We start from the raw sequence: 65,425 nt of genomic DNA, 5'->3' as shown, positions 1-65,425 counted from the left end.
AAGTTCACACCACACTGATTCTCTAGCTGATTGATGCTCTGCAGATAACTTAACTTGCTGGGCCCCATAAGAGGTTCTAACCCACAGAGCTACACCTCTACTGCACTGCTCTTCATTTAAGTTATGAAAACAATCAAAACCTGGCAGCTGAAATTCAACAGGTACAATTTTCCCCCCGTGATTTTTAGGAAGTGTTTCTGTAATACAAATAATGTCTATACTCTCGTTTGCGATCACAGTTAACAGTTCAATTTTTTTGTTCAAAACGGAATCCGAATTCGTGTAAAAACATTTTAAAACTTTTTGTGCACTTTCACTTTGATGTATGCGGTTACTCCCTACATTATTTACAGGCCTTAATCTACGGACATCATTCCTACTAATTACTTGTCCTCCTTCCTCCTCTGACTGTCCTTGAGCAGCCGGTGTTGTCTTGGCAGCTTGGAAGTGATTGACCTGATTTTCCTTGCCTTTCCGCCTGATTCTCTCCTGCCACTTCTTGCGAAAAGCCGCCCTCTCTAATTAAGGGGGTGGAATCTTTCTTTACAAAAACTGACTTGTAATCAGCGGATTCACCAAGCTTTCTCGCTGTTTTCAGCACGCTCCAGACCTGAGCAGAATCCTTTACAGTCACCAGCAGAGGTCTGAAGATGTTGCCATTAGTATCCTTCGAGCGTAGCCTCTTGCAAGATATAACATCAATCGATGTGTTGAGTACCTTGCTGCAACAGTCTAAGTTGAGTACCTTGCAACAGTCTAAATACTAAGTTTCGTTCAAATCTGTTCAGTAGTTTAGAAAAAGTTTCGTGATTACTGCGAATTTAAAGACGAATTGCTGTTTAAATCACGAATGAAGGTGAATTGAAAAAAAAAACTCGCGAACGAAGGCGCAATCGAAAAAATTTTCACGAGCTAAGCATTACCGTTCGGTAGTTAGGACTTTGAATTCAAAATTTCGTTCGAATCTGTTCAGTAGTTTGGAATAAATTCTTGATCACTGAATTTCGGCCCGTATTGCCATATAACTATGGCAAAAATAAACGATGGCAAAATTCAAACAATTTTCACGAGCAAAACATTATCGTTAGATCCGAACGAATACGTGTACCAAGTTTCATCGAGTTAAGTTCATTAGTTTGAGAGATATTCCTTGATCATTGAATTTGGAAATTGGCCGCGAGTCCGGCCGGTAATTCGTCCGAGACGTAAACCAGGAGAGGTTAAAAAAATATAACTTAGTACTCACTGCGATGAGTGACAGAGATGCGCATTTTCTCGTCGACGAAAACTTGAGGTCACGGACAGACTGACGGCCAGACAGACAGACGGACATGGCGAGCACAATAGTGCATTTTTTCCATGTATGAGAAAATGCGCTAAAAACAGATCTGGGCGAATAAAACCATCGCTTGGAGCCATGTGCTGCACGTGTAGTGAACAAATCGTCAAACAAACGTTGGAACTTTTGACATTGACTTCAGACTACCGCCCCCTTATCGCCCCCTACCGCCCCTCCAAACGCCCTCTTCTTCCTCCCCCAAAATCTTTCCACCGCCCCTAGGGGGCGATATCGCCCACTTTGGGAACCACTGTTCTAGATCTTATTTACTTCGCCGATATCTAGCTTGACGATAATTAGCCAAATTGAACACTTATATTTTTTCCCTCTGTTTGGAAAATTTTGACTATTTTATTTTCCTGTGTTTGATTACATTGTCACTTTTTCCTTTTTTTATCACAGTGTCGCATTTCTCCCCCTTCGCTCAACATAAGCAAGCCAAGGAACCTCTGGTCATCTTACTTTTGCTTATTTACGTACATGCTTGCATATTGCATTTATCTAACATTTCGGGGTTGATCACTTGTTGCGGCTAAGCAGATAGCTTTTGGTCCGAATAACGGACTCCAGTACCTTAGTTGAAATTTTATTTCGTTGCTTGTTTTTCCCTTTTTCACATAGGTGACTTGTGAAAACATTCGCTCCACGAATGCATTGGAGACTGGTAGAAGTAGGCAAACGATGCAGCAGGCAGCCAGTTCTATGAATGGAAGATAATTTTCAAGATCAGTGAAATAGGGTCGCCTGCCGAAGACCACCATTGCCCTGGATGTAATGGACCGTCATGATTCCTGCCTTCCGGAACGTAGCCTTCAACACTTCAAGCCGTCCGTATCTAGGCCGTGGGTCGAACCTGCCCTCGGTCGAACGGCCACTTGTCGAAGGACGATAAATTTTGGAACAGAACTATGCTATCTGAAACCCAACCTCAGATGCGGTGAACGTAATATTACGTAATTTAACGATGCCCGGAAGTCATATTCGATCTGCGGCCTGGTGGTGCATGGCAGGTTCTTTGCGAGGCCGGAGGAAGATAAAGCCTAGTGGTTCACGGCTGAGTGGTGGATGTCCGGAGATATCCAAGGAGTTCGATTCAGGGCTTATTGGTGCACAAAATGGGTGGTGCACGGCTGCACTCCCGTGAAATATTGAATGGCACCCCAGAATTCAAGTGTCACTCCAATATGTTATAAGCGGCACACTAGAATTCAAAACCACCAAACAAAAATGGTGGAGCTTGCGTCGCAGAGATCGGTTGGACAACCACACACGTCCTAGGCCATATCATCACTGATCAGTAATCAATCAAGGATCATCACTCTCGTGCTTATATTTCACTAATCACTTTTGTCGAATGGTAACAATTAGATTGGGGTTATTTCATCAAGCGGTAAACTTGCGGGTGCAAAAATGGCGGGAAACCTCTAGTCGCGCCGCTCCGAAGGGGGAGCGCAGCCGTGCACAACAAATTTTGTGCGCCAATAAGCCCTGAATCGAACGCCTTGGATTTCTCTGGACATCCACCAATCAGCCGTGAACCACTCGGCTTTGTCCTCCGCCGGCCTTGCATAGAACCTGCCGTGCACCACCAGGCCGCGGATCGAATATGACTTCCGGGCATCGTTAAATTACGTAATTTTACGTTCACCGCCTCTGAGGTTAGGTTTCAGATAGCATAGATCTGTTCCAAAATTGATCGTCCTTCGACGAGTGGCCGTTCGAACGAGGGCTGGTTCGACGCTCGGCCTAGATATGATTGTCCAGAAGTGTTGAAGGCTACATTCCGGAAGGCAGGAATCATGATGGTCGATTACATCCAGGGCAGTGGTGGTCTTCGGCAGGCAACCCCTCTGAAGGTAATGAGTGGTAATCTATACAATCCACGCCTACGCTGGAGGAAGTTCAAACTTCTGAGGTGGAACTTAATGCAGTAAATTTGCAATAAGCCAGAAAAATACCAGATTTAGGCAAATATGCCGAAATACCAGATCTAAAATTTTCATACCAGATACCTTCTGAAAAGACCAGATTTGCGAAATTTGGTATAGAAATATACCATCTGGCAACGCTGACTGGCACCAGTTCTCGTCTTAAAAATTCTGTAAAATAATCTAAATTATCGATTTCATCTGATAGAACAGCGTAATTCCACAACACATCTAATTACAAATATCAAGCAGAATCTGGGGTTAGGTGTCACATCGTAAATATAGGTTCCAAGATTCATCGTCATTTTTGATGAGGGATATTTCGATCGGGGCTGATTAGATGCAGATGATATTTTTAATAACTGTTTTAGCGTTTATTAGGACGTAGGCCTGTCGCCGATTCTTAACATCGCAGAACGTTCACAGCTTGATTTGGTCTCGAACACACAACTCACTGCGGGCTGCGCCCATTCTGCTGTGCTAAACTGCCCGGCCTACTCGCCAATTCTGAACAGAAACAGGTGCACAGAGCTGGGATCGAACTCGCACCTCTCTGCTACAACCTTGGTTCTCATAAACTTAAAACCACTTGGCCACCCTGATGAGTTCTGTTGGTGTGGAGAATGCCTGCCAGTAATTTCTTGCGGCCCACTAGGGAACCACTGTACTGTAATTCTTAGAAACTATTCTTTCCTAAATGGCTTGGGCCTGCTAAACTGATCTAACAGAATTACTGGAGAAAGCTATGTTATTGGAGAAAATGATTATGCTAGTCCGGGCGATGTTTTGTCTTAGATAGGCAAACTTATAATTTATGTTCTCTGACCATCATCTAAAAAGAAAGTGGAAAGGGAACCATATTGGAGAATGGAACCTCCCGAACCCAACCCCAAAAACGCACTGTTTGCTGAAACTAGTAATGGGATCAATCGAAATCACTATTTTTCATTTGAATATCTATAAAATAAATTTTTTTGCAGTTTTTTGGGGCGAGCACGTAGGACCTCTTGGACACTTTTACGGCCGGTCTCCAAGTTTCAGTGAGCCTAAAATATCTTCCTAACTAGTGAACGTAAAGCGGTAAGTTGTTTCAGCACCGCTATAAGATAAGATAAACGCGAAGAGGGATTTAGACCAGAATTAAGCGAGAGATACGAGTGTTAGGAAAGTGTATTCAATTGTAGGTATCAGTAGGTTGCATCTGTTGAATGAATGAAATACAATACAAATTAGGATGAAGTCGATATTAGGTGCAATTAATAAACAAGGAAATATTGCAAGTTTGAGGAACAAATTAGCAGCTATTTAAGGACATACCCCAAACGTTGGAGGACAAGGCTGCAGTGAGGTTACAATTAACTCGACTAACTAACCTAATTAATTTTAATTTTAACCAGGTTTTAACCAGGTTTAACATTGGAGGCCTCTACAGACGTATCTGAATGAAACTTGACAGACGTGTTGGTGATGTTTGAGTGGTGAATTTTTTAGCGAATTTTCTCATTTATTGAAAAAAATGCCCTATTGTGCTCGTTTGTCCGTCTGTCTGACCGTCCGTCTGTCCGTGACTTCACGTTTCCGTCGACGAGAAAATGCGCTCTCTGTCACGCACTGCAGTGAGTGCTGAGTTATATTTTTTCGATTTTGCCTTCGTTTACGAGTTATGCGGCCATACGGTTCAAAATTCGCAGTGAGCCCAATATACCTTATATTCTACTGTTCAAATCTGGACGAAACTTTTAATATACTACCCTAACGACCTAAAATGATGTGCAGGCCTATTGAAATATAAAACGGAAAAATATTGAAAAAAATATATTGAAAATATAAAACGGAAAAACAAGGTATCCGACTGCTGCTTGTGCTCTGCCACAAAGCAAACAGTTATAATTTAATTCCAGAACAGGAAGAGCAATTCATGGTTGAAGTAATTGATGTCCCAGCTGGCGAGTTGCGTTCTGGTTCGCCTTTATAGAAGCTGAATTTGGCGTCTCTCAACACCGCTGCTTGCAGTTGCAGACTTGCAGCGGCTGCGTCAGTCATTGCTGGGCTGTTGTGGTTGTAGGTTGCGTGCCTGGATAATCTCCTTGTGCTACTCCTGCAGGATGTGAGTACAGTTTCTACATTCGATATTGATGGCTTACTTTGGACTCTTCACATATCATAAGAATTCAAACCATCTGCGCACTGCCATGTGCAGTGCCTGTTCCATTTCCAGGTGTCCTTTTTTGTTTTATTTTCATTGTGTATATTACATCTTGAAGGCTGCAACAGCAATGAATATGATTAAGCAAATATTTTGGGTCATAATTGACAATAGTTTCCATTTGAAAAGTTCACTGTAGGGCATTTTTTCGCCAGCTTGCTTGTTAACGCAAACACATGAATAATATTAGTATTATTATTATTCTGCGAAGCATTTATCGTTTCGACTTTCGTCTGGTTCAAACGAACTTCGAGGGCACGTCACACATAAGATTAATAGCAAACGAAGATAAATAGACTCAAGAAAGGATGGGAACGGTAAAATAACTAAGCGCTAGATTCATAGGATCTACGAAATAGTTTCATCTTTAGGCGTGAAATTTCAAGAACAGGAGCAATTGAATGTGAACAAACTGCAATATTGCGCCCTTACCGTTTGTGCTTTCGAGCCTCCTGCGGGAAAATGAACTGGGATAAGGTTTATGGGATTAGTTAACTTATGAATCGCCTTCATGAATAGGGACAATATTTTAACAAAATTAACAAATAAAAATATCTAGCATTAAAACTCTGCAACAGCTGTTGGGTCGTATACCGTGTTGACATCTTAAGGTGCAATCCAAGTGTGAGTGACCGCAAGAGCTTTCCTTGGCGAAGAGAAAATGACGCGGAACGAATTTTGTCTATTGGTCAATTTGTACTTATATTATTTTCAGATAAGTTTTCATAGGGAAAACACAGATTTTTGTCTAGTCCTTAATATACCAAGAGGTTCCTGCCTAGACCCCAGAGTGTCGTTTTTGGCGATCCTGTCAAAACGGTTTGAACTAATTGTTTCTTGGAATCAATCTTGTTATGAAAGGATGCAGTCGTATTTGTTTGAATGATTTTGTCTAAAAATGCCACTTTCCTATTTAACTATAAATGAAATGTATGAGGGTAGAAAATTGCTTGCTTATCACTAAAATTTTATTTCATGAGCCCTGAAGCCCATATGACTAATCTGACTTAAATTCCTCCAAATAAATTGGCAAAAATAATGGGGTCCCTACAGGACCCCCTTGCTAAGCTACGTTGTGAAATAACCTTGGTAGGTTAAGGGCTAGCAAGTGTTTCTTATGCTACATAATGAAAAAATTTTTTAAGCACGAATTTTTAGGCTACAAAATAGAGGATCTTAAGCAAATTAAAGTCAGATACAATTTAATATGAATATTTTACGGGAAAGAGAATAGTCGGAATCCCATTTGCTATTAAAGTAAACTATCTTGCAAGCTTCTCAAGATTCTTATAGAGATGCTGAAGCAAACTTGTGCTTCCAAGACCTAGTCCATTTCTTCGCATTGATCCCACAGTAATTTGTACTGTGTTTTTCCTGAATGTTTTGTGTTGGTCTTAAATCTGAATCAAAGTGCTTGTAAACCTACAACGAAAGGAACAGTTGACAGTTGACCTTTTTTTGTGAGAAATGACTCTTGCGCAACAGCAGAGAGTGAGTGCGATACGAACATTTTTTCGCCGGTTTTCTATTCATGAAAAGTTTAAATTCTATAGATGTTCCACCAATATATGATAATATCTGCATTTATTGTAGTGTTTTACTTTTGTATAAATGCATGAAATATTGGATTACACGCTAGAAAACTAAGCCAAATTCTAGCTTATTTCACTCGTCCTAGGTTTTGAAAACGATGTTAAATCCCTGAAAGACTAACTGTAGCGACAGACTGCATGATTTTAAGGTTGGTTCTAGGCAAAATAGTAGGATTGAAATTATTTTTATTAGGCTTTGTGGCTTAGGCACGAGTTTAATGATCTGTATGTGTTAAACAGGAGCTACTGCATTTTCAAAATATCAATGCATTGCACACAAGTTGCTCGTGTCGAATGCTAAAATGTTCAAAGCAAAAAAGGAAACTATATTTTGTGTATAAATTGGAAACGTTTACAATTCCTCGCTACATTTCTGCATAAATGAAATAAAGACTGAATGATTTTCATTCCAAAATATAATAATCAGTAAAGAGAGGTATGAACGGTATTATCGCGATAAAAAAATTCATGTTGTAATACTGCCATGTTAAGCAATACGAAGCATTAGTGGAAAACAACTTGCTATATGTACACGGCGTCCTGCTAATGTATTGGACGTCAGACTCTTCAAACCTTAAACTGGCTATTTATTACAAATCTCATATTAAACGCCGTCCACATGTTTCTGAACTCTTAAAATTCTCCAATAACTTCCATAATTTGCTATTGAAATTACTATTTACCGGCCAAATTACAATCTCTTCGTTCGTTTTCGTGCAAGAGAAATTTACGTGCAGCCTTTCTGTTCCTCTTTATCGAAGGCAAGCAAGTTTTTGCTGCAGTCAACTCATTTTACGCAACGTCGATATTTTCCACGTTCCTTGCAGAAAGTCCCGTTTTATAGTAAACTCGTTACTTTTTCCCAAAAATAGCATTTATCTTTGTACGTGCCTAGAACTCTCGGGATCAAGAATGCCTTTTAATTTTATGCGACACCGTAAACCGTGGCATAAACATTACACGTCTCTCGGGGGACATACGTCGCGGTCTTTTTTATGTCACGACTTATGTTCGTGTCGGCATTAACGCTGAAAGTGAAAGACCGCAATAAAGGCTGCGTTCACACCACAGCAACTACAGCTAATGAACTTACAAACAAATTCTTTCAATTTAGCCGAAAAACAAAATAATTGCCCTGTTGTTAATATCACGACTCGATTATTCACGTGTTGAACGGACATCTCATCAATTCATTTATTAAGAGAATATTTTACGCATCAGCCCTATTAGGTCATTCGCGAAAAGGGTTTTGAAGATGAATTCGTGATCATCATTTGTATCATGCCAAGTATTGCAGCGTTTTCCTGCAATGCATAGCTTTGTACATAATTATTTGTTAGCCGAAACATCGCAAATAACTTGCTTAGCAATGTAATATAAGCTGTCGATTTCTTCTGACGTTTTTATGGTGACAGAAATTTTAGATGCATTAATTAGATGTGCTTAAGTTTGCATCAAGCATCCCTTAACTCATACTTTGAGCACAATTAGAATATTCAATGGCCGACTCGTAACACTGACTTGAGGCCATAGTTTCTGTAAGCTGTTTCTCAGTTTTTGGATGTAATATAAAGAGAAACCTGAACGTAACGTTGTAGTGTTGAAAAACAGTTAAGGAAATAATTATTTTGGAATCAAATAGTGGGAATTTTTTTTAGAAATTTCCAACATGTGGCCCGTAATGAGTGTTCGTGCTCTGTCATACGCCGGACGAGGCGAAGCGTGAAGGAGCGAGGCTTGCATTGCAGCGTCTCGCGTTCGCTACTAGCGTGTCCTGAGCGCGGCGTCTTTGTGTCGCAACAGAGAGGAGTTCTTCCTTTTCTTCCTAACCGAGGGTCTCTTGTTATTGCTGGAGTCTTGCACATGGCACAGGCTTGAGAAATATCTGCTCCAGTGAGGCAGAAGACTACAAGAACTCAGCATCCCTACGCTGCAGCAGCTCCCTCGTCTTGTGCAACGCGAAGCCTGTGTTCCGTGGTTGTGAAACTTGTCGTCAGCGCATCGTCAGTTAGATCACTTGGTCGTTTCCTGCCATGAATTTGGGACGCTATAAGTGAGAACTGTAACTAAGAGGTTCATTATACAGAATTATTTTCTCGCTTGTCGTCCCGGTTGATGTATTTGGAAATTAAGTGCTGAGACGGTCATGAGTCGCCGTGGTTGGTGAAATTACTAAGCAAGAGGTTCCCCAAAACGAATTCTTACCTTTTAACACGATCGATATATATTGAAAGTAATGATACGTTTGTGTAAAAATGCTCAAATATTTCTTCTTAATTTCTTCGAAACATTAGATTATTTATGACAGATGAAATAAAGAATCACTTATCATGACTGCTTTATATGAATGATGGTCCTGGGCATGAGTGCCTGAAATTAAAAAATTTGTAGCAATGGTGGTTCGTTTTTCTACTGTGATACAAGTGTGATATACCTGCAAGAAGTCTCCGAACAAATATTCGAAAAAATCACAAAAATTCGATAGACGAACGAATTATAATGAAAAACTTCACATATATTCAATATACGAACGAACAGATGTGGCTTTAAGTACTTGATTGGCATGCTCAGCTGGGGGTGTTACGAATGCTTTCTCTAGACAAATAAATATCAATATGTAGAACCTCTTATGCAGATATAATTGAATTTTCGAGTTAATGACACTTTCGATGAAAAATAATGACAAATAAAAATAATGTAGCTTATTCAACAGTTAAAAATTTGATTTTCACGCATAATCACTCGATATTGTGTTCAATTTTTTTTGTCCGTCATGTAACGATTCAAATTTGGTGAATTATATTTTCCATGCGACGAAAACTTCATGCTTAACTTAGACTTAGAGCATAAAGCATCCATACTCTAAACTTGAAAAAAAATTATGCACGTCCTTACAAAATAGTATGTTGATGCTGTAACAGATAACATAATTTTAAAAACCATCCAAATAATGTAATTCGCTCCTAAACGTATAACCAAATGATTTCAGGCCGTATTCAAGATATATAGACATATTCGAAATTAGTAGCTCAGCCTACTTTCGGTGAAAACTGGATTGTCGACTGGTACTGATGTAGCCCATATTTTCGAAAAAATTGTGAAATAAAATGTCGAAAAAAATTATTGTTATACTTTTGATGAAGCAAAATTCGGAGATAGAAGATCTAGTCGTCCTGTTGTAAAATGAACATTCGGAGCATAGTTAATCGCGCGTAAATGGACCTAGGAATCAGAGTCCAAGCGCTAATAAAATGCTTGCAGAAAAAAAATCTTACTGACCCACGAGTGCAACTTCATGTAGTCGCGGTATGTGTTCTCGGCTGCAGCTCTACGAAGGCCACGGCAATACCTAAGAAAGGATCTGACTCATCCAGCTTTCGGTCAACGTGCCATGTGTGCCGTATATTTTCAATCTCCATATTGATTATTGTCTGCTTATACAAATTGTTGCTCGATTAGTCTTTAACAGTAGTACCGATAAAATAATACATGCACTTATTTTAGTAATAATCTGAAGAATGAATATTTAGTAACCAACGCAGCTGCAGGTTGAGTGAGGGTTGTATAAAATCGAAATTGTCAGCAGCTATCAATCCTTTAGCAAAAACTATTTCTTAAGCTACAAATAACTTCGTGATTTAGGAGTATGATGACAATGTTTAACAATGGGAGATTAATTTATCTCTTGACTGTGTGTTATTTAGTTGTCGGAAAATTTGTTTGCTGCAACTGCAAAGTAAGATATCGGGCTAAATAGGGAAGCCAGCTGAATTTGTTCCTTCACTTAAATAGTGTGCGTTTGATGCCGTTAGGCTCAAGACATTTTATTCTAGATAATAGACTCGACATTGTCAGGGTAAGCTTGAAATTATCTTTAAAATGTGGAGGTTGTTACACTAGATCATGCCTCCCATGTTTATAGCACATATGATTTCTATGTTCATTGTACATTTACTTTATGTTTTTATATTTCTATTCTTTTTTTTTTGCACGTACAGTATGTTCTTGTACATGCTAGTGAAATCGCGTGCCCATTTAAATTGGTTTATTATACGCTTGCCCGAGATCTCTCATTCCCCTCATTCTAACCCGCTTGCATCATGCAGTTTATTAATGGATCGCGATGGCCTCGATGATATTGAAACTTTAATGGCACAAGGAATTAACCAGGTTTCATGTGAAAGTATTCACTCAAATGGGATTTCATGAAGTGATAGAACTGGGATTTTTTGTCTGGAGCTCGGTTATCTTAATTTAGTTGTAATTGTTTGTCATTATTGATACAGCCAGAAAATATTTAAGCTTGTTTTAAATTGCATATTACAAATTTATCGATACATAAGATTTAGTGGAATAATTTAAAAAGTTGATAGTTGCTTAGAGAGATTTACAATTTGTTTTTGATTTGTTGAATATCGCAGAGTTTGAAAATTGAAGCATTTTCAAGAACGAAATCTGTCCGGGCAGAAGGATTTTTTTTACTTTATTTGAGTGTCCTTGACAGCCTGCAGACTGAGACAGGTTATGTGAGGACAACCGGCTGCTGCTGCTGCTTCTGAGAACAATCATTGTCATCTCTAGTTTTTACTTTACTAAAAAGTTGTTCATTCTAAGCCACGCCTTTGCCCAATCTATGTACCAAATTCCACATCTGTATTGAACAGATAAGTGAGATTCTCAAGATTCTCACTTCTTCTTGCAACTTCTTAGAATACTTTGGAGGATGGCCTCATTTTATTATTCCACGATATATTAACAATCAATTTTGATGACCTATTTTGCGCCTGTCATTGGAACTTCCTTCCATCGGATTTTTGTTTCTCAATTCCGCCTGACTCTCGTACACATGCGCACGACAATATCTGCACGTATTTTGCATGAATATTCGATGAACAAGAAGAAGGGGCAAAGGTACTCCAGGAATTCATCACGATGCTCCGGCGACACAACTGCGGACAACGAACACATTGGGGCGCCGGTACTGCCGGCAGGTCTTGCCGTGGTCAGCGCGGTCGTTTCCGCCAAGCAATAGCCGCGAAATATACTGCGATATAAACTGCTGCATGCGTTTCATAGGCCTCCGTTGCAATAATCTGTGGAAATTGTTACGTTCATTTAAATATTTTTTAGGGTATCGCGATCTGTGGCTGTCTCTGATTGTCAGATTCAGCTTCTAACCTGAGTTGGGATTAACAAACATAATTTATCTTAAGATCTGTCACTGAATTATCGCCTCAAGCCTGAAAATTCTGACGCAGTGCCGCTGATCTCAGCTCAGTGTTGATCGTTCAGTCAAACGAGTTGGTCAGTCAGCGGAGAACGGGTAATGATAGAACCTTAAGTAACGTACTCAGGTACTATAAAAATACGAAAGATTTCCGTCAGCCGATCACTGACGGCTTGTCATTCTAAATCTACACCTATCACAGACGAAAAATCAACCGCTATGCGTACCTGGGCTACCACGTCTGCTAAGGCGAGTTTTGATAGGACGGCCCATGGTGTAGAGCGTTAACAGCTCCTGTGATTCATGCCAGGAGAATGGGGTTGAGTTCACCATCAGACCTGTGAAGTTATGTAACTATTCTATTACCCAGGCAAAAAAGATCCTTCAGGACACCAAAATTCCTGGACGCACACGTCCTCTACGAATCACAGTTTGACGATGATGCCTATAGACGAGTGTCGAGATAAGCTTTTGAAACGTTTTGCATGTTTCGGAAATTGTTCAGACTAATAGCAACTCAAATAGAAATACTTGGGAGATAATTTTTGTGAAGAAATGTTGCAAGATGGTTCTGTATTATCATTTAATTTTAGCCATGTTTATCGTACTAACGTTAGTTGAATTTATAATGGACACGAATACCTCAGTTTCCTCGTAACAACTTTAATTAAAGTTGTTTATCTAGAGAAGTGGACAAACCTTATTGTCAGATAACTTGCTGAGCTTGAAGTTAAACTTGATCATCTATTGATATTATAAATTTCGGTATTTTTTAAAATTGAAAGTGCTTGCTCTATTTCTAAGTACACTAATCGCAAAGAAATTTTGCTAAATGAATATATGCTTCAGTATGTTTCGCTATCCAAGCTTAGAAACGACTTGTTTATTTTTTCGCTGCGAAACATATATGCACGATTGCTGGCATTTCTCACTTGAGACCTATAGTTGTGCAAACTCGTAAACTTTTGCTGATACTGTCAGTATGGAGTGATTTACATAAACGGCCACGCACGTACGGTATCTGCTGGCGACGTTATCTAATCACAATAAAAGTTATGACACTTCCTGAACAGGTGTACATCACTTCCCGGTGCACTTCACTGCCACACCCTCTCATTACGCATGCAATTGTCGTGCTTGCTGCATATAGCGTTAAAGCTTACAGACAATGTTTTCATGTCTGGATGTTGTTTGCAGATCATGTATTGCTTTATTTTAGACCTCTTCCTGGAAAGTGATGGGCAGCACATATATTATTAATGCACATCATTAATGCCCACATAAAAAATTTTTCCTTGAGATGTTTTTTTTTATTATTTTAGTCAGCAAGCGTTACATTTTGGTATATTTTCTAAACACTAATGTGTTGTGACTGAAAAAATTCCGTTGTGTCTGACAAAATTGTCATCTTATTGTAAATCTTGTTTCACCATCATCTGAGGAATGTAGAATGAAGTTATTGTGTTGAATTTACAAATTATTTGACTCATCAGAAAAACATCAACCTAATTCATTTCCGTGAAACATACGGAAGTCGTCTCCTTAAAAGGTGTCTAAAATACGCGTCCTAATAGTAGCATGTGAGTTACGTACAGAAGCACGCTCAACGAATGAATTAATTACAGTATTGCCTTTGTATTTGACTCTCACGCGCGCGTGTTTTTTGAGTGCATGCAGACATGCGCCCTATATTTTACGCATGGTCTCCATTTACTAGTCAGTGGCTGACCTTGTCTAGCACGGTGCACCTGATACATATATTTCTTCGAATTAAGTTTAGAATCAGCCGTTAGAATTTGCCGAAGATACTTGCATGGCGCAGTCCAATTCCGCAGTTTTTATATAGTCTTCGTTCAAAATTTAAGCATTAATATTTTACCCGAACTAAGATCAAGTGAATCAGTCGTAGTTTTTCGTTTCGATATTGTTATCCAGCAACAAACACTAAATAAATCAATCAAATATTGCTATAATATTTGAAGCCTCTTCAATAAGTGCCCACGAAAGGAGCCACACGTTAGCTCACGAAATTAATTGATTATCGTGAATTTTATTCCACCGAAACAATTAATTCCTTCACATATAAGCAGCTTGGAGAATTTTTTGGTGGTTTTGACATTTAGGTTTCCTTTCGCGTGAGCTTCTTGCTTGCGTTCACTTCACCGGAAACTGTCTCAGGGCCGCTTCAGAACTGCAGCTCTCTCCTTATTTCGGTCGCACTCGCTGGCCCACGCACACGAGTCAGGCCCTCGTCGCCCCCAGCAACCTTGCGCTACTTTGACCGGATCAGCCGTACTGGGCGCTTTTGTATGATATGTTTCCGGGGAACTAGTGTACAGTAATATAGAACCCACGTGTGGAAAGTTTATGTTATGGTCCTTAACTTTAACTTGAACAACGGGTTCTGATGAAATCGCTCAAAAATACAGGCTGCAAAGTTTAGAAATTGGGTGGCCCAAAAGTTTAAGAAGAAGTCAAGGAATTTTGTTTGAGAGACGAAAGAGATAGATATTACAAGCTATCGTAAAGCTTTTCAATGTTTTGAAAATACCTTGACGATTTTTCTTATAAGTTGCGAACATTAATATTAAATCAACTGGATTTTATTTTTCGGCTTTTAGGCCATCCTTTTTATAAATATGAAAAAAAATAACTCGTACCTAAATGGGGAAAAAAGACCATCCTCTTCCGCGCCGACTTATGTTTGCACCAAACACTTGTACAGATCTTATGCAGCGGCAGCGGTGCAGGCGCATAACGCGTGGCGCCAAACAAGATTGACGATTTTTTTGACGCTTCAACGTGGCAGACGCGTGATCTTTGGTATTAGGAACCTCGACGTGGGCTTTGCTGGGCGTCGGCTCATTACGTGCCTCCACGAGCACTCGTTTGCCAAGCCCCTGGTTGGGACGACGGTCATCCTAGTGAGTTTTATTATTTATTATTCATTTTCAAATCTACGAGATTTTGATGCACATTTCACAGTTTAACTGGAAACACATGGTATAAAATGTGTTACAATATTTTTCAAATTTTAGCTCTTCTTATCATTTCTCATGTGTAACCCTCCTCTTTGAAACAATAATGTCGCAACTATCTCCCCGAAAGCTTCTATTTTCACCCTGACTGTTGAGGTAGGTAATAGTAAAAAATAAAACAAAAACTTTTGAATGAGATTGGCAAGTTTACTGCTTATATAAATCGATCGATTTCGAATCGCTTCCTATGAAATTTATCTCGCATCATTGCTCCTAAACGTCAACCTTGGCCTTTTCAAAATATAAAAAAATTTGTTTAGTCGAGAATCGTTTTTCCGCTTATTGCGCCCGCGCTGCCATCGTTGGGAGAAAGAAAGATCAGTTCGAGCAAAAACCTGGTCCCCTTTAAAACTCCGCGATGTAACCTTCCTTGTCATGCACGTTCACGGGAAAAACGTGAAATTTAATTTTTGTTTAGTTTTATGTTTGTTCTTGTCGACTTATTTCGGCAACTTGTAGACTTGGATAATTTTTATGTGCAAAAATATACCCTGGTAAGCTATTTCCTTATTTTTTTCGGCAAAAATGTTGCAAAAGCCCTGTTAAGCTGGTTTCATCTATTGATAATTTGACCATAAAATTTGCTTTGCAATAAAATGATAAAATACCACCTCCTCTTGACTCAAATCGTGACACCCCGTGAATCATGACACTTGGAAGACATTTTGAATTGGCGCATTTCTCCTCATGTCCTTGAAAAGTTTCGGTTCTCTCCGATTTAAAGTTATTGCACCCATACCAGTGAGCGATGTCCTTCGCATTAACGTCATTGCAAGGATTTTGCGAGTTGACGCTTCGGTGAAGTGAAATCTCGGGTGCGCTTAGCCTTCACGGCTCCATTATACGTCAGAAATTATCGCCAATCCAGAACTCGCTGCTCGCGCTCCAGGAGCGCTAGAATCTACTAATGAGGCGCACAGCAGTCGAAACGTTCTCCTGCCATGCGAAATTTATCACATGGAACAGATTATTATTATGGTTCATTGATTAATCGTTCCAACAACTGAAAAAATATAACTCAGTACTCACTGCAGTGAGTGACAGAGAGCGCATTTTCTCGTCGACGAAAACTTGAGGTCACGGACAGACGGACGGACAGACAGAGACGGACGGACGGACATGGCGAGCACAATAGTGCATTTTTTTCATAAATGAGAAAATGCGCTAAAAAGGTATCGAATGAAGCGCTCTCTCTCTTAATCTGAACGAAGTTGAAAGGTTCGTAAAAATTTGACCTGAAAATTAATAAATCATACGTAAAGTCCTTATCAAAAATATAATATAACTAGAAATTAGAGATATATTCTATATTCTATGACTAGAAAACTTATTAACATAAATTATAATTAAAATTCAACGAAACACAAAGTACCATTATCCATGTTTCTCATAATTTTTTTCTCCACTCATAACTACTAGCGACTATGAACATAACAAAATCATCAAAACTGCTTCCAACGGGAAATGTTTATTAATATCTCAAACAACAAACAAAATTACACCTAGAAACTAAATCAAATTTATGGGCCGAAGTGATCTTGGAATCTTAGAGTTCAATGTCTAGGACTCGCTCTGTTGATTCGAGAGCGCCGAGTCAAGTCGGGAAACTTGACATAGATTTTCACGCTTGGTTGGTCCTGCCGATCAAATTCTTTGTTGTTATTTTGGTCGTTGTTATGGGGCGCTGCTGAGCCCTCGACCTTCTGCCAACTAGACCGGACCCCTTCCCTCCCCTTTTATATGAACAAATACAATATATTTAACAAGGAAATCCAGTCATAATATCATGATATCTCTGTTGCCATTGTTGTCGGTCAAGTTCCTGTTAAACACATAAAATGAATAATGAGTGAGCACTGCACACACTAATTGCTTATTTAACCATTGTATGTTTGCAATATCCTATTATTAAGAACAATAACTTCAGCACGAATCGCATCAGTAACAAAATAAACAAAATAATATTTTCATTACTGAACCAATTCATGTTTGAAATATATTCGTTTTTGCAATATTATTCCATACTATTACATTTTACATATATTGACATACATATATCAGTATAAATCTTACTTGAGAGTAGCATTCTTCGCTACAAAATTCACAACATTTGCTCTACTCTATAGTTGACGTTACATAAATAAAAAAGGCATGAACAAATGTTAAAGATTGCGTTCCTGAAGCCTCACTAATGGCTCGGTATGATATCAAGGGCAGGGTTCTGGCCTTTAACCTCCCCACATTCCTGGGGCAAGAATGTGGACACAGGACAACATTCCCGCAGATATCATCAAATACATTTATGTTATCTTCTAGACTTCTAAACACAGGAAAATATTAAATTATTGTATTGATGTATTTATATGATTCTATTCTATGGAATAAAATTGGGATTATGGGATAGAAATCTTTCTTTAATATTCATAGCCAATTCATCCCTAAATTTTCAGTTATACACCCAACGTTTACAACTTTTAAATTAAATGGTGAATGTATTTCAAATAATTCGGCAGTTTTTTGATAATCGTCACGTTTTTGATGTTGCTTGGATTTGCTAGTCGTCATGGTTTGATGCCTACGGATGGATTGTGAAGCTGAATTAGATGCCAAATTATGGATAAGAATTTTATATAAGAATTTAAAAGCAAAGAAAAGTCCACAAAAATTCATATCTTTATAGAAAACGTTTCGGAGACCAGCTCCATCGTCAGTTCGTATAATCTAGAATCACAAATTGTGATTCTAGATTATACGAACTGACGATGGAGCTGGTCTCCGAAACGTTTTCTATAAAGATATGAATTTTTGTGGACTTTTCTTTGCTTTTAAATTCTTAGTTAATTTGCGATTTAAGCAAACAAGTGATATATATTCATTAATACGAGCAGAATTTTATATATGACATATTTAACACGGTTCTATAATGAAATTTTCGTGATGGTATTCAATAATTCATTCATTCCACAGCACAGTACAGCAGAACAATAGGAAAGACAAGTAAATTCCACGTAAATTATTTTCTGTTACGCGGCAAGTGAGCGGATTTTATTCTCCTGTGATCATAACATAACATAACATAACATAATGATGTCGGCGCTGAAATGTAGGCCTGATGTGGCCTGTCGCCGATTCTTTTCCTTTTCGTGCCTTGTTCATATACATATCTAAACTCGTATCATTTGATCGGATCTTTTCATGACTGGCGATAGTTTGAAGTAGCTACTAGACTTCCACCGGGTTCGATAAGGAGCTAGGCATTTCAAATCTGAACATATATTTTTCCATAGCTTTATCCATATCCATAGCTTTATCCATAAGCTTTATCCATACATAATGGATACATAATCCATACATTATCCATACATTATCCATAATAGACTTTATCCATACATATCCATACATATCTTTAGACATAAGCTTTATCCATAGCTTTATATAGCTTATGTCATAAAAATCACAGGAATCGGCAACAGGCCAAACTAGGCCTATATTTCAGTGCTGCCACTGTACATCTTGTATTTCTTAACAATGATTTTAATATACATTACTTATACTTTTTCTTGATAGCTAGTAATGTGTATTCAAAACTTCGTAAAATTATAATGAAATATCCCTTGTAAACTTAATATTCGAGCTTCCAAATCTAAAGTGTACTGCGCCGAATGGAGAGAAACAATAGGACTATTGTTAATAAAACATGTTTTCTGGTCTTCAATAAAATGTGCATTAAAGAATAACTTCAGTGCACAAATATACCGATAATATACTAATGAACGCCTGCAAACGTCGATATGACGTCACTCGCTTGCATCACGATGGAGTTTCGCTTGAACGAGCATCCATCCATCAGCCTCTACACCGGAGAACAACAGAGTAAGACGACCCCCTGGGAACCACAAATGCAGTTTCCATCATTTCCCAACGCTTGACGCAACACGAGCGAGGAACTGTTCGTGAATGGGCATAGCCTTCGCAGTCACGGCTTGGGCGAGTCGGCAACAGGCATTTGTTCGCTCTCGTTTCGTGCGTGCATCGTGGGAGGCAAGAAAGATTGAATCGATTGAATTGCCATTCCTAAGTTCAATGAGCAAAGGCCATCCGCTTTCTCCTTATATTTTATTACTCTTATTGTTGTGAAACCAATGATCATAGATGGTTTTTATTGCGGATTGATTGGTTCAAACCTTAAATTGACGTGTTGTTTCCATCTATCTTATAAAGGAATGAGCATAAATCATGAACCAAGTTTGTCGTCACAAAAAAACTGTCAAAAAAGACACGACTAGGTGCCACAATCAATAATATCATAATAAAGCATAATTATGTATTCTTTCAGTTTTTAGGCTTCGGAACATGTATCAATTGAAATAAATTTCAATAATAGTGTGTTAGCTCGAACATGAGTGTGCATGTTTTTACTTTAGCTCAAATGATTTTAGCTTCATCAAGTGATCATATGAGAAATCTTTTCAGTCTTATTCGGTCAAAGTTAAAAAATGGTTCTCAAATTAATCGGAAACAACCTGATCAAAGGCAAAAGGTCGTACTATAGGCAGACTGCAAGTGCATGATTGGATCACTTATTTTGGTGGCGGCGCCGCCGTTTGACGTCGTTGAATCCGGAACGAATTCCACCCTGTAATGGATGACTTGTGTGACCTCCACGTTAATTGTTTGGTGCTCAAAAGCCATCAGGTCAACAATTAATATTATTGAACGATGACGAAGCCGCTTTCAGTCTTAAATGCGAGCTTCATGCATAGAGATGTTTTTATCGCCTTAATATGAATGAGTCACTGCAACCTTCTCTAATTTATAGCCGCATTGAAGAATCATCTCATGGATTATAGGGGAAGACAATTTAAGAGCTATTATGAAAAATCATTTTGACATCTTGCAATTTTTAAACTGATAAATATTCGAAATCAGTATTATAGAATTGAGGATCCTTCGATGAAAGGCCTCTAATTCCGATGCACGCACCTAGAAATCCAAGATGCCTGCATGAAGTGTCGTTTGCATGTATTTATGGTCAAAACGATGTGGGTATCTATTTTAATCCAGTTAAATGCGGCTTCAAAATAAGCTATATGTAGGTCAGGATAGAGGAAAACCCTACATAGTGGCACTTCTAAAGAAGCTGCGGACCACTCAACGGACAGCAGACAAATGCCAGGGTCATGTAGACATCCATGGCTCCGCCACTGCAGCGGTCCAACGTCTGGGGAATTGAGGGTTCAGCACTACACGGAAGACCTTTTATCAGATTACTGTATTTACATTAGGCAAGTCTTCATTTGTGTCTTCGGTTGCTAACTCAAAATTTTGACAGAAGCTATACATAAAATGCAGCGGACGTAAAATCAATCAAAGATTCTATATCGAACAAAGTTGCAATTTTAATGCATTAATTGCCTCATTTATTTTACGAAAATTAGTTGATATATCACGGTGTCGTATTTTTAATGGACATATCTTATAAAATACCTACGTTCTGTATTTTTTTTTCGCTTGAAACTGATTAGTGGAATTTAGTAGTTTTCAAAATTTTCCAGCAATCATTTTTTAACCGACGATGAAGATTGTGAATCATTGTCTGTCAGAAGCTTGGTGGAGATCCCATAACTGTTATTATCTACATACACATAAACTCAACAGTACATTTTTGCGCCAACCTCTCACATCTTCACCGTAAAAATGTCACGTTTGTCCATGTCGTAAAAGGACATCACATTGTGCAAGAGTCGCTTATTTGGTGGCGTTGCTGCTGAAAACTTATCCTAAAAATATCTGTTGTGCCATGAAGCCAAATAAGTGCTGACTTAAATGTCACTCACCGTAGCCAGCATGATTGCTTGGCATTTTTAGCGTCATTGTTTAAGCTTCAGAATTTTTTTTGTTTGTAGCCTTCTTTTTGAATATTGTCGTTAGAAAAATAATAGCCGGAAAATTTATTAGGTATATTTTTACACACAAGTGCAGATTCGGTAAAATAGTCTAATTTTAATATAGTCGTATATATAGTATATTAGATTATATACCGATTAAATAGTCTGATAAGTTAAATTGTGATAATTTTAAAATCTAGATGGTTGAAAAATGCTTATTAATACTGCAGTCAAATTGAGTTCAGAATTGTCAGCTTATTCTTTGAGTTTGTACGTAACTCTTTGAAATTTAAAATTTGTCTCGCACGTTGCAAATGAATAAAGCGCACGGCCCAATGCCAGACAACATACGCTTGGGACATAACGTTTAAAAAAAATTAATGATTGGTTGCCCAAGGTTTGCATGCTGGAAAAGTTTAAATCTTAAGATTTTTAAAGTACCGCTTAAATTTCTAGAATTTTAGTTCCAATTTCATTATTTGTGAAGCGGACTGTTATTGGACTAAGCGCAGCAGACTCTAAGCTGAGCATGCCACTTTTCAGACGCATTGAGTTCCGTTAGAGACCTTCAACTCTGCAACAACTTCCTCGCAAACTGCATCTTATTTGAATGATATCTCTTCTTAGTGAGCGTAAAGCAACATGATGCATGCAATTTTTAGCTCAAGTTAACCAATGACACAAAAAGTGACAAATGACATATTGGTCTCCTATTAAAAGCGAAAGTCATATTAGCAAACAGGAAATTATAAACATTAATTATATGCCTCTTCTAAAGAGATATCGGATATAATTGGAATAGACAGTTTGCATGATTGAAAGATTCCGCGTGTTTCTTTTAAATGACCAGATTTTAAAATTTCATTTGCACCCTTAGACTAAATTAATATTCTAATCACATAACAAAATTTCCAGCAGGATAACCTGGTGTTTGTGATTATATAAACTTATTTTTTATTCTGCAGCAGATCTCCTTATGTTGCTTTGGTCAAGCCATTTTCCTAACTAAGCAAGAGAACACTTGACCCTTGCCTGTCTGTTGTCAATCTTATTGTTGCTTATTGTAAGAATTAAGCATTTTTGTATTTTATTATTTTAGGGTTTCCAATTATCGGACTCGAGCTATGCGTTTTTCTGTTTCTTTTGTGTTGCCAAGCGCAGAACCCTGAAGGGCTAAACAGAATTCTGAAATTTAAATTATTCGAACGAAATTAGCAGTTTATTAGAATGTCCTGGTATATTTTGTCGTTGATTGAATAATTGAGAGAAAATTAATCCATGGCACGGTGTCCTTCGGCCGCAAAATTGCGCTGTTGCCGTGGTTGGATTAAATGTATAGTAAAATTATAAAAGGTATTAATTCAAGTTATTCAACTTAGAATAAGAATTTTAAATTGGTACGTGCGGCTGCTGACATTTAGGGCGCTCGAATTGCCGATCAACGAACTTTCGGTCAAAAATTCTACCACCGTCAGCCAAATAAATGTTAATTGCTCACATTATTTTATTCTTTTGTAATCAAAGTTTTAACATTTATGACTAATATGTCCGGCGCGGTTTTATCGGATATTTACGAATCAGTATTAAAGTTGTTTTTCAAGCTGCTTGAATTTCATTTTATTAATGAGTTTTGTTACTTCAAATTTGCTATGTAGATTGATTAGAAGTGTAGTGCCTTAAACGAATATCATTAAAGCTACTCGGTTGATTTGGCCTGGCGATATTCAATTAATCTTGAATTATAATTAAGCCAGACGAATAACTGGACGCGCATCATACCCAATACTTTTTGCACTCTGTAACTAGAAAAATTCCAGAAGGTCGAAATTATAAAACGATAAACTGCAGTTTTTTCATCACACCTGAATTGCAGTGCGACACGATCATATGCTGTGATTGGCGGTTAAATTGTAGCTTGCCCCATTTTAAAGACGCGGTCGAAAAGTTCAATTGTAATTGTTCACTCTTATTCAAGCATTTTTAATCAAGGCGAAGAAGGTCATCCTCTTGGCTATTGCTTTGCAAATGATACGAGAAAAACGTTTTTACGACATTCTACGGGCATTTCAGAGGGAATGTTCATCGGAGCTTAAGCTCCCATCGAAGAGATGAAAAGTTCTATCTTGCGTTCAATTTTTTTTTTGCTGGAATAGATGCTTGCAATAACGGATATCGTCACTTGGCAACGACTAGAAAGGGAACTCGATGACAACGCAGAGATATAAATAATTTCCAATTGCATTACCGGTGCGTATTTTCTTCGCGCGGACGGACTTAGAAAATGTAACTTCTTATGCAACTGTAAAATTTGGTAGATTAGTAAATTATTCTCGAGTAATAGAAGAAATATCTTGGAGAGAGTTTCGAATTCTAAGAAAAGAAATTCTGTTTGTCTATCTACACATATTTCACGACGCTGGTACTGTTAATTATTATTACTTATTAGTTCATTACGATGCAGTTGAAAGTGTTGCTGCCGAACGGCCACTACGAGAGGGCGGAAGTAGCCCGGCGTTCGGCGACCGGGGCATAGGCAGTGAAAGTGAATGTCTTTGTAGACGGCGTGCAGACAGGTGGTGTGAGACGGCCAGCGTGGTGAAAAGGGGTAGATAGATGGTGCACTGGAGCTGTGTGCTATAAATGTGTTTGAGCGGTGGTGTGATGACGGGCAGCGTGGTGAAAAGGGGTAGATAGATGATGCACTGGTGCTGTGTGCTGAAAATGTGTTTGAAAGGTGGTGTGAGGACGGGCAGCGTGGTGAAAAGGGGTAGATATAGATGATGCACTGATGCTGTGTGCTGAAAATGTGTTTGAAAGGTGGTGTGAGGACGGGCAGCGTGGTGAAAAGGGGTAGATAGATGGTGCACTGGTGGTGTGTGTTGAAAATGTGTTTGAGTGGTGGTGTGAGGACGGACAGCGTGGTGAAAAGGGGTAGATAGATGGTGCACTGGTGCTGCATGTTAAAAATGTGTTTGAGAGGTGGTGTGATGACGGGCAGAGTGTTGAAAAGGGTAGATGATAGATAGTCGGTGCAAAGGGGGTGTGCGTTGAAAATGCATTAGAGGGATGGTGTCAGTGTGTTGGCGGCCGAGCAGCGTAGATGAGAGTGCAGATATTTGATCCACTATCGGTGTGAGTTTAAAATGCAGAAGAAAGGTGGTATATAGGCAGAAAATATGACGAAAAAAACTTATCTTTCTCAAAGATGGAATGTGTTATAAAAAGAAAACACATTCCACCGTTTTTTGATGGCAAGTGTTGTGTTACCATTTCAGATGATGTTTATGAGCAAGATGTGTCGCTCACTTTGGACTTGTGCAACGATAAGCTTAAAAAACGTACTGGAGTGGTGTGGAAGCTTAGGACCATGGCAGTATAATTTCAGAATAGTAGTCAACTATTTGGAACAATCAATTTTGAGGTAGTTTATGTTATCAAATTTGTCGATGCCTCAGTAAATTTCTATGCTGCATTTTGACAATATTCTCCCTATCTCATGTTCCGAATTGAGCGACTCCTTTAAACGAGTTTTGGGACAAGAAAAAAAACTGTTGTTTCAGACTGGAAAGTCTAAAAATTAATAAATTCGAATATTTTGCGTGTTGGCTTTGATTTTGTTATGTTGTGCCATGCCTGCTGAAATAATATAATCATTGTTTATAAAATTATTTTCAATTTTAATTATCTTGCCTTCTCAAAGCTAAACAATCCATGGGAGGAAACATATTCATGACATTTATTCGTTTATTTTCAAAAAAAGAACGCACTTTGCAGATGCTTCCGCATATTTATGCCATTCAATGAAAAATGCTTTGCATGATAAAATTTTCCAGCTCCATTCGGGCTTCTCATTTGGTCGGTCATTAGAGAATAGCAACTCATTACACGCTTTCGCTCGTCATTAACTCTAATTCATAACCTCTTCCACGTGTAAAAGTGTTTTTGTTATCATTCTTTTAGGTAATTAAGGATTTCTCCTTAGTTAATTCAGTAAAAAGTGGTCAAGAACATTAATGGAAGTTTAATTTTGTGGGAATAGCCTTGTTTTTCGACAAAGGGTCTACCTGAATCTATCATTCGAAGTGATGCATGGCTGAAAGCATTGGTAAGTTGTGAATAAATTTTATCATTTAAAGGAGACTGAATGTTTTTTAAAGTTTGCGTAAGAATCCGCATGAGTATCCTTAAGTTCCATCTAACGCTCCTCACATATTTTAGCTTAAATGTAACTTTTATCGCACGGCTTAATTATTTATTCGCATATAACCATTTCTTGGAAGTGATACAGGTGGCTATGACAGCAATAGCTTTGCACTTCTGTTATAGAATTTAGGAATTTACGGACCATTAAGCGCCTACTATAGAAATCTGTACGAGCTGTCCTTGAACGCACCAACTTGAGTATAAGTTTTTGGTTGAGGTTACTAAATCTTAGAAAGATTGGGTAAGCATCGGAAATTTAGCAGGATGAAGCAAAATACGTTAAAAAATAAATAATAATCATGAATTTATTAATGTCGCAATTATTGCCTCCGATGATGTTTCTTCTGAGCAAACAACGACCTAAGAGTTCATGGTCAAAAATTTTTTATTAAACCTGTATGTATTTTAACGTGCTTCTGAATGCATAATTGGAAATATCTTGAATGTTGAATTAATATTCTAGCTTGTAAATTCCAAAACAGCTTGAGAAACATGGCGCAAACAGTAAACTTTTTTAGAATGGCAAACTTTTTTTTTTTTTTCGTTACCAAAAATTATTTCTCTTCGAATGATTTCCACTCACTAAAATTAGTCTTAGCCATCATAATTTGAATCTTTGGCATTCCTGCGGAATATTTACTTACCAATTCCCTGGTGAAAAATGGAATAGGTCCGGTCTCGATTTTTTAAAAATTAATTTGGCTTTAAGTTACAAAGATGCAATATCCCTACATTTTCATTTTTTCCGCGATTTGTGTCATGGTCACGGACTTTTTCGCGATAAAAAATGACTCATAAACGGATACAGATGAAGCCCTCAACCCGACCAGGTCGCTAGTTTAAGGGTAGGAAACACTTGTAAGGCTACAATTTCTATCGTATTTTTTGGTCCATCTAAAACAAACAAGTTGTTTCGTGGCACGCAACGCACAAATAAGGCATCTGCACTTTCCCAAGAAACAAGCGAAGAGTTAGAGCTGCTAATTGCATAGCATCGAAAACATGTGGCTATCTCAGCAATCGTGACCATTTGGACATCCATGGAAAATTGTAATCCTCAAGATCGTGCTTGTTCACACTAAAAATTCAATAAAATATAAGAAATTCATTGTAGTTTTACCCGCTGTTCAGCATGCATTAAATTCCACAAGCAACATTTCTCGGAGTTAATGCTTCTGAAATTCATAATTTTTATCCTTAAGGAATTGCTGACTTCCATAACCAGATGGTATACATAGTATATCGATTCTTAATCCATGACTTTTGTATATCAAATTCAATTTTGCAAATAGTAGATGGAATCGTGGAACTATTATTGACATTTTTTATTAGTGATGACCCACTAATTTTTTTGCCCTGCCGAGTTATTCATTTCATGAGGTCGGTTCAGATACAGCTTCATGTAAGTTAAGTTATAACTTTCTGGATTGATGAGAGTGCGGTGCTCGCGTGAACATGAGTAGTGTAGGTAAAAGATGAGACGTGTCATAATCATGTCAGTTGTCATAATGATACGTATCTTTTAGAGTTCGCACTACAATTTTTTCTTTGATTATGGAGAATATTGCTATCGCTTTCATACAGTTATTATGTCAGTTCAGAAATAAACGTACGTCTTCAATCGATTAATACAATTTTTTATTCGATGTGTTACATGATGCAGAAAACAACAGGAATAAGATATTGTACGCATTAGTGCTGTTCGGAATACGCACTAGTTAAGTGGGAATCCGTGTTAATGTCTCACGCTTGTCTGATTTAGGAGAGAGAATTTGGGGGTTATCTTAAGGGTCCTTTTAAATGGAGTATTCATTACTCGACCTCTCGTCATCGGCCTTATGGAACTATCGTCGCAGGCGCCACGTCTTTCCTATAAGGTGCCGTTAAACTGCAGAACCGTAAACGGAACATGAAAGTGTTAGGCAATAAATGGCTTCAGAGGTCCTGGGAAATCCAGGAAACACGTTAATAGTGCTTGATTAGAGACAATTCACATTTATGTAATGGATAGCCGTACCTCGTAGTAGTCGGTACAGTTGCACTCATATGTTCGTATCATTCGTATGAGTGGTGGTGGTTGAGTGGCATTGCCATATTCCCAAGAGCAAACGCCAAGACTCTCGAAATTCTATAAGCTTACGAATAATTTATTCTAAAAAAACTGCCGTCGAATTTGCAGCAGTCATCATTGTAGTTCGCCAGCAGCAGCACTCACTGCTGTAGCATTAAAGAGACTAGCAACATGAGCTGATAGCAGCAGCAATAACTGCATGAGCCATACTACAGCTGCAGCGTCAAGCAAAACGAGCTGCAGCCATCAACCAGCTGTAACAACCGAAGCAGTCTTATGGCTACTACATCATCAAGCAGCACGAGCAGTAAGCAGCTGCAATAACTACAGTAGCCTACTTTTCCTGCATCAAGCAGCATGAGCTGCAGCCATCAAGCAGCTGCAATAACTGCAGTACTAAAGCAGCAGCAGCTGCGGTCAAGGTCACAAGGAGGGCTGCCTGTAAATACATTTAATTCTCTCCTCTTTGCTATGATGAGCGGGTTTCAGTTGACTTTATATGAATTTGTGGTGTGGTTTTTGCTCGTACGTTCCCAATGCTAATGATGCCGAAAACATCCGAACTTTCTAGTAACGGCAAGAATGGAATCATTTAGAGTGTCTAAAGACCGATACAAGTGCGCTCGACGGGTTCACAACATAAAAATATAATCGTAAAAACAATTTTATGGTTAAATTATTACAGCATAATTTATTACAATGTGGCATTCATTTTTGGAACGTTTTAACGCTTTTTGTGGACACTTTTAGCAAATTTTGTTTCAGTAGATTCGCATGCTGCTAATATATTAATAAATTTTTGGAATATAATTTCTTACTAATGTGGCTTTCACTTGTAGATCATTCTAAATTATTTTAACTATTTTTGGAAATTTTCATTATTCTAGATTCCCGTGCTGTTATTCTGTATGAAAATGAATCTTATTAGGTGGTTCTTAAAATAATTAATGTTTTTTTTCATATCTCAATTTATGATGCTTCTTCACTTTTTGTTCAGATCTGACAGCGCTCCTGTAGAGGATCCACCATGCTACTCGTCACTTTAGTCTCGCTCTTTTCGATGACGTCCGCGCAAACCTTCTCCCTTGGCATTGGTTTGGGAGCTAGTGACGTCATTCCCGCTTTTGACTCTCAACGTTCCGCATCGGCATCCACTTCTTCGCAAAATCCCAACCCATTTACAGCAACCTTCAGCAACCAACCATCGACTCGAATTCGAGGATCTTCGCCTGCCAATTTCGAAGACTTTTTTTCGTCGTCGCGGGTTGCCACTCCTCAGTCGTCGTCTGCTAGGAGTCGATCTTCCACATCAGCATCGCCATCTGGCAGCGTTTCCGCGCGGCCTGCACCTTTACGTGAAGCACCAGCTCCCAACCCGATAATCACATCTCGAGGGGCTCCTATTGCACCATCTGTGACTCCCGCTAGAACAGTTCCTGCAAGAGAGCCAGGGAGACCTCAAGCTTCTCAAATAGAAATCCCTAGCGACGCTAGAGAAACCAGTAGAGCAGCGACTCCCAGGCCGCAGGCCACGGTACCAATCCGTAACAGAGGAAGTCCGCCCCAGGGAGACGAGACTGTCAAGGCAAGCTTCGACGTGAGCTCCAGGGGGCGTGAACAGGACTTGGTTCCACGGGACCCTATCACCAGGCCTCCCTCCACCACCACTGAGACCAACGAAGTATTTGATGTGGTTAGTCTACAATTTAGCTGAATATTTGATTAGTTATGGCAGGCAAATATTTATCTCCTCGTGGTCGAGTAGCACAGAAATGAAGAAGAATTATGCCAAATAAATAGTCGCAATCTTAGCTTGAGAATCTCAATAGTTCTAAATGTCTGCAGACGGAAAGAAAAAATATTTGCTACTAATTGTCTAGAAATTTTAGTCTAATAAACTAAGTTGAAATTCGAGGTCAAATTTCATCATACAAACACTTCTTCATATCTGCAGCTCCTTGCAAACCTACATCCAACAAAATGTTTTTATGGCAAATAATGGCGAAAATTTTCTTGACTACCATTTCAAGCAAAAATTAGTAACTAATTTTTTCCTTACTTTTTTTAAATTTCTATATCATTATGCCAATCCCGGATTGGAATGAAACCATTGTTACATGAAAATTCAGCCGAGTCCTTTACCGATGTCCGTATGGCTGGGCCTTTTCTGCATAGGAGGTAACGAAAGTTTGCAGATACTTTTTTTTGTTGACCAGCGGTTAACAGAAGTTGCTGACACTGTTTCGGTGTTGCCCAGCCGCCAGCCGGTAACGGAAGTTCGCTGATATTGTTAGGCGTTGCCCAGCCGGTAACGGAAGTTTGCTGATACTATTTCGTGTTCCAGAGAGACAACTTGGTCGGCCAGAGCATCTGCGCTCGCGGCGTCAACGGCGACGCCTGTCGTAAGCATCTCGCCACCACCGCTATGTCCTGCACTTCAGGTTAGTCCTGAGATTGTGGATCAGAAATAGTCATGACCGTTAATAAAAACGTTATAGACTGGAGAAAAATAAGCAAAAATGAGAATTCTAAAGAAATTGAAAATGTTGAAAATTTTCCATAGGAATGTCTGCCGATCACTCGGAAGAATTTATGATAGGCCATTCGAACGATGACCCAGAACCCAAATGTGTGATCATCACAATTGAATTTGGGTTTTAGATTTATTCTATTGAAAAAATTACTTTGAGTATAATAATTTTGCGGATGATCTCAGAAAATGCTGTTTGTATGGGTCGATTCGATTTCTGATCCAGAGTTTAATAAATATAAGGCAGCGAATGACGACGATATTAATAATATTTCTTCTTCAAGTTGATCATTAAATTCCTATATTTTAGCATCGTTTCAATGGATTGTATCTAAATTATTTCTAAAAAATCTTGCCCGCATATGATTTGTTCAACGAAGGGAACCACAAACCCAAACTTAACCACAAGCTAAAAGGAATCAATCTTAGAGTTTCATAAACACAAGCACACAGACTCATAACATGTTAAAGAAAAACAAGAGTATTCCATTAATTGTCACGTGAATTTCAAACTGTGCCACAGACGACAAATATAACGAATGCTACCTGTATGATCTTAGCGCTTGAACAGGTAACAAGAGAAAAACGCTCGACCAAGTGTCATTTTAGTATGAAAAATGGATTCATTTGAAAATAGACTCATGATTAATTGCGTGGTGGTTGAATGCACTCGTATGCCTTTTAGAGGATTTAATTATGAGTTTGTCCATGATTTTTCTCCCTACTCTTCTTGCATTTATCAAAGGTATTTATGCAAAATTAAGCTGTACTTTTATCAGGATCATTTTTTCAACCAAAATGAACTTGAAACTTTTCATTATTCAAGAATTCTGGTGCTTAAGATCAATTTAAAAAAATTATACCACGGCATACACAGCTGTTACTTGCGATCATTTTATTTTCTTTGTTGAAGCATAGCTTGATGACATCCTAGACTTCATCATTTAACGCGTGCAGGTTTCTGCCACGAGTGTCAGCAGTGCGGTAACATGTCGCCGGACCTGTGGCCCAAGTGTTGTCGGGAACATTACTTGTGCTGTCGACCTCTAGCCCGAGCATGCCAGGCTTGTGACCAGCCTGCACTCCAGCCCTTCTGCGGCGCCGCTTTCGGCAGGTGCAACTGAGATCTACGTTATTTAAACATTTTTTGTCCTGCAAGAGAAAATGAGATGTACGTCTGCTCAACGTTTTTGGCCAGAAAATGCAACTGAAATCAGAGTTTGAAAACGTTTTTGATCGGCAAATGTTACTAAGATCTACGTCTGCTTGACGTTTTTGGCCGGCAATTGCTATTGAGATCTACTTCTGCTAAATTTTTTATGTCTGGTTGTACTGAAACTTTTTTACAAATATTAGATAAATGCTACAATCACCTTGGCAAATACAGTCACCTTGATATTCTAGATGTACCCTAAAAAACCAAGCCTTTGATGTGCGAGCTGCACACAACCAAGCCTTTGATGTGCAAGCTGTGCATGACCAAGCCTTTGATGTGCAAGCTGCACACAACCAAGCCTTTGATGTGCAAGCTGCACACAACCAAGTCTTTGATGTGCAAGCTGTGCATGACCGAGCCTTTGATGTGCGAGCTGTACATGACCAAGTCTTTGATGTTATTTGGGTTTTTCGTTGTAAAGACGACATGTTTTATGCTTCATTGTTAACAATCTTTGAGCTTTATTACATCAAAGTAGCTTGAATTAGAGAGAAGTAATCTCATGACTTGGTTTATGTTTTGGATCTTGGAGTAGTTGTTTGAATTTAAATCTTTTGTATTCTGAGAGTATGAGTGTGATTATAAAAATTTTTGACCAAGTATTACAAAAGAAAATGCTAAGTATATGTAGCATAATTCACTGAAAACATTCAAGTATACATACATGTATACTCGATCAAAATTCATACGGCGAAGATTAAAACCTAAATAACAAATAGGTTAGCAAAGTAACATTGTGGTTAAATCAATTATCTATTAACAATTTAAGCGGATATAAACTGTATGCGATGCTAGGATGACTTCCTGGAATTTATTTGCAATCAAAATATTTTTAATATGCGATTTAGGAAAATAATGATATAATTAATTGTTTTAATTTTTTGAACAATAAAGTCATGACGGTAGAGTATGAACATACGGCGCAAGCGCACGACGATGTTATTTAACCCTAAAGCGTATAGCTGTACGTACTTTCTATGTCGCCTCTCAAAATGCCGTTTTTTGGTTATCAACGAAGCTTATTCGTGCAATTGGACAAATATGTCACATTTAATTTCTGCCTGCGCTATGACCAGGTGGACATATATGTCACCTGTCAAATTTGTTCAAATAATAAATTTTATCAATAATGTATGGATGCAAAGTGGTGTTATGATCTCGCACGAAAATTGGCCGCTAAAGGGTTAAATTTGTGTAATAATTAAAACCCAGTTATCTTTTGGTCAGAAAACAGCTTAATACGTTTGTCATGTTGGAGTGCAATGCACTTGACATTTAACATGTTTGCAGTTGAAAACAAATCAGCGACCAATAACTAAAACTAAAATAAATAACTAAAATAACTTGGTTCGGCTTCTTATATATGCTATTCTCGGGCTGCTACTAATAATTGTCTGATTCGGCGAAATATTTTGAGTATACGTTTCAATATCGCCTTAGATTTATATGGAGATTTAATTGACAATTAATTAAAATGTTTACTCGCTGAAGGGTAATAATTATGGTTTATTCGTGTATTATCCATCGAGATCCTATAATGTCACTCTAATCATGTATTCTATTCGACTGAAAGCAGCGATCATTTAATCGTCGCTTGGCATGTCAAGCCTTGTGGACGCTTGATCGTGATTCGCGATGGTTCTTTAGTGATAAGATATCAGGAGCATGTCAGAGCATCTTGTGATACGTAGGTGATAAGCTACATACTTCTGACAAGCACACAGAAAATTCAGAAGGGTTGATGTTATTTAATAACTTGAGTTTAGAGGTGCTATTGTGAATAAATTGTTGTATATCCAATCGAATGTATGGCGACTCCTCGAGATCATAATAAGTAAATATTAAAACGAACATCATTGGCGCTTGTCTGATTGAGGTTATTTGCTAGACATAAACAATAACCTGAACATCATTCACGTCTCTCTAATTAAGATTATTCGTTAAATATAAGCAACCATCAACATCTCTGTCGCAGGTCTCATTATTGTTATTTGCGTTGTCTGTGCTGTCGGCACAAGTCCGTAAAATACTATAACCATTGCTAAATAGCAAGCTTCGCTGTAGTCCGTGACTATTCACCAGCTTAAACTTTTTCTTAGCACGGCCACGGAAAATTCTAATTGCAGTAGTTCAATCAAGTAAAATGGACCTCTACTTATGAGCGAAATTGAAGATGCGACACTACTATTATTCATATGAAAGAAAAGGACAATAATTTAGTGTTTGTCGCCCAACAAACTGTATATTATAACATACATTTCACAGTGATTTTAATCTTAAATTAAATTTTAATGGCTGATTAGGGTTTCTCAATGTTATGTCACCAATAAGAATGATACATATATATGTATATAATTTTTTAATTCAGGTAGTCTTTGATAAAACACAGGTAGCATTAATACTAGTGAATATCGGTTTTCATATCTGGGATCAGCGTTAAATATAAAAATAATGTATTGCTCTATTTTTTTAAAGTATAGTTGATGATCTCATAAGGTCCAAACACATGTACCATAAAGACAATGAAAGAAAGTGGGGTCAAGTTAGATATAATTGCGAAAAATGTATTGAAAAAATTCTCTTCCACAGTTTGCCGCAGAATATTTTTATCATAGACTATTTGATAGATGCAAATATTTTTTATTAACAGTGCTCAGCCGTCTCTCTCAGTATGTATATATAATTAGAGAATTCGTTTTTTAATCGAGTTAGAGATTGTAATTGATCTTAGTAACATGCATTGTAAAAAATTGATCAGTTATCAATGTCTGTAGAATAAATATTATTATATAAATGAAAATGCCTTCTTGTCCTATCATTATCATTCCTAAAGAGCTGCGGCCGCCATTTCTGATCAATGCAGCAACCACAGAGGCCGTATCATTAGCATTTACATGATCAGGGGGATAAATTTATCATAAGGAGTACTTGGGACTGGCCTAAAATGTGAGATATCATCGATTTCATTGAGGATTGTTCGGGCTGATTTTAACAGAATATTAGTAGAATCCTAATTGTACGGAGATACATCAGGGCGAATTATCAGAACAAATTGTCATTAGTTCGGTAATCGCACCTATGTCTCACGACTTTCTTCTAATCGGAATACAAGTTTAAATAATTTCATTATTTCATTTAAATTTGAAATTTAATCTGTAATCCTGAAACCGGAATAAATAATCTGTTTTCAACTTTTTTCCATTATTTGATTCGAATAAATCCCTGTGATTAGGTCGGAACCGCTTACGTAAGTTTATTATGTCATCGTGATAACAAATTTATGTAGAGCGGTTCGGGTTCCAATCAATAATATATCTCAGATAATTGGTGGTGATACGGAATATAGTAGTCCCGATTTAAAATTGTTGTGGGGATAAAAAAATTACGCTGCCGATATTTGATCTTAGTTTGCGATTGGTAGTCCTGAATTCTGTCACGTGACCTTGTCCTAACATCACACTCATTTCTAGACTGACAGTGCCAGGGTTGGCTGCGCGGCGCTCCAGTAAAATTATTTATTTTTTTACTATTTTCAGCAGGCATGTCTCTTTTTCGGAATGTTGTGTCGAAGGCCTTGAGCTCCCCTCAGGTACGTTGCTATTTTTATTGATTATTTTATACTTGAAAAAATAATGGGTGAAAGCAGCCGGCGAAGGTGCTCAGTTGGTCCTAACTAGGCTACGATTGTTTTGATTTGATCTCATGACTGGGATCGTTGTCAGCTGAGCTCTGTGTAGGCATAATGTGGCAAGATTGATGGCATCGAAGTTTCATTTCGTGAAGTAGGACTGTAGGACTAGCAGCATTTCCTGTTGTTGGAATGCTTTTTCTATGACTGTTATCAGCAACATGCAGTCAAAAATTAATTGTTAAAAATTTTTAATTTGAATTTTCTTCTCATAAATTACAATATATTTACCTACCTAGTAACTTATGGCTTGCACTTATAGCTACTAGTTATAGTTATGCAACTTGGACAATAGCCAATAAGTAGGCTAGTACCTGTTGAGTATTGGGTAATGGAATTTAAGACAAAATTTGCATTTGAAGGCCTCAATTTAAATATTAACTCAATTAAGCTGAAATAAAAAATTATGTTAATATCAATGATCAATCTAGGCCTACCACTATCTTAGCTACCTAATTAACATTCAATGCATACTGCATAGTGAGTAGTGACAAACCAGAGATTTTTTAGAATCAGTTCATTTTTCATTTCTTTGTTGACTCAATATTTAAACCAAATTCTTATGTATGATAATGCTGTATTGCTGGTATCCATGATACTTTGCTGGACTACTTATAGGACTCAAAAATGAACTTGAGGGAGAGTCTAAAAAACTCTTTGCTTTGGCAGCTTTGCCACAATGATTCATTAATTTGAAAATAATTAACAATCTCTGACAGAATTTGTTCTCAGTTATATATACTTGCTATTTAGTTATGAAATTTGATCACTTTAGGAAAAAATGAAATTAAATTTTTTTCATTAAAGTTTGCATGAAAATAAATGTCAATGAATAGTATGTATTTGAATTTTAGTACCGTATTGACTACTGAGAAATCAGTAGGTAGTGGGACTGGGATAGACACCATCTTTAAACCATGAATTTGAAGATAATTTAACAAAATTTGTAAATTTGGGATCCAGTTACCTTTGCAACAGCTTTTTGACAGAAACAGATAGTACTGACTCACTCTTGACTCGAAATAAAATTAATATTTTCTCAGTGGCATTATGAATGCTAAAATCGGTATGTTAAAAAATTTATGAGAAAGAAATTGTTATATTTGTATAGGTACAAATTCATGTTTGATTTTTTCTAATCAATATATAATACAATTGGTTTACTTCATTTGAAAATTTGCAACTAGAAAATGACAATTAAATTTATCATAGTTTTATTGACAAAAATTTAGAGGAATAACACCTTTTTTCATCACTTCAAGCATGTAAAATATATAAAAATTTAATTAATAGAATGATCAAATTGATACAAAAGAAATTGAACTCTTAAGTAGCAAAAAGTGGGCAAAGGATTATAAAAATCTTTTCATACACAATATCATGTTATAAAACCTGAAGATATGACAAAGAAAAGTGCTGCAATTCCAAGACCCTGAATTATGAGCCTTCTAATTCCAAAGGTGGAGCTCAAAATTTTGAAATTATTTGTAGATATGGATGAATACACAGTTCACCAGAATTTTGTAAATTCATCAGAAGTAAGATTCATACACATTATTTATGTCATTGGTGTAGTTTGGCAGAAGATTTTCTTTAATGCAGGTTTCATTGAAGACCAGAGAGTATTTCTTATTGACAATTTTCTTATTGTTTTTCTCTATTCGGCAAATTAGGCTCTTGATAGGAACTGAAAAGTCAAATATCAGGTTTCCAAGGGACATTTTATTATAATTTCAATTTTACGACGTTTCGAATGTAACTTCATTCATTATCAAGTACAGAGGACGAGTTTTGCAACAAGTGAATTTGAAATTTTGAAATGACATTAGTACAAACATAGAGTATTATGGATACAGATTGGAATCAAAGCTTGAATTACGAGAACAATTTTAACGTCCTGACAAATCTATGTTTGTACTAATGTCATTTCAAAATTTCAAATTCACTTGTTGCAAAACTCGTCCTCTGTACTTGATAATGAATGAAGTTACATTCGAAACGTCGTATAATTAAAATTATAATAAAATGTCCCTTGGAAACCTGATATTTGACTTTTCAGTTCCTATCAAGAGCCTAATTCGCCGAATAGAGAAAAACAATAAGAAAATTGTCAATAAGAAATACTCTCTGGTCTTCAATGAAACCTGCATTATTTATGTCATGCACAACACAACAGTCATCAAGGTGATCATGTGTCAGTGTAGGAAAGACTGTGTGAACCACCACATTCTTTATTGCTAACTTGCTATGTTGTTTGCTCTTCATTCAATATTATTACCATCACTCTCAATCAACAGATGCAAACAACCTGGAAGTGATTGTAACCTAATTTGTGGAAATTTCAAGGGAATGCAGAAGTGCATGGTTTTTCATTGAAATTAATTCTATCTATATTTTTTATTCAAGCATTTTTATAAATAAATGGTGATTTGTTTACTAGTCATCAATGACCATGAACAACTGAAAATTAACTTACTCTATTCCTCATGCCTGTAATGATTGATTTAAAAAGGTCAATACTAGTATTTGAGTTTGAACACAAGTTGAAGTGAACATCATGTGGTATGAATCTATTGCCAGTATAAATGGGAGCACATGGCCCTTTTCATCCATTATGGCCTGCAAAAGTTGATGACATAATAAATTTTTTCTAAGAACCTAGATATATTAGAAATTTATATCCATTAAAAAGAAACTCCATAATCCCTAAAATCATAACTAATCATATTGCAGGCTGTGTGTCCCTTGTCATGCAGCACCCGAGCTCAACCCTACTCAACTGAAAGCTCCAGCCTTAAAGATGTCATGATGGAAAAAGTTCCTGCAATGCAGGCTGAAGTTAAAGAATTTAGAAAGCAGCATGGCAAGACTCCTGTTGGTCAGGTCACTGTAGACATGGTGAGTCTGTATTCATTTTGTCACAGTGGCATCTTGCTAAAGATTGTGTCTTGGAATTCTGTAAAATTAAGCACCAATATAAGATTGTCTCAAAAGTTTGCACATTTAAGGCTGGCTGGGAATTAGGGCACTTGTATTAAAATATTGTGACCTTCATTTGACTCATGAAAATTAATTGGATGCCTCCAAGCTGCTCATTTTAAAGTGAAACTCGAGCATGTAGAACTATGTCTCATTGTAGGTATCAAGTTACTCATTTGATTTTTTACCTGCCACCCATGCATAGATCAGACACACTTTATGCTTTTAATGGAATTCTTACCTGTTATATTATCAATATTTTGAGTACAAAAGTTAAGGCATTTAATTAATATGATTGTGTAGATGTACGGTGGCATGCGAGGCATCAAGGGCCTTGTAACGGAGACATCTGTGCTGGACCCGGAAGAGGGCATCAGGTTCCGTGGCTACAGTCTTCCTGAGTGCCAGAAACTTCTTCCTAAAGCTGCTGGTGGAGAAGAGCCTCTCCCTGAAGGAACGTTTTGGCTTCTGCTCACTGGTGATATCCCCACTCAGAAGCAGGCTGATAGTCTCAGTGAGGAGTGGGCTAACCGTGCAGACCTTCCCCCCTATGTGCTGAATATGCTCAACAACTTCCCCTCAGCACTGCATCCTATGGCTCAGTTCTCTGCTGCGATCACGGCCCTGAACTCCGAGAGCAAATTTGCTAAGGCATATGCTCAGGGTGTGGCTAAATCCAAGTACTGGGAGGTGGGTTCTTCATAATTGATGACACTTTTCCAAAATCTCAGCTCTACATTTACTGGGAGTCAAATTGCTGTTTAATCGTATGTTTGTCACGTTGAACTCGTATATGTTGTGTTAGTGAACTAGACGAGATTGTATTTTTTTGGGGGCATCGCATCGCTCCCTACACAATATGATGACATAGGCTGCTGTGGAATGCTCTTGAACAGAAGGTGAATTTAATGTGAACTCCCTTTTTAGCGCATTTTCTCTTTATAGAAAAAATGCACTATTGTGCTCGCCATGTCCGTCAGTCTGTCCGTCCGTCCGTGACTTCACGTTTTCGTCTATTTTAAGAAGCGGGCATGCCCGTATCAAAGATACATCTCTAGCTCTAATGCACTGTACTAATCGCAATGAAAACTGATTTTTGCACGAGAAAATGCGCTCTGTCACTCACTGCCGTGAGTACTGAGTTATATTTTTTTGATCATTTCATTTAATCTGACTCGATGGAATCTGTGCAGCTGTGCTACGAGGACTCCATGAATCTGATAGCAAAGCTACCCACCGTCGCCGCTGTAATTTACCGCAACCTTTATCGCGATGGATCTTCTGTGAGCACCATCGATCCCAAGCTTGACTGGAGTGCTAACTTCACCAACATGCTGGGCTATGAAGACCCAAAGTTCACTGAGCTCATGAGACTCTATCTCACCATCCACAGGTAAAGACTGGAAATTGACTGTAGTGGAATATCTCGTTAAAACCGCCTTTCAGCGGTGAAATCAATCTTGCTAAGATTTAATCTAGATTATATGATCAAAGCACGGCACACTAACTAGACACTTGATATTCGTGCAGAACATGTTTTTTTTGCTAGATAATCAGCTCGTATTATCATGATATTTGTAAATTACCTTTTAAAGCAACGATGTTCTGGCTTCCGATTCAAATAATAAATAATTATAGTTTTTGTTGGAACTATTCTAAAGATTCGTTCGTTTGCAGTGATCATGAGGGTGGCAATGTGTCGGCTCATACGTGCCACTTGGTGGGGTCAGCTCTCTCCGACCCGTACCTCTCATTTGCTGCCGGCATGAACGGTCTTGCTGGACCTCTGCACGGCCTTGCAAACCAAGAGGTGCGCGTCTAGCTATTATTTTCAAATCTTTCAATGGATATTTTACTTCGAAATTATTACGAGTTAAAGTTCCTGTCTAATTGTACATACTAACTCGTAACATTTTAGAATTGCTTCATGGTGTTGACTTATCGTATGATTGTTTTGAGAAGTTTTTTTGGTCCGCATTCTCAATTGACGCCAACCTGAGCAGTCACAGCAGCAATGCAACGTATATCGCCAAGGTTACTACCTGCACTGGCTTAGCTACCTCCTTCTCAGTTTGAAGGACGGATGGATGTTGTGTAATGCCATTGTTGTTGCAGGTTCTGGTTTGGCTCACTAAGCTGCGCAAGGAAGTCGGTGATGATGCAACTGAAGAGCAGCTAAAGGAGTTCATTTGGGGCACACTCAAAGCTGGCCAGGTAACTCTTGTGCTTGAAATTGATTCCACGCGATTTAAGAATATTTTTGGCCCGTTCATTTTGGGATTTATATTCTCGTGTGCAAGACTTGTGTGAAAGCACTCAAATTATCTTCAATCTGGTTAATTCATATTATTCATCATATTAGATTTTTGAACCTCACACGCATTTCCTTAATTTTCTCTACCACATCGGCCGGCAAATCTTGCATTGCGCAGAGACATTAATTGATATATCCAAAATAATTACTCTCATAGTAAGCTGGAAAGTCGACTGCTAAGTCAGTTTTTCTATTGCGGCTTTGGTTCACAGGTTGTGCCTGGCTATGGCCACGCTGTGCTGCGAAAAACTGACCCTCGCTACACCTGCCAGAGAGAGTTTGCGCTCAAGCATCTTCCAGATGACAAGCTCTTCAAGGTAAGTAATAAATAAGTGCGATCTCTGTGTAACTCAGACCGTTAGCAATATTCGAGGTAATTAATGCAAATCTACTTCTTCATTAAAGATTTAGTGTACATCTATTTGTTGAGAACTACTAGCACATTTCTTTATTTTAATTATTGAACTACTAGCGTATTATCTGGATTAACCCTGATCTGGGCCTAAGTGAAAAGTGGCAAAAAAAAAAAAATGCACGAGGCCTCCGCTAAAATTACCACTCTTAACTGTTGCGTTGTTCGTACAGCTTGTGTCTAAGGTGTACACGGTGGTGCCTGGCATCCTTACGGAACTAGGAAAAGTAGCCAACCCCTGGCCAAACGTAGACGCCCACTCAGGCGTGCTGCTCCAGTACTATGGCATGACGGAGATGTCCTACTACACAGTCCTCTTCGGCGTGTCTCGTGCGCTGGGCTGCTTGTCATCTCTCATCTGGGACCGCGCTCTTGGTTTGCCCATTGAAAGACCCAAATCTCTCAGCACCCAAGCCCTCATGAAGATGGTTAAGGCCAATGCTGGGGCGTAGAATTGTTTTATTAAGATGAATATGCAAGTTACTCGTAGCGATGTGTTGTTGGGGGGAGTGTCACGTAAGGAATTGTGTTACGGGGATTGAAGTTGTAAACAGCGATGCACGTTTGTGGAACGGTAGTGCTATATAAACGGCAGCTGAGTTCACCGAAATTAGTCACGCTGAATGCTACCTATCCCTTGGGTATGGTTTGGATTTAGCTATTTGCGGTTGTCCTGTCAATGATTGTGCTCTTAAACTGATCTTCCAAGTTACAGCTCATTCTAACTTCCGATGTTCTAAATGTGCGATATTTTCACGGCAGATAATAATGCATTTCCCACAAATATTCTTTACCAACGTTGACCTGCTATCCAAATCTTTCACTTTTGAACTTTCACTCCCTCGGTTGTCATCAAGCTAAAGTTTCTTTCAGCGAATTCAGTATTATACGCTTTTTCAGTTATTTATTCTGCTTCTTCTCTCAGCTTCGCCTGCTGCTATTTAATTTTTCTGATTCAATGCAATTAAGATTCTAAATATTTAATAAGAAATATGCGTGTCAAATGAGTTTTCATAGCTTAAGTTGAATTTATCAGTCATGCGGCTTTTAAGTTGAAACAATTTTGATGTGTAAATAATGTACTATAGCTCAGAACTCTATTGTTTGGCCCGCTGTAAAATGATCGGACGAGTTGGAAGTACAATGATCACTTGGAAATTAGTTTGACTTTCCTTGATATTCACCCCAATTTATTAAAAGCAATAATAACCACCGAAATTAAAATGATTGAACTTCAATAAAATGTACGACAGGCCACTGGAATGAAGAACTAAAGTGTTTTCATTTCTCAACGGTAAAATTTTTGAAAATTTTTCATAGACAGGCTTTAGTTCGTGCCTCCCAACGAGTGGTCCCTTCCCAACTTATTAAAACGACTGACGTAGATGTGATACATATTGGCAAGACCAATTTACTAGGGGAACATATTTCAGAGAATGAAACTAGGCACGCGAGTTCAAAGAAATTATTATAGTGAAAATGAGACTACTAGGTAGGTTGCAATCAAATGCCTACGATATGCATTAGTCGAAAGCGTGCTACAAATTAGCGTGCAAATTTCAATTTCTCTCAAAGTACATAAAACTTAGGACGCCGAATCAACTTCTGATGAGCAATGCTCCACTCATCCGCAACGCTAAGGAAAAATGACAACCAATGCACTTTTTGACCGAATATTTACGGACTAACTGACGAACTCCTATGCTCACAGGCACAGTTCCTAAGGCGACTAGTAGTTTAGGATGAACGATATGGTTAACTAATGTAGTAAATTATATTAGGATTAAAACTCAAGTTCCAGTGCGTGCCCGATGACGAGTTAGAGACTCCCCAGACGAGAGTTAAAGACTTCACTGATATTCCCTCAAAGATCACTCCTTTCAAATAACTCATTTGCAGATAAAGTTGGATTTGAAAGCGAATAACAATAAAATTAACTAATTTTATCCATATACCGTAAAGAAAAATCTTTGGTGATAGGAAGGAATTTCGATAGAGGCGAAACCTTGGTCGTCAACTAAGCAATAGATGCAATACGAAACACTAAGACTAATGCAACTGGAATGTGCAAAAAACAACACAGGAATCTAGTACAAGACACGAGGCAATTCAGTCAAACCACTTACGACAGTTCATCCTTAATGTGGTGAATCAGGTTTGCTACGAAACCTGCGGCTAATAGCTTAAAGAAATTAAGGCTTTTTCACAATGCAATTCGTCCTCGAATGTACTTTTAAAGAACTTTCCAGAGCGCAGTTAGTAGACGACATACAATATTGGAATAGATTAATCAGCGAAAGAAACTTTTACATGTTATGTCGGAATAAGAAAGTACAAGATAGCCGACAAAAGTCATATCATGTGCTTAGATTCAGTTAAAATTGCGTTACTGTTTACCGATGGTGGTCGGTTTGTTTCTTCGAACACACAATTATTAAAGATACTTGAATTGCTGCTGAGAAAAACATTTGGAATCTTAATAAACAGTAAGAGTTGCATCGGAGAAATTCGATTTCTTAAATGCACCAAACTCCAGCTGAGTCGTTATGGAAAAATATGAACAATTTTTGGTAATACCACTTTGGTTAAATCGAATAATAAAGTTCAACTTTGGGCATCTTCATCAAAATTTTTTGAATATAAATAATTATTAATAGCTATTTTTGAAAATACATACTAAATTAGATATTCAAATTGCTTTACATAACTAAAGAACAGAATCGAGCCATCACGTGCAGAGATTCTAATACATGAGCAAGTCGCATTGAATTTAGAGAGAACAGAACGTTGCCTTTTTAAATTTCAAATAGCAAAAAAAAAAAAAAAAACTTTCTCAGCTCAAGAAATAGACTAAATGAGAATTAGATTTTAGATTTAGGATGACCGATTACAAGGTAACCAAGCTATTGAAATTTCAAACTCAGTGCACAATAAAATATGAATATTGACGGAGATTGAAGCATCCACAAACTATTCAGAACATTCTGCACCTAAGAGGGAAAATTCATTTAGTATCTTTGTAAACGTGGTTTCCAAAGAAGCGCATCTCCCTTCAAGTGAGTGATATTTTCAGGGAAGTTCTCGCTTCTAAAGCTTGGCGACTGAGACCTTACTTATAGAACTTGAGCTCTGAGTCCACGCAGTCTTTAAAGAGGTCGTCAAGCTCCGAGAGGGAGCCTGGTTCAAGGCTGCCGAGGGTATTGAGCGTCTCCTCGATGCACTGCTCCTCGAGCTGACGCAGCGTTGTCACGGTCTCGGCCGCAGCGGCCTTCAGCGCCGCCTGCTGACGACGGTACAGCACGTGCGACCTGTCGACCGCGCGCTCGAAGCGAGGCGTCTTCTGCAGAACCAACACAAAAGTAAGTTATTTGCTACAATATATTCACATCGATTGTTAGAAAAATGATCATAACGTGTACTGCTGGCAAAAGTTTGGCAATCAAGTAATGGACAAGTTCCTAAAAAATGAATGCATAGGTAAAATAAATCATGTTAGGATAAATAAACTGACTAGAATATAGGAACGCGAGGTCACCACTTGCCTTAGCCGGATCATTTTCAATAGCAGGGCTCTTTATGAAGGGCGAGATCCTGGCGTTGGGGGTGAAGACGAAGGGCTTGAAGACCGAGCGCTGAGGGTCAGGCGTGCCAGTGAACCAGTGACATGAGGGCCCCGCACTCCCGCCAGGGGGCGTCAGCACTGACACCTGAGGTAGTGCATTCAGTTCAATGGGAGTAGAGTATGCTGGATATAAATACACTAAATAATCAAAATATAAAATAAATCATCGAACATCAAGATTTTAAAATTCTTCACCACGATGTAAGCAATGGCCTCTTTGAGTTTTCGAGTACGGCAACTATAGGGATTTCTTTTGTAGTCTCCCACGTACTTTTTTCTAGATCTTCGTAGTGCTATTGGGCAAGGCATGAAGTTATACACGCACGCGTCAGGAATCAAAACTTGCATAACATAACCGATTTACCCATTTTAACGACTTAATGACATAACTTACCAAGCTCCCAAAGATTGATGATCGGGACCCCAGTAACGGATAACTTACCATGCTGCTAGCAGTGGGATGATGATGTTCAACAGGTCGGCTTATCTCAGATGGCACATCCCGCAAGATGGTAAGCATGTGTCGCAGTGAGAAGTCCCCTGCAGGGCACCAGGCAAGCTTGTACCCAACATCACTACAGCCAAAATTCCAATATGTGTACAATACACGATTGGGTGTACAACGTTCCATTTACTCAGATTAAATTTTCTATAAAATTTCAAAATGAGTATAGTGCACTGAGTAAATTAAAATACATGAAACTTTCCTGAGATTCAGAACGTAGGTATAACTAAGCATTCCGATGTTTAAGCATCTGCATTGCAATAAATTTATATTAGACAAGACGCTCAAAATTTAGAGCGCTTTCATGAAATGAAAATAGCCCACTAGGTTCTCTATAGTGAGCCTAACGGTCACACTTCTAAAACTAACAGTTCAACGATAGATACTTCATAAAATAAATAAACCATACAGGCAGACTATGGTTCGTCTAATCAAAGCGTTTTGAGTGAAACTAAGGCCGAGGGTAAAGAACAGAAACAACTGAAATGTCAATATAAATGTAAATAAACGTGTGCTTAAAAATAGTAGTGCGAGTAAATTTCTCAGTAAGGGCGAAATTTGCTGTGGGCTTCGTCAATAGTAATTTACTTGCAAAGAAAAAAAAGTACAGCGTTTCGAGGAATTTGAGTTTTTGTGGTGCAGGCAGAACAAGTCAATTCCCAAGCACGTGCACATCATGCAACAAGTTGAACATCGGTGAGGGAAACAAGCAACTGCACATAAACTTACTTAATCGACGTCACGTCTGAGAGATCAAAGGGAGGCCCATGAAGCCTTACTCTTACCTGTGCAGGAAGCTCGCAAAAAAATGCATGACCTCGAAATATTTTTGGGAGACGATATATTGGAACCAAATCGAAGATCAGATGTACATGGGCTTGGCCGGTGAGTATTTTGAGCCGTACATATCTAATCAAGCTATGCCGAACTCGAATATTCATCACTGGATGCACTATGCTCATGATTTGAATAATCTAAAGGAAAGTTAACAATATAGCGAAGTTGTACGGCAGTTTGCCAGTAACATCATAAGAGAACCCTACATGGAGGAAGCAATGCACTCTTAAGGACACGTTAGCAGTTTTTAACACTACCACCAAGTTTCCTTAATGACAGCGTTACCACCGACAAACTCTCACAAGAAACGAGTCTTCCTCCACCTCCTATGAGCGGGCCTGACCTGTGAGCCCGTGGTGACGAAGTCGCCGTCGTTGCCCATGCAGATGCCCGACGCCTCATCCCGCAGCACGGTGAGCATAGAGTGCAGTGAGAACGCCCCTACACAATCATTAGTGCTAGTGCATGCTCACATAGTGACTCCAGTGACAGCAGGTTGCATACACATCAATAATATTGTAGGTGGAGAGTCTTTGTTTTAGCTGAGGGATTTATTGAGATTGTAAAAGGGGGTAAATAGACGACATGCCTATCAAGGATTTTCTTTGCGTATTTTTGTGGGTGGTTTACAAATGTGTTAGATATGCTTATCAGTGATATTCGTCATATTGATTAATCATATCAAAATCGAAAATTTTATATTTGTCTTATTGAAAAATTTCGACAATCAATGATACTGGGTTCGAACACGTAAAAGCCCCCTCGGACGGGATGATAATAGCATCAGATAAAGAGATCAAGATACAATTTGCTGCTAATGGAGCAGATGTAATAAGCATTGTAAAAAGAATCAGAACTCAATTGACGCCACTCCATACAAACTAGAATCCTAATTACGAACGACGAGCAGAATGAAAGTAATGTTTAATATAGGACGATCAGCGAAATTGATACCGTACGCAAACACAGAAGAAAAATAAGTTGACGTGAAGATAATTTCAAAAACTGGAGAAATAAAATCACTCATACAAAAACACATAGACAAAAATTAGGGTTCAGCAGATTTCAGTGCGATTCCAAGCTATGATCCGTGTTGATGAATTACACACAGAAGAAACGTTGACAGAAACGCAATAATTGGTTCTATTTAAAAATAAAATATTTTGAAGACTTGAAAGCATATCATAAGATGCTGGGGACTAAATATCTTAAATCTACGACATTGCATTTGAATTCAAGAATTTGCCCCAGAACTCAAGCAAAGCAGAATGCAAAAAAACGCGTGAGAAATTTCAACGTCCATTACCGAGTCGTGAAGTTAAAGAAATGCAGAACCGAAACAATCAAGCCTCACATTAAAATTATATTAAATTCCAAAAAAATGAAAATTTAACTAAAAAACCTGTATTATCATTAACTGGATTATTAACAAAGACTTGACCCCTATAAAAGTGATCGGTCTAACAATTTTACGTGGCGATATTTGTGCAGGTTTATGGGATGCTTTGCAATAAGAACTAAGCAGATATTTACATCGTAAAAATTTAGGTCAGATCAAGACTAGCATTTATTTTACAATTGACAAGTAGAAAGACTTAGGAAGCCAGTATAAGATAGTCACACGCAATTTAAACTTTCACAAAATTGAGATTTAGCATAAATAACTATGAGAGTTATAATCATGATAAACTAATTAGCAATTTAGTAACTCAACTGACCATCTTTGGTGAGGTCGTGTAGGAGTTTCTCCCCACACTTCTTCCTGCGCGTGTCTGCACCAGAGCTCAGAGCCTGCAAGAGTCCTTGCCTTGTGATTGCAAATCAATGAAATGAGTCTTACTGAGGTACAACATTGATACTCAATTAGTGTTTGACAATATACAAAAAGGATATTCCGATGAAATGAATGCCAATAAAAATTAAATAGCAGAAAAATGATAGACTACGTGAGTAATACAACGATTTTATTCGTTCATATAATTTATTCATTTGGAATAAGTAATAGAGGAAAGCTCACTTTAGTGAAGTTAAAGTCTCCAGCTCCATCCCACCAGCCCTTCTCCTTGGCAACGTCCCTGATGTTGCTGCTGCTCTTGTCAAATTCACTGCCTATGCTCAAACAGTTGCTGATGTTGCGGTAGCCCTCTGTTTAAACGTCAATTCTACTTTAGTGATTTAAAGACAAATAAACACAGCCTAATGAATATTACATGACTCCAAATTGTTATAAACAGATTCTCAAGTTTGAAGTAAAATTTGTGAAATTTAGTTGTGCAGTAGATCAATAAATCAAATATCAGGTAATAGCAAGTTAACTAACTGCGGTATAAGTTAATAATTTTTACATACCTAGTATTGCATAGCTCCTATAATGCGAACTATTTTTATTATTACACTAATGGATAGGATAATCTGACATCAGGAGGACATTGCAAAAAACATCTTCGGAATAATGCAAAATCAATACCTAGGATATTGAATCTTTAAAGGAACACCCGACACAAGTATCACCATCAATTTTAATTATTCTATTATAACTTAAGGTTTTCACCTTAAAAGCTAAACCAAAATATTCCCGATAAAGTTATCATAACCATGAGTAATAATAGCCTACCATACCTACCAATCACAACCATAAGCCCATTCAAATATTCAGCCTGGGATGTCTATATTTACAATTTTCCTGAAATAATATCCATCTAACACTATGAAATGTAACGAAGTATAGTGAGGCATTCAACATTTAACACCCACTCACTGACATGACTGAGCTCCAGTAATACTAACATAAACACTCGAAATCACAAGTTATTGCATTATTCAGGCCGTACTCAGGGAATGTATATATGTACCTGAAATTTTCTGAGCAACCCAGAGCTGGCCGGCAGTCTCAAGAACCCAGGCTTCAGTGTGGTCAGCAACAAGGAAGCTGTTGTGGTAGAGTAAGTCAGGGTCTGTGTCAGAGCAGGGACCTCCCTGGCCGTGCGTCTCCAGCAGTGCAACCAACACATCCACTGCCTCACTGGCAGACGAACTCCGTTCAAGAGACAGTCTGTGTGTATTTATTGGAAAAAGTTAGAGGAACCGTCAGTGAGGCTTTACAGGTGTGACAAACACATTTGGAGAGTGATACATTTTGTGAAAAATTTTGGGTGGTAGGAGTCATACAATTTGTGACAAACTGCAAACATAATTTTTAGAATTGGTCAGAATGTATTTACATTTTACAGGAAGTTGGTGCAACCAACACACTAGAATTGGAAAAAATTAAGCACTGGTAAAATTCCTGCGTAAGAAATATTCAAAAGGAAAATGAGATATTTTTTTAAATTTCAAGTGTTTTTTGTTTAATACAATATTTGATGCATGACTATAATGGACAGGAAATCACATTTCATTGAATTATATTTCATAACTACTTCCAGTGATATTTGGATGGTAGATAAATGTCAACAAATTGGAAAATTAACAGACCTAACCATGTCCATGCCTAGAAGTCTTTCCTCCTTCTCATCAGAGCCATCCAGAGCATTGGTCCAGACAGCTTCATTGCCCACAACGACACCTTTCTCATTGGCACCCATCTCTGCACCCCACATCCATGCTGGCTTGCTTAGGATTACAGCATGGGTGTGGGCAACTTGGGGGATTTGTATGTAGGTGCACTGCAATAACAATATGATTATTAATAGAGATGCACAGCAGCAAGCAGGAGCCTTGATTAGCAATTCCTATTGGAGGCCTCTGAGGAGACCAGTTAAGTTACAATAATATAGCATTGCAGGAAGAGTAACACCTCCTAATAAATACATATTTAGATCTTCAAAAGGGTGAATTAATTGAACAATTATCAGAAGGTGCTCAATACAGTATTCAGGAGCAGTGTTAAAACCTAATTGTAGAACAAACATAGAAGATATTATGAAACAATAATTCAAGTTGAAATGATGCAAAGAAGATAAAAAATTACACATGGATTAAATTTCATACTTTGATTTAGCCTCAAAGACACTTACTTGAACTTGAGCCCCATCAGGGTGATCAGCAGCAGGCTCATACACCACTTCCTGCACCTCACCAGAAGGACGATCAGAGTTTTTGCCAAAAATAACAGCTCCACCCTTTGTCTTATCAGGTAGGACTACAAATGTATCACAGGATTGTGGGGGCATGGGAGACATCTGAAATTAAGAAAAATTATACATTTGAGAATGAAAATATTTGCGTATAAAATGAAAAAAATACACTTCAGTTTTCCTACTAAGGATTTCATGCTCAAATTATGTTTATCATATAAATACAGTATAGATTCTCTCTATTGCCAGCATCAGCATGAATTGCTGCCCCACCAGAATCCTTATTCCTTCAATTCAAAGTTCCAAGTATAATTTGATACCTATCTGATACAAGTGCAGCAGTTACAAGTGCAGAATACAAAAATTCTGGTTCTTGCAATATATTTCGAGGGTTTTAATGGCCTTTGTTCAAAATTTTTGCATATAATAGAATAAGAAGCAGCACAACTGCCAATCTGCCAGCAGTTTCTGAAAATCACTGGTGAAACTAAAATTTTAACTTGTGCTTTAAGAGAAATTTTGCTCACTGTTCAAGAATGGATAGATCATAGATGTCATTATTTTTGTGATGAGTATAGAACTTCTACACTCATCAATTTGTATAGAACTTCTATACTCATCACAAAAATAATGACATCTATGATCTATCCATTCTTGAACAGTGAGCAAAATTTCTCTTAAAGTATGAGTTAAATTTTAGTTTCACAACTAAATTTGTGAAACTAAACTAGATGTCATTATTTTTGTGATGAGTACCGTATAGAACTTCTATACTCAACACAAAAATAATGACGTCTATGATCTATCCATTCTTGAATAGTGAGCAAAATTTCTCTTAAAGCATGAGTTAAATATTAGTTTCACCAGTGATTTTCAGAAAGTAGAAACTGCTATCCAGTATCCAATACGGTATCTATCCAATAATAGAAGATCCATCACATTCAATAGTTGCGTTACATAACATAGAAACATAGTTTAGTTTATCAAAAGCAAATAAGGCAAAATTCATTGGCAAAAACTAGAGCAAAGGCAGTTTTGACGTTAATTAATTCATTCATTATTGCAATTTGCAGGCTAAAATGTTGACGCTCCGAGTATGAACACCTTCAAAAACAGACTAGATGAAGCTGAGCAGGAGCATATGTTCAGTCTTAAAATGCCTAGCAAATTACAGACCAGGCAATAAGTCCAGCAGCTATCTCAATCAATTGTCAGTTATGGAAAGATTGGGCTCCAAGGCCAGATCCCTTGTGAATCAACTTATCAAGTCATGAAAAATTCAAGAATCGGCAACAGGCCATGGGCCTATTTCTTCAATGCCGATTGCCGACACTTCTATTTTATTCTATAAAACAAAACAATTTTTGGGCTTTCTTTGGTCTTGTATTTTTGAATTGTATGGTTTGTAATGGTTGCACTTGCATCATAAAATTACAAAGTAAAAATTTAAGCCATGGATTTACCTAGGTAAAATCTGTCAAACAATCCAAATTAGATTCTTAAAAATTGGATTTACTAATGATTGACAAGCTTTTTATATGCATTTTTTTACACAAAGCTGAACAACTTTCTAGCAAGATCTGAACAGTTTTGTCAAAAATGGTCATTAGCTATCATGTTATAGTTATTCATGTAGAACACAAAAAATACAAATTATAGTTCTGACAAATACTTAACAGTTTTCATGACAGTTCATGTAATCATGTAGAATGGCAAGTCAAGTGCAGTACTATTTAATTCAGTTCCTATCGGGTGTGGCGTGTGGGCCGCAACCCGCAACTTCGTGAGGCTTGAGTGGCATGCTGCGATGCTGGCAGCTCATGTGCCACACAGCCACAGTGTCACTGACACTGATTTTATATTAAATTAATTTTTTTAATTATTATTTTTCAATAGATTGAAGCACTACAAAATGTAAAGTCTATTAACTGTTTAATTTGCCGTATTTTTCAGGATTCAGTTTGTGATGAGAACAGCGCTACTGCCTAGCACTAGCAGCCTAGGTACTGTCGCTACAACAATTGTCAATTCTGTCTGTGGCTAAATTAGGCCATGCGAAGAACTGATAATCCTTGGGTAATAACAATTCTGACTTTCAATGAAAACGACATATTCACAGAATTTAGTACCTTGAAACACCGAGTTGCCGTAGGCGTAGATCGTTAGAAAGGTTGCAACAGTCGACGAACTGTCCGAAACTGGTCAAGCCAAAGACCGACTGTCAGTCGACAGTCTATCAAGATCAAGTGACAGAAATTTCACGGACAACGCGAATGCGCAGCTGCGCCACACACCCAAACGACGTTCCAGAGACGTCGGCGGACCTTTCGAACGAAATCCTTGATATCATTTGTTGCTTTAATATTCTATTCAAAAATTTGTGTTTTAGAATAGTATTTTTATTCACAATTAATCATCGGCGACATTTTCACCTCATATAGCCTTCCACACGACCGTAAAAACATAAGATCGACTGCAACTTGAAATGGACACCAATGGCATGCAGCTTCGGATAAGATGCGCGTAGCCCGTATGTAGAACTTTTGAAATACTCTGCACTAAAACGAATATTGATTATTTTAGCTAAAGCCAATTTTCTCAGAAGTTTTAGCCATTTTTGCACCGGTAAGAGTTAAGACACTTCAGCGAACTCGGCTGCGAACTGGCCTGCGCACTCGAATGCAAATCCTAACTTCATTTTGAACTCTGCCAGCCATAAATCCATCGATAATGAACGGATTTTATTCAAATTTGAAAAATTAGTAAATAATATCAGTAATTTGTGGATGGAATTTTTCAGATTTTTACATCAATTACTTTTTTATTATTACGGAAAACCTAACATCATTTTGGACTCTGCCAGCCATAAATCCATCATTAATGAACGGATTTCATACAAACTTGAAAATTAAGTAGATATTATCAATAATTTGTGAACGGATTTATTTCAGAAGTGAGCGTTCAGATTTTTACATCTATTACTTTTTTATACTGCCCTAAAATACTGAAACTTGACCTAACTAGGACCTAACCTGCGAGGTGAACGTGAAGTTAGGTTTTCTGTATTAATAAAAAAGCAATCGATGTAAAAATTTGAAATAAATTCGTCCACAAATTATTAATAATATCTACTTAATTTTCAAATTTGAATGAAATCCCTTCATTATTGATGGATTTATGTCTAGCTGAGTTCAAAATGAAGTTAGGTTTTCCGTATTAACAAAAAAGTAATGATGTAAGAATCTGAAAAAATTCCATCCACAAATTACTGATATTATCTACTTATTTTTCAAATTTGAATGAAATCCGTTCATTTTTGATGGATTTATGGCTGGCAGAGCTCAAAATGAAGTTAGGTTTTCCGTATTAACAAAAAGTAATTGATGTAAAAATCCGAAAAAATTTCATCCACTTATTACTAATATTATCTACCTATTTTTCAAATTTGAATAAAATCCGTTCATTATTGATGGATTTATGGCTGGCAGAGTTGAACGTGAAGTTAGGCTTTGCATTCGAGTGCGCAGGCCAGTTCGCAGGCGAGTTTGCTGAAGTGTCGATTCGGTCATTTATGCGGAAGTACATCGATATAAGGATTAACATCAATTGACAGCTTGCTCTCTAAGACCATAATAATTTTCCAATTGGCTGGCCACACAGTGTAGAAATCGAGATGCTCATAATGAAAAAAAAATTGCGTGTACTCTTCTTATACATCATTTCAGCGCAAAGCGAAATAATTTTCAGCCAATATTATTTAATCAATAAGAGTGTTTACTACAACGACCGCCGGAAATTGTCAAATTCAATTACAAATTTCTAATTTATTTTGAAAGCAGGACATATATTGAACCCAAATGCATCAAGAATACTAAACAAATATTATTAATAAAGTCACGGCAATCACGAAAAAATATCACGCTGGATGATTTTTTTCCTGTTATTGTCAGTGGAGATCGTAAATTACGGGCAGTGGTGAAATAATTGTTGTTGAGGCAATAAAGCATTTTCGAACGAACGGTTTTAGCAATTCTGGCACGAGCTGGTGAAGTCTGATTTGATTACCGTTAAACGAATCTATTGTAGTAAACAGCATCAGACGGCTCATTATTCAAACTGTGCCAAGTCCTCCGGAATTTTCATTGAACAGCTCTATATCAGGCCTCAAAAATGAATAAACTAATAAATAAATGAAATAAATAAAAAATAAATATATAAATAATTAATGATAATAATAAATACGAATTTTGTAAACTCGGTTACGTGCATTTTTTATCTAGTCTCTGCAGCATGAACATATCTCCCAAATTCATCTCGCCTGGCGTAGTCCATTAAATGATCGTTGTTTATAAGTATTTGAAACTAACAACAGTTACAAAATTAAATATCTATAATTATTTATTCATGATAAATTTTTATGCCAACAATATTTATTTTATCGTCTATCATAGATTATACTTACGGCTTCAGGAGACTTTAGAAAGGAACTCTTTTTGATTTAAGAAGAATCATTGGATTCTTAGCCAGACACCACGATTAAGTTGCTGACGCTTGCATGCATGCGACGTCCTAGTCGAAGATACTCTCACTTTCACTGAAGGGTAACGAAGAGCGAACCAGGCCCGCATGATCACAGTGTCCTGGGAGAGAAGTGCTTGACTGACGTGGGAAAAACGTCAATACGCGGCGCACATCAAGATTAAAGAATATGATGAGTCGTCTAATGGTGAAAGGAAACTTTAATTCTTCTAGGCCCATGATAAACATTATTAGTGAAAGTGGCCATGTTATGATAACAACTCGATAAATTTGTGGTCACGCTGGCGCTGGAAAAATGCGCGTGCAACTTATGGAAAAGGTGGATGATTAATACAAGTGAGTGGAAACACAACCCAGTCAAAACAGGCCCCGATCTTTCAATAAGTGTGATGTCCGATTTTTCGGCCTTGACTATTGGCGAATTTACAGGCTGAGGGCTTGAAATTTTACAAATGTTTTCATTATTCTAAACCAAAAAGGAATTCATCACTCAATTATACTGACTTAAAATTTTCTATAACTTAGTGACGCAACGAGCCTTCAATTTCCAACATCTCTTGCTAATTATTTGCTGTCCACTTCAAGCGCTGTCTCTCGTCATTTAACAAATTTTATGTCAGAAAATATCCCAATAACCGTGAAACTCGCACTTTGAAACTTGTGGCATGCTTAGAGAATAACCTTGGCATAATCTACAATAACGAGTAGTCATTTATTTAATTTTCTTGAATACGTACCGTATAAGTTACAAACCAGATATTATTGAAGTTGCTCTAAAATAATTACCAAATTAGGACTCCAAGCGATAACATTAAATGCATTTCTTGAAAGAATTTTTTGCTATCAATACTTTAACAATAAGTTAGTTTAGTGACCCTATGATTACTAGCGCTTCAGCTGCTAAGCTATCACGCGCCGCTTTAACAATAAAGTAAGAAATTAATTTATTAGAGTAATTAAGAAATGAGGCAGTTTTTGTAGTAGGACCAGATGTGTAAACGAAGCAAGCATACGAAATCATACGTATCTAAGTTCTTTATGATTTTTTTCCAGGATGCAGCCCTCGAGCATTGCATCTTTTAAAAGAGAAGACATATGTGAATAAACTTTACTAAATTAACAAAGGCTGCTTAAAAGTTAATGTGTGCGCACATATATTTATGGAGGATAAATGTCACACAGTAACGAGTAAATGAGTTTTTACTATCACATTGATGCTCATTTGACGGCCGTAGCAAAATGGTGGCCATTTTGCAGAAGGTCAGTTGGCACTGGTCGAGGTAACTGTGGTCTACGTGGGGAGGTTGCAATACAAAATACTTTTAGGATAGAAGTAATATATCCGAAGATCACTTATTGTATTGCCTCGTCGTCGTTAGCGAGTCTGGTTTAATCGATAAGGTCCATTGGTATGAAATATTTTTCAGCGTTCAATTCCAAGCCCACACTTGTGATTTTCTATTTCCGAATTCTGGACGGCATCGTGCAGGTGTGGTTTTTGAAGAACAGCATTTCGCATCAACCTGATGTCGTTCAAAACGATCGTAAGGATATGCAGAAATTTATTCAAATTAAATTGTTGCGGCAGAACTGTGACTAGAAGCAACAGTTTAATCTAAATCATATGAGGAACATTCTGGCGCGTTACCATCATTAGTTTAAAACTTTAAATAATACATCACTATTGAATTTGTTCTTACGTATATTTAGCTGAGAGTTTCATAAAAAATATTTTTGGAGAAACAATCTGATTGTTCCATTTAAAGCAAGCAAGCATAATTTGACGGACACAAATTACAAAATCATGGAAATGCGTTCAAAATTTCCCGGAAATAATCTTGTAGCCGCCCTTTGTTCGTCAATTTCTTCACGCAGTTCCAAAGTTTGAGTCATTTTCAATTTCAGGATACAAGTCAAAGACGTACTACAATGTAATTTTTTATTCAAATCAAGTTCAGAAACAGGCAATATCATCTCAAAATTAATCTGTTTGCGCCTGTGAAAATTTTAAAGTAAAAAATTCAGTGCATACATTTCCTCTCCATTAAAACAAAATTATGTTGTTCGAGAAATGCTCTTACATACATACTTTTCGATGTCGTAATTTGAACAAGTTTCTACTTTTTTTTTCTACCAGCCAAAGTGGAGGCATGGTAATTGCGAACGAAAAATTTAGCGAAGCCGCGCCGAACATTAACAGCTCATTTTTTCCTGAGCAAAAGAGGAACGGAAGGCGTAAACTACAAGGAAAAGTTCCGGTGTAACGCAATGAAGCATCCGCAATATTCTCCTGCCAGGGTTACGAAAGAAAATCTAGTATCTGCAGCCTGAGAGTGTGACGCAAGCGCGAGGAGGTTTGAAAAAAAGTCTGTATAATTGAGGACTTACAGTCTCTTAATCATTTCTACAACCACGAAAAGTTTAAATTTCAGGTAACTGCATTTCAATTTTATTAGCTATCTAAGATTCTTTTTGCACATCGAGGAATTGAATGTTGTTGAAAACTAATCTCATTCTTGCTGATAAATCAGTGTTGTAATCAAAGCAGGGAAATTAAAGGTTACCTTAAAAAGAGAATAGTAATATTCGAATGCATTCACACAGCCTTGTAAACATTAAAATATATTTTAAAGGAGCCTTGACTCGAGTCATTCAGCTCATGACCGTCGAGTTTCTAAGAATTAATCCAAGGGGAGTTATGCAGCAATCCTTAAATTCAAGAGAAAACAATTTTTAAATTGAGTCTAGAGTTGCTTCACCTTCACATTTTCTCGTTACACGGCACCTAAGGTTATGTAATGTGAGTCGAAGAGATGTGCGTTTCGTTTCTCTCATATGAAATGTTTTTCTTCTAGAATGAGACTTACTGAATCCGAAAAATGTGTGGAAATATGGATTTCAGCTTAACTATATGTACGTAATTATATCCAGCTGGCGTAGTATAGACGAAAAAATTTCTATTACGCACAGTAATGCGAATTAAAGATAATTAAGAAAATGAAAAATGAAGGTGAGGAATAAGCATGAGGATTATTATTGATTTATTGTATACGTCAGCCTATGAAGCCTAGATGGAGTTTTAGTTTCTACGTATTATTAAGGCACTCCATGAGTCTCCTGATTTCAACCATGTCATGGTCCTGTTTTGTTGATATCGTTACACGCATGGTTGAATTAATACATTTCAACCATGGTTACACGAACATGAAAATAATGAAAGAGATAAAGAAAATCTTTCGAAACTAATTGTAACAAGTATACACTAATAAATTAAGATGTTTTCTATAAGATGTTTTGACTTAAATGGTCACATTTAAAACGTAAATGAAATAACAATAATTATTCGGTGTAAACCACTTTCAAGGTCACTAACCAATAACAGGTTTGATCCCCCAGAGCTACCATAATCAAGTCGGGAGTTCAGAATCAAGATCCACTCGCTCGGCCGGTTTGCAACAAGTGTCCCACACAAGGGCATCTGGAAACGTGATGAAGCATCGCAAATTTCCCAGTGAGCTTTTCAATAGCGAAAAAACGAGGCGGTACTTGATTTATCGTGTAAAGAAAATACTTGGCTCGTTCCGTGGAAAACGAGCCACACGCAAATTGTTTTCGCGTCCAATAATTTTATGCCGAGGAAAGTTTGTTTTTGAGCGTTCAACAGTCGAAATTAGGTTGACGCCTGGGTGCTATATAAAAACAAAGCTAAGGAGACAAATTGACCATCAATTTTCAACGTTCGCGGTTCTTGAGGGTGATGACTTGGCACAAGGAATAACTATCGTAGGAGGGAAACTGTGATTATTTACAGATTAGAGTCGATTTACAGATTAGAGTCATGCATTTTCGTCTCTAGCTGGAACGTTCAATGCATTAAAATAACACTTGAATAAAGTTGGAATTACGATCTTCAAACATTTAATTACGAGCTTCAAACATTTAAAAAATTAAATATTGTAATAAGAAAAGTGGCGCTTCAGCAACTCTTAAAATAATTCTTATATCTTATCTTATAAACTATCGTCGTAGCCAAAACCATTCCTGACGCAAGTGGGCGTCTGTTTCGAAAGTAAGAACGATCTCTGGGTGTGAAGGGAATTCATCGTGAGGTCACGACAGCTCGGGAACATGTAGCCGATGATACATACACTCGTGGTCCCGTCCGTGCAATTGGAAGCGCAGCAAACAACTCGTCCGCACGCAACGCGCACAACGAAAACACGGGCGGTGACGACCTGTCACGCGAGATGATCCAAGCATCGTGTTCCAGATTAACGATCCTACATTTACTTTAAATATAAGATAAAGTTTAACGGGTGACTGAATATATTACGTTTAAGCAGTGAATTGTATGTAAGCTAGAGTAATAATAAAAATAATTTTTGAGTTACAATATTGAAAAAGACAAATAACTTTTTATAGAAATAAAAAGATATTTGAGTGAGTTACTTTATGTAACGTGTTGCAAAGTCCAAAAAAGCTAAAGTATTGAAAGGGCGAGGAAATTTTCAAATTGTAGCGGATAATTCTTGCCGATATCATCGGTTTTTATAGCACATCAACAAGACTTCTTAGAACAAATGCATGCAATTAGTACGACAAACTTTGTTTATCGCTACAAATCTCCTTAAAATGCGTCGATAAAAAGATATAAAAAAAACTTTTATAATAAAATCAATATTTTATACGTTCAAGTCACAGCAAAAAGCTAAGCCAAGCCATTGCTATTCGCAATTAGTTTTTGTTGTTAAGTTCTTTGTTTATTTTCGTGTGCAGGTTTCTATATTTTTTCTTTCCATACTTGTATAAGCACATTGAATGTGAAATTGAACTCACAATTAAACGGCATCTGCAGATCTCAACCAAGGTGAATGTTTAAGTTTAAAGAGACGCACTTCAAAAGAGCTCCAAGTTGGCTTTATCTGCTAATTTTTTTACTAGACCGGTTATATGGACAAAAAGTAATGTACCTCGTTGCACCCTTCACTCAGTTTATAGAAGCTGAGGGCCTCCCATGTACAAACCTGCTTAGCGCGTCCTCACAAAAACGAGAAGTAAAAGTGTCAACTGTAAAACGCAACTCCGGCCAAAACCTGCAAAGATACACATTTTCTTATAGTAAGATGAAGTCTCATATGAATTAGAAATATAAGTCTGACTTTCAGCTCGGCCAACCTGGTTCCATGCAGCGTTTTTGATTATTAATCTTCCACCAATCACAGAAAGGTGCTCGTAGTTAGTTAAATCTAACCATGCATAGATACATGGTTCCTGAAATAGTTCCGTGTGATGGCGATTAACATCATTTTGTTACGTATTCTGCTGGACTAATCTAGCAAATTTTTCAATGTGATTTTTGAATTAAATTATGCTAAAATCTTGATTTTCTCTGGAGGGTAGAGCTTAATTTATTTCAGGTTTATGGCACCTGCTTCGCAGTTTGCTGATGCGCCACAGAAAAAATAAATCGTCATACTTCCGTCTCAGTCACGCGCGCCCCACAAGGTCAGGATGATACTCGTCATTATCAACCAGTCGGATAATTTTATTCTTAAGGTTACACGAGGTCACGAAAAATCCAACTGCTGCACTTATCGTCAAATTCAAACATGAAGATTCTGTACTGTGTTGTGCTGCTGCTCAATCAATGCATCAAATACATGTAGTCGGTATCGCAAATTTTATACACCTTTCATATACTGAAAGTTTTTAAACCACGCTGAAAGTATAAAGTTGTCATAGGCAGCCCCAAAGTTGTTGTTTTTCAACTAGGATGCTGCAGACGTTTAGGAATCTAAAGCTCGAGAGTGAAAGTATTCGCCGTTGACACCTTACGCTAGACTCTAAAATGTTATGATAATGTCCTATTGCTCATCCCATATTGGAAAATGACTGTATCACATAATCATCCAGCCCGTGAAAATTCGTGTCAACTATTTTTTATGGCATGAATATTCTCCGTTAAAATAAATCAATGAAAAACTACCTCTCAGAAAAGATCACTGTCGAGTAAATTCGCGAATTCTTAAGATGATTTTATACCAGAAAGCGTTGATAAATATTCCATTTACTCATATATATAGTGATGGCATTAAAATTTTATTTCTTACAGCAGTGCACATTCGTATATATTTTGATGGCTGTGTCTATTCTCTCCAGATTATAGAAACAGATAAATCCTTGCTCTCATCTTCAGAACTTCTTAATTTGAATTCATTTAGAGCTTCTAGAAATTCAAGGGCCACGTGCAACCTTCGTCATCTATAGTACTCGTAATTTTCCTGCAGGCTGGAAGGCTCTTGCACAAGACGGCCAAACGGGGGTCGTGACCTGCGTTCTGTAACAAGTTTCAGCAAGTGATCAGGAGGCAGTTGTACTCTGAAGAAGAGTTCACTAATAAGTGGCTGCAGGAGAGGAGGTCGCTGGCAGCAAGAGTGCAAGTGAGGTCGCGACGCTGCATGGCGTAAGAGGTGAGTTATAAGTCGGCACCCGCCAAGCTCGGGGCATTTGCCTCTCAGTCTCTACAGTGCAAAGTGCCCAGCGTGTTAATGCTTCAACCGTGTGGGAAAAATGTGGGGAATCAGACGATCAGTCGGTGAAGTGCAGGAAATTTTAGTGAAGATGGACAGTAGAAAATAATTTTCCGTGTACAAAAATTTTCGTCGCAAATGTTTATGGGTGATTTTTTAAAATAACGTGATTGGTGCATAAAATATTTATTTTTAAGACAAGAAGTGTTTAGGATTGTGCAATATATATCAGTGTTTCGGCACCTAGTACAATTTACTTGGGTATGAAAATGTTAATTTTTATTTGAGGTGTTTCAATAGTATATAATTCATTGTTGTTTATAATTTATTCGTTTTTTTGTCAAATAATTCATTTGACAAAATACACTTGCCTGGAATAGGGCGAAGTTTCCCTACATTACAATGCCCCTCGGCATGCGTATTCTCATTTTGTTCAGATGATTTAATGTTTGAACTCTTCTTGGATTTCAGGGCTTATAGATATCCGACCGACGATACGAACTTAGTAATTATACTCCTAATATTTTTTGATTTAAAACCCAATTTACATCTACAATTAACGAATATGAATGCGAAGGTAAGATATGAAAAAATTTATCGCTAAGCGTAGGCTGTAAACGATCTCAATGCTGTGTAAAATATTATTATTAATACAAAAAATTCGTAAAAAGCAATGTTTGAAATGTAGATTGAGCATAAAACAAGAGTGGAGTCGATGGCATATCACCAATACCGGAAAACACATCTGGAGAAATAGCTATTTTTCAATAATATTAATATAAGGAAGTTAAATTTTTCTCGAAAAAAAATTATTTTGATTGAAAATGTTTATTTTTAGCATTGGAAACTAAAATTTTCCAATATATCTGGGATAATAAAACATGTACGAATAGTCACAAGTCTACCCACATCTCCGTTGTATGACGTCACAAACCGCAACAAACAGAGCGGTTAACTACATGTACAATCTCAACAGGTAGTCGTGATGTTTGTGATGCTGGTGATGGTGACGCTGACGACAGGGCGACCACAAACGGCCGATTCATCGCCACCGGTGTGTTCATTTTTTTACGTGTGTTGAATTAATATCCTAAATAAACGTCAATACCTGAAAGCACATCAATTAATTTACGAATAATCGTCTTTATCATGATACGAGTGCGTATTTGAGAATGACTGTTTCTTTGGTTACGTTGGTTACAATTGATTCTCATTAACATATTGTTTTGCAAATAAATAATTATAATTTTATATTATGTCAATAAGGTTTTGAGAATTCAGGATAAGATTAAGTCCTATACCAGTCATTGTGTAAAAGATAGAGCTGTGCGTATTTTTCTAAGTTAGAAGTTAGCTCATGCAGCAATAACTATTGAGTAAAGATGGAGAATATGACGGTCAAGATAGTTCGGGGACTTCATACAGAAATGATAAAGCAAGGCACTTATAACGATCAAAGTAGAGAGCCTACAACAGTCAAGGCAAGGCACGAGTAACGACCAATTCAAGGCACGTGTAACAGTCAAAGCAAGGCACGTGTAACGGTCAAGGCAAGGCACGTGTAATAGTCAAGGCAAGGCACATGTAACGGTCAAGATAAGGCACCTTTTTTGGGACCGCTACATACGTTTGAATGGCCAGCTTATGTTAATTAAAGTATTCTGACTAAAAATTTCTGATTTAATAGTTACATAAATAAGTTATAACACACGTGAGTCGGTCAAAACGTAAAATTTCAAGCAAGTTATAATCCCGGTCCGCACGACCGTACCAAGTAAGGCCAAAATTCTCTCATGAGCGATTTCACAAATATACATCCTAACTGAAATGCTCCATTTTCCTACACATTATCCATAAAAATTAACATAAGTAATCATAGCCTTCTACAATATGGCAAGATAAAATAGAGAATACGGCTGTCAAGAAAAGGAATAAAAAATTAGCATACAGCTAGACAAAGCATTAAGTAAACGTAAATGCTAATTATGATTTTGATTTAATACATATTAATTTTTGATTTGTTTACATGTATTTAATGCACTGATATCGTATAATGAGAACGTTGGCGCCACAGGTCCGCTACAACTTCGACTGGGGCGTGCTGGACGCCGAGAGCGGCCAGAACTTCGGTCACAGCGAAGCCCGGGAGGCGGACTTCACTTCGGGCCAGTACTACGTGCAGCTGCCCGACGGCCGCAGGCAGATGGTCACTTACAGGTATCAAGTTTGTATAAATTTATTCTACAGATGCAATGATATTTTTACGGAGCAAGATAAACGTTAAAAATTTAAATGAGCTTGGTTGAAAGTCTCTTCATTGCTTAGGTTGAACCTTTTGAAAGAGAATATTGAGTGATGCGATCAAAAATTTGGCAAAAAACTTAAATAATTCGGAAAAATTGACACATCCATCATATGATTCACAAATTGAATAAGAGAAACAACAGACTCAATATACGCTTTACGTCAGAACACCATCAAATCGCCGTACTCCGTTGATGCCGCATGAGCATTTTAAAATTATTTTATGCAGGCTTTCAGCAATCTGGCCTTGCAACAGGTCAAGAGTCGCGAAAAGGAAGAGGTCGTGTAAGTGTCGTATAGCTTATATATGGATGGCCTCAGCTCTGCTGCTGTTGTGGTCTTGCTGCCAGTCTTTGTGATGCTAAGTAGGAGGCAGTCTTTAGCGCTAATCTGTGCTGAGGACTGAGCTTATCATTGGGAGTCATACAATACTTTTAACGACATGACATTATTCGAACGACAAATTGTTCATCACGCAATAAATAATTTAATTGTTTATAAAATAACAATTTAAGTATTCATAAAATAACGATTTAATTACTTATTCAAAATTAGTTGAATAATTCATTCGAATAATTGAGGTATAAGATGCATGGAAATGCACCAATCAAACGTACTGTATAAACACTTGATACCAGTGGTAGGCAAGATGCGTGGTATCCAGATCAACCCCATCTCTGACATTTCCATCAATTTCTCCCTCAAAATATGGCATTTTACAAAAAATTCATTTAACATCAATATTATATAAACACGCCGGATGTTGGCATAATCCCTGTAATTCTGTCCATAAATTTTTTTCAGAAAACGGAATGGTATCCCGTAGGTTGATAATTAAATTATATAATAATATTAGTCGAATACTTATAATATTATTTAATTAAATTTCGCAATTATATTATTTAAAGTAAAAATTATACGTAAATTATATGATAGAATTATATAAACATATATTTAAAACTAGATGAAACATATAGTCATGCAAATTTAAATCCGGACACGGACATTGTGGTGAGGTGAGAGCGATGACTTTTATTTATTCTCTTTTGTTGCAGAGTGGATGGCGACAGTGGCTTTGTGGTAGACGTGAACTACCTGAGATGAGTTCCTGTTGTTCACTCACCACATGTGATGATTTTGTGATGTTCGAGTCATCATGCATCACCATCAAGGATGTCTGTAGTGTCCGACTGCATGTGTACCATCAGTGATGTTGTTGTTTAATGATCAAGCGTTTTATTTCAATTTATTAATCAATGATGTTAGTTTCACCATCAATGATGTTTTAATGATCAAGCAATCCGGGCGTTGATGTTTGTGATGTTCGAAAGTTCATCAAGTACCTCTGGTCATTCCTGTAATGTTCAACTGTTAACGTACCACCAGGGATGATTTCTGTGATGTTCGAATGTTCACGTACCATGAATAATGATGGAATGATGTGTAACTGTTCTGGCAATTCGAGTGATGACTTTAAATAATAAGTGACTGCTTGTGATGACGATACTATGATCAATATGAAGGTTTCTCCGACCGCGTGTTATGATTTTCCCGATGCTGTCCTGATGATGTGATATGAAGAACGATGAGGACAAGAAATACGTCAATAATGACTGATAGTTTCACTGATAGCCTGCGCTGCTCGGGAGATGTTTTGGCCGAGGGAAATATCAACTATATGAGTTGTGTGAGGCTAAGATTACCCACTCAATAGCAAATAATAGGATCTGGTTGACTCGTAACTAAATCATATTAACTGCTCTTGCGGCAATTAAATGGTAAAAATTTTTGTAATTTCATTATAAAGAGGCCAAGAATGCCCGACATGTGTTAAATGAATCACATACCATACTCATATATGAAATAAAAGAATATGTCGATGCATTCATAAAATATACATTATCATATAGCACATCTGAACGAGGTTTTACTGTCTCAATATTTCAAGAAATGCCTTAGTTTTTTATTTGTACTTCATTCCAAAATGAAACGAATTCTAAATAATATGCGTTTAAAAATTACTTTTTAAAGACAACACTTCTGAACAATCCAGTGTCTTGGATATTACACATGTACAATGAATTTCTAATTTTATTTTCAAATATTGAAAAGAAAAATTATTTTTCAAAATTTTTTTAAGATATCAAAATTTTGTAAATTTTCAAAATTATTTATTCTGTCAATTGATTCATGCATTGTCTCTGACTTTGCAATTGTGCAAAATTTCAGATCAATTGGACAGGTCAAATTGTGTCATAAATGGATTATAAGATTTGTAGCAGACGAAATTATTTTTTAATAATGAAAAAGTTGTTTTTTAATTTATAAAATTATTTATTCAGTCAATTGAATCATGCATTGTCTCCAACTTTACGCAAGTG

At 37.4% G+C, this 65,425-nt stretch overlaps 4 protein-coding genes across 5 annotated transcripts; 3 read left to right on the top strand and 1 right to left on the bottom strand.

Moving 5' to 3' along the window:
* The first annotated feature begins 5,306 nt into the window (after window positions 1–5,306).
* LOC108676218 (flocculation protein FLO11) lies at window positions 5,307–33,094 on the top strand. Its single transcript, XM_018164272.2, has 4 exons — window positions 5,307–5,374; window positions 28,490–29,185; window positions 29,837–29,933; window positions 30,980–33,094. The coding sequence occupies exons 2-4, from the start codon at window positions 28,520–28,522 to the stop codon at window positions 31,144–31,146; spliced, it is 930 nt and encodes a 309-aa protein (XP_018019761.1). The 5' UTR covers window positions 5,307–5,374; window positions 28,490–28,519; the 3' UTR covers window positions 31,147–33,094.
* A 1,597-nt stretch (window positions 33,095–34,691) lies between these two features.
* Window positions 34,692–41,789, top strand: LOC108676215 (probable citrate synthase 1, mitochondrial). Its single transcript, XM_018164268.2, has 8 exons — window positions 34,692–34,827; window positions 37,660–37,824; window positions 38,209–38,595; window positions 39,099–39,298; window positions 39,583–39,715; window positions 40,021–40,119; window positions 40,432–40,536; window positions 40,805–41,789. The coding sequence occupies exons 1-8, from the start codon at window positions 34,780–34,782 to the stop codon at window positions 41,081–41,083; spliced, it is 1,416 nt and encodes a 471-aa protein (XP_018019757.1). The 5' UTR covers window positions 34,692–34,779; the 3' UTR covers window positions 41,084–41,789.
* A 292-nt stretch (window positions 41,790–42,081) lies between these two features.
* Window positions 42,082–52,326, bottom strand: LOC108676216 (secernin-2). Of its 2 annotated transcripts, none has more exons than XM_018164270.2 (9): window positions 51,801–52,326; window positions 49,612–49,776; window positions 49,070–49,260; window positions 48,448–48,647; window positions 47,613–47,740; window positions 47,314–47,386; window positions 45,939–46,036; window positions 44,174–44,338; window positions 42,082–43,971 (listed from the first exon to the last, which is right to left on the bottom strand). In XM_018164270.2, exons 2-9 carry the CDS (start codon window positions 49,774–49,776, stop codon window positions 43,741–43,743), a joined length of 1,251 nt encoding a protein of 416 aa, XP_018019759.1. In that variant the 5' UTR covers window positions 51,801–52,326; the 3' UTR covers window positions 42,082–43,740. The 2 variants fall into 2 exon arrangements, with proteins under 2 accessions (XP_018019759.1, XP_018019758.1); XM_018164269.2 differs by lacking the exon at window positions 45,939–46,036 and adding an exon at window positions 44,696–44,793.
* Window positions 52,327–61,211: 8,885 nt separating this feature from the next.
* LOC108676211 (pro-resilin) lies at window positions 61,212–64,577 on the top strand. Its single transcript, XM_018164263.2, has 4 exons — window positions 61,212–61,317; window positions 61,717–61,794; window positions 62,815–62,957; window positions 64,100–64,577. The coding sequence occupies exons 1-4, from the start codon at window positions 61,306–61,308 to the stop codon at window positions 64,146–64,148; spliced, it is 282 nt and encodes a 93-aa protein (XP_018019752.1). The 5' UTR covers window positions 61,212–61,305; the 3' UTR covers window positions 64,149–64,577.
* The last annotated feature ends 848 nt before the right edge of the window (window positions 64,578–65,425 follow it).

The sequence above is a fragment of the Hyalella azteca genome, unplaced genomic scaffold (genome assembly GCF_000764305.2).
Source record: "Hyalella azteca isolate HAZT.00-mixed unplaced genomic scaffold, Hazt_2.0.2 contig5, whole genome shotgun sequence".
NCBI classification, from domain to species: domain Eukaryota; kingdom Metazoa; phylum Arthropoda; class Malacostraca; order Amphipoda; family Hyalellidae; genus Hyalella; species Hyalella azteca.
The sequence above is the reverse complement of the archived record's forward strand: the minus strand, read 5'-3'. Positions and strand labels throughout refer to the sequence as shown.

What these genes read in the sequence shown, in the direction of transcription:
- LOC108676215 (XM_018164268.2), top strand. Translation starts at nt 34,780, where the DNA reads ATGTCTCTTTTTCGGAATGTTGTGTCGAAGGCCTTGAGCTCCCCTCAG. An exon ending in CTCTATCTCACCATCCACAG is followed by an intron (nt 39,299 to 39,582) that starts GTAAAGACTGGA and finishes GTTCGTTTGCAG; the next exon opens with TGATCATGAGGGTGGCAATG. An exon ending in ACGGCCTTGCAAACCAAGAG is followed by an intron (nt 39,716 to 40,020) that starts GTGCGCGTCTAG and finishes TTGTTGTTGCAG; the next exon opens with GTTCTGGTTTGGCTCACTAA.
- LOC108676211 (XM_018164263.2), top strand. An exon ending in CGGCCGATTCATCGCCACCG is followed by an intron (nt 61,795 to 62,814) that starts GTGTGTTCATTT and finishes TTGGCGCCACAG; the next exon opens with GTCCGCTACAACTTCGACTG. An exon ending in AGGCAGATGGTCACTTACAG is followed by an intron (nt 62,958 to 64,099) that starts GTATCAAGTTTG and finishes CTTTTGTTGCAG; the next exon opens with AGTGGATGGCGACAGTGGCT.
- LOC108676216 (XM_018164270.2), bottom strand. Translation starts at nt 49,776, where the DNA reads ATGTCTCCCATGCCCCCACAATCCTGTGATACATTTGTAGTCCTACCT. An exon ending in CTAGGCATGGACATGGTTAG is followed by an intron (nt 48,648 to 49,069) that starts GTCTGTTAATTT and finishes AAATACACACAG; the next exon opens with ACTGTCTCTTGAACGGAGTT. An exon ending in TTGAAAATGATCCGGCTAAG is followed by an intron (nt 43,972 to 44,173) that starts GCAAGTGGTGAC and finishes TTGGTTCTGCAG; the next exon opens with AAGACGCCTCGCTTCGAGCG.
- LOC108676218 (XM_018164272.2), top strand. Translation starts at nt 28,520, where the DNA reads ATGCTACTCGTCACTTTAGTCTCGCTCTTTTCGATGACGTCCGCGCAA. An exon ending in CCAACGAAGTATTTGATGTG is followed by an intron (nt 29,186 to 29,836) that starts GTTAGTCTACAA and finishes TTCGTGTTCCAG; the next exon opens with AGAGACAACTTGGTCGGCCA. An exon ending in CGCTATGTCCTGCACTTCAG is followed by an intron (nt 29,934 to 30,979) that starts GTTAGTCCTGAG and finishes TAACGCGTGCAG; the next exon opens with GTTTCTGCCACGAGTGTCAG.